General features: G+C 40.8%; 6 protein-coding genes and 1 pseudogene across 19 annotated transcripts; 5 read left to right on the top strand and 2 right to left on the bottom strand.

The window, feature by feature from the left end:
- Window positions 1-372: 372 nt before the first annotated feature.
- rfx1a (regulatory factor X, 1a (influences HLA class II expression)) lies at window positions 373-11620 on the bottom strand. 10 transcript variants are annotated; one of them, XM_088317557.1, is made up of 19 exons: window positions 11479-11620; window positions 9052-9426; window positions 8448-8560; window positions 8267-8362; window positions 6968-7065; window positions 6813-6883; window positions 6448-6737; window positions 5462-5673; window positions 4794-4913; window positions 4580-4713; window positions 4334-4452; window positions 4121-4227; window positions 3653-3804; window positions 3311-3408; window positions 3028-3177; window positions 2732-2940; window positions 2503-2656; window positions 2364-2409; window positions 373-2278 (listed from the first exon to the last, which is right to left on the bottom strand). In XM_088317557.1, the coding sequence occupies exons 2-19, from the start codon at window positions 9404-9406 to the stop codon at window positions 2118-2120; spliced, it is 2685 nt and encodes an 894-aa protein (XP_088173683.1). In that variant the 5' UTR covers window positions 9407-9426; window positions 11479-11620; the 3' UTR covers window positions 373-2117. The 10 variants fall into 10 exon arrangements, with proteins under 10 accessions (XP_088173683.1, XP_088173675.1, XP_088173677.1 ...); XM_088317549.1 differs by having other exon boundaries at window positions 6448-6883; XM_088317551.1 differs by having other exon boundaries at window positions 5462-5643; window positions 6448-6883.
- Window positions 11621-13606: 1986 nt separating this feature from the next.
- On the top strand, window positions 13607-14902 carry LOC148322590 (relaxin-3-like). 2 transcript variants are annotated; one of them, XM_088317383.1, is made up of 2 exons: window positions 13607-14151; window positions 14307-14902. In XM_088317383.1, the coding sequence occupies exons 1-2, from the start codon at window positions 13992-13994 to the stop codon at window positions 14576-14578; spliced, it is 432 nt and encodes a 143-aa protein (XP_088173509.1). In that variant the 5' UTR covers window positions 13607-13991; the 3' UTR covers window positions 14579-14902. The 2 variants fall into 2 exon arrangements, with proteins under 2 accessions (XP_088173509.1, XP_088173508.1); XM_088317382.1 differs by having other exon boundaries at window positions 14304-14902.
- Window positions 14903-15077: 175 nt separating this feature from the next.
- LOC148322589 (interleukin-6 receptor subunit beta-like) lies at window positions 15078-22652 on the top strand. 4 transcript variants are annotated; one of them, XM_088318049.1, is made up of 16 exons: window positions 15078-15197; window positions 16155-16260; window positions 16347-16436; window positions 17149-17211; window positions 17977-18128; window positions 18240-18382; window positions 18966-19107; window positions 19197-19273; window positions 19374-19611; window positions 19869-20057; window positions 20159-20263; window positions 20341-20475; window positions 21242-21418; window positions 21529-21598; window positions 21676-21769; window positions 21842-22652. In XM_088318049.1, exons 3-16 carry the CDS (start codon window positions 16384-16386, stop codon window positions 22199-22201), a joined length of 1998 nt encoding a protein of 665 aa, XP_088174175.1. In that variant the 5' UTR covers window positions 15078-15197; window positions 16155-16260; window positions 16347-16383; the 3' UTR covers window positions 22202-22652. The 4 variants fall into 4 exon arrangements, with proteins under 4 accessions (XP_088174175.1, XP_088174174.1, XP_088174173.1 ...); XM_088318048.1 differs by having other exon boundaries at window positions 17052-17211; window positions 19377-19611; XM_088318047.1 differs by having other exon boundaries at window positions 17052-17211.
- Window positions 22653-23398: 746 nt separating this feature from the next.
- LOC148322588 (transportin-2-like) lies at window positions 23399-34927 on the top strand. Its single transcript, XM_088316982.1, has 25 exons — window positions 23399-23536; window positions 24925-25024; window positions 25259-25334; window positions 26012-26161; window positions 26343-26449; window positions 26634-26767; window positions 27384-27465; window positions 27583-27705; window positions 27936-28054; window positions 28151-28211; window positions 28291-28465; window positions 28948-29100; window positions 29181-29406; window positions 29609-29780; window positions 29877-29963; window positions 30052-30159; window positions 30242-30400; window positions 30518-30605; window positions 30687-30785; window positions 31180-31275; window positions 31355-31430; window positions 31657-31756; window positions 31862-31936; window positions 32176-32312; window positions 32501-34927. The coding sequence occupies exons 2-24, from the start codon at window positions 24926-24928 to the stop codon at window positions 32281-32283; spliced, it is 2673 nt and encodes an 890-aa protein (XP_088173108.1). The 5' UTR covers window positions 23399-23536; window position 24925; the 3' UTR covers window positions 32284-32312; window positions 32501-34927.
- A 748-nt stretch (window positions 34928-35675) lies between these two features.
- fbxw9 (F-box and WD repeat domain containing 9) lies at window positions 35676-39932 on the top strand. Its single transcript, XM_088316049.1, has 7 exons — window positions 35676-36209; window positions 36355-36472; window positions 37054-38041; window positions 38455-38603; window positions 38676-38879; window positions 38984-39049; window positions 39647-39932. The coding sequence occupies exons 1-7, from the start codon at window positions 36115-36117 to the stop codon at window positions 39728-39730; spliced, it is 1704 nt and encodes a 567-aa protein (XP_088172175.1). The 5' UTR covers window positions 35676-36114; the 3' UTR covers window positions 39731-39932.
- An 826-nt stretch (window positions 39933-40758) lies between these two features.
- LOC148322586 (guanine nucleotide-binding protein G(I)/G(S)/G(O) subunit gamma-7-like) lies at window positions 40759-41074 on the bottom strand (annotated as a pseudogene).
- Window positions 41075-42040: 966 nt separating this feature from the next.
- On the top strand, window positions 42041-47243 carry dhps (deoxyhypusine synthase). Its single transcript, XM_088317050.1, has 10 exons — window positions 42041-42214; window positions 43133-43341; window positions 43437-43586; window positions 43987-44108; window positions 44218-44314; window positions 44407-44493; window positions 44645-44750; window positions 44828-44931; window positions 45733-45858; window positions 46350-47243. The coding sequence occupies exons 2-10, from the start codon at window positions 43147-43149 to the stop codon at window positions 46443-46445; spliced, it is 1083 nt and encodes a 360-aa protein (XP_088173176.1). The 5' UTR covers window positions 42041-42214; window positions 43133-43146; the 3' UTR covers window positions 46446-47243.
- Window positions 47244-61029: the final 13786 nt, after the last annotated feature.

The raw sequence follows: 61029 nt of genomic DNA, 5'->3' as shown, positions 1-61029 counted from the left end.
GGTGGTTCTAAATATATATTATTATAACATTAATCAAAAACAAGACCGAGGTTTCATTTCTAAAAAGATATCAAATATTGGTTATCTATTTTCTTTCGCTAGCCTCTGGTCTCAAAATATGGAATATGGAATATTAACACAATTTTTCAACACCTACCATTTTTAAAGTTGCAATGACCGAACATTTTCTTCGTGTTTTTTGCTGTAGTGCAATGCTCTCTACGCAGCAGAAAAAAAATAATGCAGGAACTCGCAGCCGCAAGTCTGACACGCAGATTTCCAAGTATACTGATTGCTGAATTGTTTTTTAACTTAGTGTAAATTCAAGAATATGTTCAAAAAGGTGAACTTTTGAGAAAATGGAAGAAGGAATGCAATTTTAAAAAGTCTTTAATTAATATACTGTATTTAAAATTAAACATCTGAATTGCATTCTACCACCTCCAAAGGCACAGTCATACTAAAAGTAGACCAAATCCATAAAACACTGCCACTGAATATCTTTAGTTTACTGACTTTGTATTTTTTATAAGAAACAATACACTTTAAAAAAAAGACTAAACCTTTTACCCAACAATGAAATTTTTTTTAATCATCTACAGGCGTGATTTGTAATCAGCCGGAGTATAGATTTGGACTTCCTAAAAATCATAGATGTGCTGGTTTGAGGCTTCAAACAAGTAGGCTTACATTGTGACTCAAGTGTCAACGTAATACTAAATACAACACTACCATATGTCATTATTAACCAATCGTTACTGACAGCGTTTTCGAAGATGGATTTATGAAGCAAAACAAAGCCATTGGCAGGAATGCAATGATGTGGTGTGGGGGACAGGACAGGTTAAGCGTCACCACGCATTTCAAAACCACATGGGTGTGATGTTCATTTCCAATATGACACCTGCACCTCACAATTTAACACGCAATACTTCAAAGAAGTTTAAAAAGATCTCAACAGAACTGTATGGTAAGACAAGACGTGCAAAGAGGCTAGGTCTTAGCCCGTGTGTGGTTAAGTCATCGGATATGACATTAGGAGCGACAACAAAACATACAATCGAAAAAAAATAATAATAATTCACACAAGGGTTGTCTACAATGTGTGACATCACAGCACCTTACACTGCACAACAGGATCACTTAGTGACGATAAAATTGAAAAGAATGGAAAATTAAACAGTGGGATACATCACTGTTCTTACTCAGGCACGGAAAGATCATTTCGAACAAGGATCAAAGAAAACAGGCTTGGCACAGACAGAAACATATCATGAAAAGTGAGGACAAAATTATTTCCCAGAGGAAAATGAGGGCACGATAATGTTTGAAATCAAAACACTGAAGAAGCACTTGAAACCTAAATATGTGACAAACACTCAAAGATTTTTGCAGCAACACATAAGAGTCCTTATTCCACAGCTGAGGCTTTAATCTGTACAGGTGAGTAGCAGCTGTGACGGGCACTCCTCGAAAACACCAATGTCTCTTTACAGGCAGTAAATTGAGCATGTCTCCTGTGTAAAAATGAAAATCTTAGGAATCACTTGCGGGTGAAAAATGTGCCGTGACTCACAAACACACAATCAAACCTTCACACGATCTTCATTCAAATACACTGAAAAAACACAGTGGACTCACACACGACGAGCACACAATAACCTTCACAAATTTGACTTTCCTGCAAAAATTAAATTAAAAAAAAAAAAAAAAAGATTTGGCAGCCACTTAAAATCTCAAGTTCCGGTTATACACACTGTTCCTCTTTGCAGACACACACACAGCACAGTGGGTTCAATGATTCTTCAATTCAGCAGCGACCTTTTGTGAAAATATTGTCACGAGTTTCACAGACAGGAGACAGCCAGTGACAATGCAGAGACTGGGCAAAAAAATATTTTTACAAAACTACACCAACCAAAGTCGAAATGCACAGGGCATCATTTTGGTTTTGGGGGATCCGTTTCTTCCAAACCATTTATGGGTTAATTGAATCCATCAAACAAGTGTGTGACTGCATTAACCAGCGAGAAACAAACAGTAAGCAGGACAGACTGCAGCAAAACTGTGCACAACATTTACAATAGCCGTTTGTATATACACGTGTCTAACGCTGATTAGTTGTCAGCTGGTCCGGTAGTGAAGAGGACCCTCTGGTCTGTTCGGGCCAACTTGGCAGGAGGCTCCAGAGATTCGTCTCCTAAGACCACGGCATCAGACGGCAGGGACAGCTCCTGACTTTCCTCATCGCTTTCCTCCTCCTCTTCCTCTTCTTCTTCTGAACCACACGTGAATGAAAAGTTTCTTAGGACATGTTTGAGACGCAGCCAAAACGAGATACAGCTGTAAAGGAGCGCAATTACCTTTGTCACCATCCAGCAAGATTAGACCTCGTCCTAAACTGGCAAACTAAGCACAAGATGAAGGATTTGTTAGCCTGACGGCGTACATTATTATTTGTTGTGTCGTGTTTAGCCATGCCCGAGTGTGTGTGTGTGTTACCTCTCCCATGACGGCAATGGGGGTCTCTCCTTTGGCCTGGGCGACTCGATGCTCTATCAGGTAGTACATGTACTCGTCATACAGAAGGCGAATCAGGTGAAAGGAGCCAAAACTGGCAGCACTCCGCAGGGTAAGGTCCCGAATCACCATGGAACTGGAGAACAAGTGAGGGCACTTCAGCGGCTATGCAAATTGAAAACGCTCACACGTCGATTGCACTGTGCCACACCTGTAAAAGGACCACTTGAGCAGGAACAGCTTGGCAGCCTTTGGGAAGGTAGGGCTGTGTTGGTGGGGTTTTAACACCTGGGAAACCACACCATCCAACCAGGCGGCCCACTGCTCTAAGGAATTCTGCTGCTGGAGGGTCAGCTTAAAGTCCTGCTCCAGTCGTTGCACGACGCGGTCTTCACAGCGGCACACCCATGAGGCCTGCTCCTGCACATGTTGAACAGGATGAGGTCAGCATGATGATTAAAAACGGTCTGACAAGGTGAAACGTTTGCAGCATTAAGTTAAGCTTACCTGAACGTTAGCAAAATCAACACGGTTGAGGTCGGAGAGCATTTGGTTGATCTGGGCCGTGTTCTGGAGGACAGCACGAGCGGCCTGGGCCAAGTGGTTCAGACTGGTGTAGCGCCGCAGTGTCTGCGCAAATGCATTGGCTGATGTTACCTGACAGAAGAAGAAAAATACAAAAAAAAAAAAAGTACATTAATGATGTAACTGGTGCACACTGCTGTGTAAGAAGCGACTAATCATTTTCAATTTGAGCCCATCGTCACCACAAACAGAGCAGTCATTGTACCTTGATGCGAACCATTTCCTCAGGAATGTTCATCATCGCGTTGGTCAGCCAGCTTTCCAGGCTTTTGGCAAAGTTCCGGACGGCTTGAGTTAAGGCACCTGAGGTGCAGAAGGAATTCAGGTAATAAATCGCAAAAACAATCAATTAAGAGGACTGTTTAATTTAAAGATGAAAGTCAGATGTCTTCGCAAGAAAAATGGGCTACAACACACAGAGATTGCTTCACAGTTTTTTTTTCGTATTTCAAAGTCTGATAAATGACGGGGTGGGGGAGTAAGTAAACTTATATACCGACAGACTTTACAAATTAGCTACACAGCCACGCTTCTTTCGATGTCTTACTGGGGATTGGCCTGAGGACATCAGGGATGAGGATTTCCACCAGGCCCTGATAGAGGCTGTTGTCACAGTCGCGGCTCCAGCGCAGCACCGGGTCATACTTGCACAGCAGCACCAGGCAGGATTTTGGGAGACGCTTTTCTGATTCATCGTGACTGGTAACATATACGGAGCTTTGATTCATATATTTCTCTCTCTAAAAATGTCTTTTGTCATTTTCAAATGTTAGCCCAAACATCCTGCGTTACCACAATCGGCGGTTGATTTGCATAACGACGACATTGGTTAAAATGACTCAATAAGTCACTATACAGCACACTTCCTTTTTTCGATTTTGTAACAGGCATGATTCACGTGAGTATCAGCACGGGGAAGCTAGACTGAAAAAAAAATGCAAAGCCTAAGCCGTCACATGCTGATATGGCCTCATGTAAAACGGGGATCACGTTGGAAGAAATCCGGACTACTCACACAGCCAGTGTGGCATCTCCAGCCTGACTCTGACTGAACCTCCAGAAGCTTTTCCAAAGCGTCTCCACTAAGGTAAATTGAAGATTGACCATCACGTCCAGTATGGCCTGACAAAGAAAAAAAGGCATCATAGCACAGCTTCGGTTCGACAAAACATCATGAAATGATTTGATGTATTGGAACCAGCTAACCTGATTCCTCTCACTTCATTACCTCACAGTGTTCTCTGTAGAGCAGCTGAAAGCTCTTTATGTGATCCAGTTCAATACCCTCGGGCGGGGACTTCCCCTGGAGGTCAATATCTGGGAACTCGGGAAGTGTTCTGGTTGCATCTGACCCAAAGGACACGTGAGATGAAAACTCAATTAGAAAGGTCAAAAGAAGATGGAAGATGATTTGCGTTCACAATTAGACAATAAGACGGCTTCCGTTTACCGCCACTCAAAGAAAATAACCAACCAAGGAACTGCTGGTACTGCTGAACCTGCGTGCTGATGTCCACCTGTCCAGAACCTTGCTGCTGAAGTTGCTGCTGTCCTGCTCCCGAAGCCGTCCCATTGGTCATTCCTTCCACTTTATGCACAGGCTTCAACCTGATTGGACAAGAAGAAAGCAATACAGCCATGATTGAAACAATTCATCCAGAAATATTGGAAATAAATATCGCCTGTACCTCTGTTTTTGAGAGAAGGGCTGCTGCCTCATAGCCAGATGTTGTTGATCTTCCATTAGGCGGAGAAGAGAAGAGCCGGCCTTGATTCTTAGACCATAGTAATGGTATTTGGAATTTCCCCTGTAAGGTACAGCAAAGGTCATTCATTTCACAAATTGAATGGATTTGGAAAAACAAATAGCCCAGAAGAGGTGGTTATGTAACTTAACTGCCGGAGAAAAAAAACGACTACACGGTAGAACTTGGTTTGATTTCAGATGTAAATTTCATAGGAGATGAACAAATGAAAGAACGGAGTCTCTCCTCCGGTGTCAAACTCACAAATGCTGTGTTTTCATCACAGCCCACGTTCCCTCCCACGCAAAGAATATTTTCCAAGGCTTTTAGATATGGCACACAATTTATCTCCTCGGGTGGATGCCACAGTATTACAGAAACAAAAATGTAGGCACAACTTGAGAACTTGCCTGCGTCTACATTTAATGCAAACAAGTTGTCTAACCAGATAAAATGTGAGTCACGCGGCTCGTTACTGACGTTCATCAAGAGAGTGGGTGCTCAATATGTAGCATCACATTCGAATCAGGAAGCCTGTTGCCAGTCGTCTGTTTCTTCTGAAAAGGTTCTAAACGCTTCTACATGTGCTTAAATTCAATGACACATCTTACCGCGTGCCAAGGCGTCGTGTACGTAGTCCCATGAAAACAGATCGAATGAGTTTCCCGAAAGAGGCAGCATTAACCGGCTCGAGTTTCTGCTCCTGGCAATGCAGCAGATAGTGGCAGTAGAGGGTCGAGCGTGGCAAACTGACTCCTTCGGCAGTTTCGTAGTTGTCCAGCAACCACTGTACCTGACCCGCAGGCAAGGGAAACGCAGGAGACTGATGCAATTAGCAACGATAAAGCATTCAAACATTAAAAAGAAAAACAATTTACCAAACACAGTCTACACTACTCACAAAAAGTTAGACTGGGCTTTTGGGTAAAGGTCAAGAAAAGTTGACCTTCAAAGGTTTGTAGTGTATTTTAGGTTCATCCCAAAAAGCCCAACATTCCTTGTTTTTGGTCAGTAGTGTAAATATAAATGCTTATGGAATATATACACTTCATGCACATGTATTTCCGCTTCAATATGCAGACAAGAAACAGTTAAAGTTTGCAGATCATTTTGAAATGAAAACACAAATACCTTTGTGTGCGTGCCGTGGCTTACAACATTGGTATGCAATGAATTAATGACCTGGAAAACTGATGGAATGTCGGCCAGACATAAGTTGCTCACCATTATCATATGGAATTCTATATGATTGGAAATGGCAAATTTTGGGGCATTTCAAGGCAAATCAAAGTTGCCCCTGCACATGCACTGCAATGGTATGAAAGCAATGGAGTCATGATTTGTTGGGGTTTTTTTTTGTTTGTTTGTTTTTTGCTGGAAATCACAGTTAAAAATATGGTAATGCTTCAGTAGCCTCAAATGGGATCAACAACAGAAAGATTGTATTGTACAGGGATGAACTACAATTCTCTAGTGGTGGTAATCTCCATATTTGTAATTGTGCTTTCCACTTGGCGACAACAGTGCACGCCACCAAAGAGTTGTGCGAATGAAAACAGAATGAAAAGAAATTCCTTCGCTTGGAGCCTCTGCATACCTTCTTGTCTGCCGACGGCACGCTACTCTCCTCGCCCTCTGTTATACTCACAGTGGCCGGGGAGGCGCGGGCGGTGTGCGAGTAGCTCTGACTGTTGCCGGTCGACCCGCCGCTGCTACTGCTGCTGCTGCTGCCCAACATGTAACCACCTTGGATCACATAACTTCCTGCGGCACCACCATTAGTGCCTGTCCCATCCCCTGACCCATTGGTGGTACCACCCGCGGATACCACCGTGGTCCCGCCCCCTGTTGCACTGCTGGGCTGAGCCACAAACATGGACACGGCTCCTGTTGTGCCAGTGGTCACGGAGACAGTTAGAGGCGTACTAGGGGTGGAGGCCTGAGTGCCTGAGGTTGGCTGACCTTCATAATACTGGCCAGCAGTGGTCTGGGTGTACAGGGCAGTGTCAGTATAAGGGAAGGTGCCGGAACGACTGGATGGGAGATTGAAAGAAATGTTAGAGACACGAGAAGTGAAACCGGGAAAGTAAAGATGTTATATAGGAAATGATTCTAACATAGTGCTGGTGGTGTAGTTGGCATCTCCTCCTTCCACATACTGCACCTGATTGGTGTACACATGTTGCACCTGCACTGGTGCAAGCTGTTGTTGGACCTATGGGAACACAAATGAACATTTGTTTCTAAAATCTCAAGATGTTTTATACATAATATATAATCGGATTATCTAATAGCTGGTATTTTTTTTTTTTAACATATCAACACATTACAACATAGACAAAGATAATGACATTTGTTGCCCCTCCCACTAAACAAACTGTCTGATTTTGCTAATTTTTTTTGTCTCTGTTGTAAAGTTAAACAAATACTAAATTAAAAGTAATAAAATAGTAAAACAGTCAAATATTTGTGTGGAATTCTACCCTTATTTTAATAAGCATTAGAAATTATTTTTTTAATTAATCGGTTATCAGAATGTTATTCTGGTATTTATTGTAATCTGTAACAGCCTAAAAACAAAATTGGCATCATTCTTGACCTCTCAGTGGTGCCTTGAGATACAAGTAACCCGACTCCAGAGTTTTTCCAGATACAAGCAGTCATTCTGGCAATTTTTGTGCGAGCGCGAACATGGGATTTGAGCAGACAAGCGTTTTGCGTCGTTGTGGGCATGAAGTCGATTAGAGGCGGCTCCTCAAATTAACTTTAAAACCGTCATGAGAGTGGCCCATAGTCTTTGACCGACTGATTTGCTGGAGTCTGTGTAAGAGATTGAAGCGTGCAAAGCACATTTATAACGATGGATGTAAAGTTGGCCAGGGTGTTGACAGATCTGCAAAGTGGTCATTTGCAGCCCGTCCTCCACCCCAATCGTACGTATTAGTGTGTTGCCATTCATTTCAATGGGGAAAGAAGATTTGTTATATGAGTGGCGTAAGTTACGAGCATGGTTTCCGGAATGAATTTTAATCGTATCTCAAGTCATCACTGTACTTTAAAATGGTCCCGAACTTATGAACAACTTCAACTTCATAGCTGCTATCTCCCTTATGTCTCTGACCTACTTGGTTGTAGCTGGTATCAGTAGGCAGCGGAGTCTTTCTCCATGTGCATAGAGAACCAGTAGAACGGCTGCTTATAGAGAATGTCGTCCACTGGGATCTAGATGAGTTTGCCCGTCTGCAGTCTGCTCTGGAGCCTAAGCGCTGTCCTACACTGCATGATGCCATTCTTCCATAGATTCTGCTCTCTGACTAATCCTCTGCTAAGAAGGTGCTAAATGCCACCACGTGGATGATGTAGATAATAAAATTCAACTGTATATCATGTTTCAGACGTTATAATGATGACCTTACCTCAGGGCTGATATGAACTGGCTGTAGACTGGTGACATTGAGCTGTGTGCCGGGCTCAGTCTTGGCTATCTGCGAGGTGGCCTGGACTACTGACCTCTGTGCAAACAAAGATATGAGGAGCTCTATGGCGGGGTGCAAGGGAAAACATACAAAAGGTGTTTTGCACAAATGGCCTCTTTACCTGCTGGGCTGTTTGGACCTGCTGAACGACCTGCGTGGGAACTCCGGTCTGCACGACAGCTGGAGGGGAACTGGAGTCGGATACACTGTCGCTTGAGTGAAGGGAGCCCTCTGCTAGACAAATAAGATGTAGAAGTTGGAAACGACAAGATGTTAATATGCAATTTCCTTTGAGCATTAGTGCTATGTAACATTTCTCCTTTTCTTGGTCATTTTTTTTTAACGATCCCTGATTCTCAATATCAGCTATTATTATTGATGTAGCAGGTGCACAATTTAATTCATAATGTATGTTGTGTTCTTTATCATAACTTCCTGTTTAAGTAATGAAAATATATGATGTATAAATGATGTACGTTTGTAGGTCTGGGGAGTAACTGAATTAAAAACGTTTTTGGGAGTAAAACAGTTTGGGAAATCCTGCTTTAAAAATTAATCAGATAATGTGTAGTGTGGTGGATTTCTGCTGTTTTCTCCCATGCACATCTTGTTGCAGAATGAGGAAAGGTTGTGTGAAATATCACCATTTATTATGCATCACGTTATAATCGCACTAGTCTGTGTCTTGATGTGGACGTACAGAGCTAAAAGGTGAGGCGCATTACCTGTAACTGTCACAACGATGTACTGAGGAGCACTTTGGCCATTTCCAGACTGTGTGGGGGAGCCTTGGATTTCTGCTGTTACATAATGTGTCTGTGCAGGCTGGGTCTGAGCAGCGGACTGGTTTTGACTTCCAGCACTGGGCTTCTGAGTACTGATGGAAGTGGCTTGTTCACTGGGTGCAGTCTGCGCTGTCGGGGTGACAACTGTAGGGGTAACCACAGTGGTCTGAATCTCAGCCAGGAACTGAGGGGCAGTTGCTGATGTGGAGCTGGCATCAGGCTGTCCAGATGTGACAACAGACCCTTGAGGTGGGGCTGTTGGCTGGATCTCGCCCACATAGCCCGAGGTGGCCATTACACTGCTGGGTAATTGCCCTGAAAGCAGGAAACAAGTAAATGTATATATCTTAGGGATATGTACTGGCTCCTAAGAGTTCAATTCTGCATGGAAAAGACAGCATGCATGCTGAATACAGACAACCCGAAGCCTCTTTTCCTTTTAGTAGCATAAAGTAATCAATAATTAAGTAATTTAGACTAGAGTGTAGTTTGTCAAATACAATAGGGAACATATGAGCAATGGCAGCTATTCTAATGTTACATTATTACCTTTCCACATCAAGTCCCTTGAAATCAGGCATTTGAAATTGAAGTTGGAGGCAGTGGAGTAATTTCCCTCATTTTCTCCCAGGATACACTTATGTTTGTGAAATACTGCTTTCCATTTAATGATACAGCTAATTTGGAAGTCACCAGCGAGGAGGAGCATCAGTAGTGTCTTATTACCTGTAATGTGATCACACTGCCTCTTAACTATGGTACAAGGTAGCAAAGAAATATAAGGCATTGCTGATTATTGTGCGCCTTTGAAAGAAAAAAGGTTTTTAACAATCTATGGATGTCCAATATACAATATAACTTCATTTAAATTAACACTATTAGGTGTTAGTTTTACTTTGATTAATTTTAGTGAACTTTATATTGGTGTTTAATCAGTCTTATCAGGAGTGCCACGGGAAATTATCTGCTTTATTATTCCGACAACAGATTCTACTTTTACTTAAGTAACTATATTTTTGTATAGTCAACAGAGGTTACGCACCAGTTAAACAGCACTTGTGTTGTTGTTTTTTTCACTGAATGCTTATTTTGATCATGTAATTATTTGTTGGATTGGTTTTTACTTTTACTGGAGTCATATTATTCTGAAGCATTCGTACGCTTAAGTACAATATTTTGCAGCTGTACCCATCTTTGTCTCAAAATTTTTTGTCTAGCACAATTTATGTCACTAGTCACTATGTCAGTGATGTATAAAGAAAGTTTAGGCAGAATACAATCCTAACCTGTTGCCAGTCATGCCGCAGAATTTCCTTAAAACTTAACAGGCTCGGATTTCATAGTAAGCACATTTAAACTGAGAAGAGATCATCATCCTTTGTGTGTAAACGTACTTCTTGTGACATTTTTGTTTGGTGGTGTGCCATGAGATTTTTCTAATTTAAAATACGTCCCCCCTTGGCTCAATACGTGTTAGGAAACACCAACTCGGCAAGAGGCGACTGGGCCCAAAAGTGGATTTCAAACTCCAAAAACACCCCACTCTTTGACAAAAAAGGTGACTTGAGAATCACAACGCAAGCATTTCAAGACAAACAATAGCATTGCTTCTTCCGTCAAATGTTACGCAGAAAAATGATTCCACGTTCTTATGTACTACAACTAGGAAGCATATAGGACACCCACACAGACGCTTTCTTTTGCCACGCCTCTTCAATCGTCAATGTCCGCCACATGCCCTAGCAGGCTGCCTCTCTTCGCTATTAAGAAATTAATAAAATGAAGACACCACGTTCGTTTCGCGATCTCAACACTATCGTATTGTTTATTCGCACGTTCTTCGAATCTTGGCCATCGTAAATCGGCACCTCTTTGTGTAGCTACCTAACGCTACGCTTGTTGAGACGCAGTTGAATCCGCGTTGTAGGAAATGGACAAATACAACAGCGACACACTGCACGGCTAAGTCGGAAGTCGCAAATATAACGACGCGGGGGGTTAAAATCAACACGAGCCAGGTGTGGCGTGACTCTACTGGCGGCGAATAGCTCTCCAACAGTGCACCAGAGCGCCTCAACAACCGCCATTTTGTAACTGTTACCTTTCGCTTTTGACATCGCCATAACAACGGCCCGCAGCATCCGTGGCTGCGTCGTCACGGCATTCAGACTGACAAGCCAAAGACGAGTGGGCGCAAATGGCCACACTGTGGAAAGCCACGCGACATATAATCGTCATTACGGCTAGTTTGCAGCGTAATATTAGAATCCAGCTGCCTGACAGAAACAAGGGTTAAAAAAGAAAGAAGCTCGCTACATTTCATCCTGCAATGGGCGTAAAATATGTCATGTGCGTCATGGGCTTCACCTGTGATTCCACGTGTGTATTTCCCGGCGTTAATAGCTCTTCTTTTAAATTTATGGCCGATTCAGTCGTTGTTGTTGTTGATTCTCGTTGCCGGGTTCTTGTCGCCAGGGCTACCGTGGCTATGGCGCTTCGTCCTCACCAGGGCAACTGTTGCTACCCACCCCGCTCCCTTTCCTCCCCCCTGCAGGCCTCTGATTGGTTGTCTCCGACCAAATTCTCTTAAAGTGATAGTCTTTTACATTTTTGCCGACAAAGCCCGATACGCCCATTTCCCCGAATTGTCCCTAAGCAGAGACAATACCGTTCTAGTCATCGAAATAAAGTTAGTCTAATTGAATATTTACCCAAGTCATTTTCTTTTTAATTTTTGGAGAAGAAAAGGAAATAAAAAAATAAACAAAAAGGAAGATCCCAGTTGCCTCAGTTCAACCTTTGCAAATTAATTACCATGAAAAATTTACGCAGACAGAAAGAAAATATTCTAGCTAGCACATTTTAATTTGTGGAAGCTCAACATCACATTATAACGAGATATATTTCATATTTTAACAATGTAAGTAATGACATAGTAATAAGGTGGTTAGTAAGTTACACGTTAAAACATGATAAGTTTGACTTCCGAAAAACAAAGTATACAAAGTACAAAATATTTTTATACACTTGACCTGATTTTTTACAATAGGCAACCAACAAGTGACATTTACAACTACTGTTGACTTATTTAGAGTTTTCAATTGACATAACGTACATTTTTTTAGAATGTGAGATAGCTAGCGTACCTTGAGAGAGCACATGCAAGCAGCGGGGGCACATGCAAACTCTATGCAGAAAGGCCGCAGCTTCGATTCAAAGCTCAAACCGCAGAGATGTGAGGTAGTTTTACAAACCACAAGGACACCATGCTGCTCCCATCACAACAACAACACTCTTCAGCTTGCCACTCACTATGAGCCTTACACTAAAACAAAACCTGTATGCACACTAACGGTAGCAGTGAAACCAGCATCGTACTCCAAACCCGAGTGCATCATAGTATTGTAACAAGGCACACTGCTCTCTACATTTATCAATTTATGTAACGACTTTGGCTTGAGTATGTCAATATAATGCACTTTAATGCATTTGTGGTTTCACATTTAAGTTTGGCCGGAAAGTAACATCTTTACTCATATTAAATATTTACTTTCAGAATAAATTAGAAAAAAAACCTGTGTGGCTCCTAATGGTAATCAGCATGACGGTCTCAAAAGTTCTGAATGTTGTTTGCTTTGTGCTTTCATTCCAAAAACATGCACATTAAGTTAGTTAAAAACCAGCATGTCCATAGATGAGAATATGAGTGTGAATAATTATTTATGTCACGCAATTGACTGGCAGCCAGTCCGGGTGTAACCTACCTCTCAGGCAAGGTCATCTGAGATAGGCCTCAACTCACCTGCTGCGACCTTAGTGATGACAAGCAGTATAGAAAATGAATGGGTGCTTATTAACTTCGTCATATTACTCCCGAGCAACATAGATAAATTGACCGTGTGTGACTTTTATGACTCACTTTTTAATGAATGTCCGACTTAAAATGCCATTTTCTTTCCTTGCCATTGTCATATTAATTACAAATTCATCATGCTATTGTAATTTTCCAAATGAAAGACATTTGACTAGTGGCTCCACAGATAAAAGCTGTTTTATTTTTGTGTGACTCATAACTCGAGTTCTATGTTATCGGACTTTGAAAATGTCAACAATAATGGCTCTGTTCTCTCTGCTCACCTTTCGGTTAAAGATTTGGCAGGATAAAAGTCATGTACAAGAGCACAAGGTGGTAATGTGGTTCAAACTGGTTTAATATATTAACATATTATTATTGTAACGTTGGTGAGGGTATTTAGATTTTCAGGAACTACTTTTGTATTGATTTGACTTTTTTACTTATTCCTGAAATAATTAAACGTCAAGTAATAATTGAGAGAGCTAAACAGAATATGCACTCACTCACCATTATTAAGTCACAATATAATAAAATTCAACACAAGAGAACCTTTTGAGCGTATGCGTGAGAGATGTTTCAAATGGGACATGAAAAATTACATTCTTGCAAATCATGTTCATATTTTGTTTATTATGCCGCTCAAGTCAGTTGAGTTGATCACATGATTAGTCTCATTGTGATCCTCGTAAATTTACCCGCAATTCATGATTAGGGCATGTTTTTCATATGAAAATGGGGGACAAGAAAGGTGACAAAAACACTTGAGGTGCTTCCGACCTTTGGTCCGCTTTTTATTCTTTATAAAGGTCTCGGACTGTATCTCCCTTTCGAATCTTCTGCACTCTCGGATGACGCTGCATGCGCAATATGAATGTCCCCCTTATAGGGCTTCAGACTGCTTTATAAACCTCGCTTGGGTCACTCACATAGTCAAAGCTGTTGCAGATAGGGAAACAGAAATCGAATTGTTGCACAGCACAAATCATTCGCACTTGTAGCACTGCTTTTATTTCCTTGGAGTAATATGTGGAAAGTTATGCTTCTGGCTCTGTGTCTGCTGGCAAATGAAGTTCAGCCTATGGACAACCCAATTTATGGCGTCAAGCTCTGTGGTCGCGAGTTCATACGATCAGTCATCTTCACTTGTGGCGGCTCACGATGGAGACGATCGCTCGGAACCTCAGGTGAGATGCTGACTTTGTCTATTATGTAAATAAGTAGTTGGGGTTTCACATCTTTTGCTTACAGCTATACAATGATTTATTATTTGCAATTGTAGTGCTCTGTCATTTGTAGAATTCCTTTGAAAGTCAACCTTTTACTCATTTTACTACAGCAGAAGACCTATTCAGCTCCCATCAAGAGTCCTCGGAGGAACTGCGTCACAATCCTGTGATGGAGAGTTTACTTCACAGAAACAGAGATCTGGATTTCATTCCAAGTGAAAACCAAGACAGAATCTTCAGTCGGCCAACTCGTTCTTTTATCACGGAAGAGATTCTTGAAGCTCTGAGGAAGGCAGATCGCAAGGGCCGGGATGTGGTGTTGGGTCTTTCCAATGCATGCTGCAAGTGGGGCTGCAGCAAGAGTGAGATCAGTTCCCTTTGCTGAGAACTGAATACAAAAATTGCATACACAGGCTTAGTCATGTTATTGTATATTATTAAAACTAAACACACACGTGAATGTAAGTTTTTTCTTATGAACCTTTGGTAACTTTATATTAGCTTAAAAACACTGAGCTGTTTTTTTTTTTGTCGGGTGGATGAACTGTATCAAAATGACGTTATATGTGTGTTTCATGTGACATTCAATGCTTTAATAACACTTTTTCTATCATGATTGTGTTGTAAAACAATTAATAAATATCTTTGGTGTTTGTGTTACCAGCTGGTTCGCAAAGTTGTTCAATGTAGCTTTTTACACCTCCAGACAATTTGCAGGCTTTGATTAATCTAACATGCATATTTTTGGAATGTAAGAGAAAATCGAATTGATTAGAAAAGTATGTAATACATAAAAAAAAAATCCAGATTGTGGAGTAATTAAATAATAAAAGGGCGCCTGATATTTATGTGAGGAAAAAACGTCTTACTTCCGCATATATCACGTGGTAATTGCGTCATCGAATCTGTCGACGGGCGCTGCGAATAGATTCCGGGAAAAATGTCAAACATCAAACTTGAAATGAGGAGAGTCCACGCACGTTGTGAGTCTCACTGGAAATGAGGTTCGTAACTACTGTATTCAATATGTACATTTTTTAATAACGTGTATCCTAATGTTAGACTGAAGTGTCGAAAGTATAATGTCACCGAACGTCTCGGCCCAGGATGTTTTGTTTTTGTTTTCATATCACGAATCTCAAATACGTAAAGTAATCATGGAGGGGAATAGCGCACTTAAATGTTACTCTTTCGCCGTAGGGATTGTATAAATATAATATAAATATAAAATACCATATTTATTAAGTTGTTTTGTGCTTATACGATAAAATCCGCTTCATCTGATGTCTGTGAGTCGCCAATGTGATCGACACTTGTTTAAAAGAAGAACTGGAACTATACCAGACAAGATGCTGAAAATGAAATGAGTAAAGTCGTGCTTAGTATGTATATTTAATTATATTTGAACTCAGTTAAGTATGTTTGAGTATTAAAACGGTTAATGTACATGTTATTACACCGTAATGCTCCAGCAGTCACATTCTTCCTAGCCCGATCTGTATAACGGCGTGGTTGACCAATTGCAATTGCTATATTGGGTTTCTACAAGTCTCATACAATAAACAAAATATATTTTAAAATGCAATAAATGATTAGATATGTTAAGCAGTTTTTTCTACATCAACTATTTCCAGAATGTGGATTAGGAATGACCCAATTCCCTAACCACTTAATTCTCATGCAGACATAACTCCCCTGAACTTCCTTCTATGGGGTTATATTAAAGAGCTCTTGCAAAAGAGCGCCAAGAACTACTCATTTTGTCACGATCTGTCTGTTCATTCGATTCTGTAATAAATGAGTTTACTTGTAAAGACACTTTATGGATGCCCAATATTATGGACTGAATTACAAGCAGGCCCGTCCATCACATGAACAATTATTGTCTTGCAAGTATTTGCATGCTTCGAAAATATATTTTAACACAACTAAAACACTCTACCACCATGCACATTTTCAAGGTGTGACGGAACATACCAGATCTGCCTAAGATCCCAGAAGTCAGTGGAAGGACATCTGTTTTGGCATCATACATACATTTGACACACACCAAAAAACACAGTCTCAGTAAGTAAAATCCATGGCTCTTTTCACAAATATGAATTATTGGTTTTATCGGTAATGACACAATCTCTATGTGTTTACATTTACAGGCACAAGAGGGCTTTGTCCAAATGTAATGGCCCAAGGATGGCTTCTCCCGATGTTAATAGTCAACATGACAATTATTTTTGCTGTTGCAGGCAAGCGCTTTAGTGATTATTTATATATATATATATATATATATATTGTAGCTTGTATTGACACAAAGATGCTGTGAAGAACGTTCTGTCTGCATTGTGCTCATTTCCTGTTAGTTCTCTTCTGAGCTTTTTTGGGGGGTTACATTGCGACATTGCACAGCTGTCTAAATCTTATTTCTTTATTTGGAAACTTTTTGTTCCTGTGTTTACACGTTATATTCCTCACACTTGAAATTCCATCAAGCAGCCGAGAAAAACAACATTGGAGGATTGCGGGACAAATTTGTAGAAATAAAATGCTCGCTCCCTGATGCCGTTATTTCATGCAGACTGATTACTCACTCATGTTCACTTTATGCTTTCGTTTTCAAATGAAGTTAAAGTTAAATATGATCAACCCTATTACTCTTTACAACTCTGAAAATGCAGAGCAGCTCATGAGTGGATTTCCCCAATCTCTCGCCACTCGCCCCCTCATCCTTTCTACGCGTAGTGACTAGCAAATCCAGTGCCCTAAAAAACAATTTACACTCTTCTCAAATGAATACTTTTTGGCGTAGTTTCCCCGTGGGATCTGTTCCGATTCAGGTTTACCTTACCAAATTCTTCTTTTAGGTTTTTTAGATCCGCCGGAGCCTCCTTCCAAACCCGAGTGCCACATTCAATGTAATGACACCTGCGGGGTTGATATTCACTGTCGTTGGATTCACAGATTTGATCCTCAGATGCCCACAAACTACAGTCTACACTGGGAAACTGCAGACAGCATGAGCATGTAAGAGTAACATGAAGCTGATAAGCAAATGACAGAGGTGGGAAGAGTCGCCAAAACTTTTATTCATGTAACAATACTGTTACTATCAAAAACTATAATTCAAATTAATTAATTGAGTTAGAGGAAGTCGTAATGTGTTATTTATTTTCTAATATGAGCATGAATGTTAAATAAAGCAAATAGAAATAGGAATGTGCAACTTCCTATTAATATAAACCAAATAAAACGATAGTAAATGAAATCTTTTTTTAAATAAAAAAAAAATAAATAAAAATAAGGCAAATTAACCATTCATCCATTTTCAATACCTTTTCCCCTTTATTCTTCTCACGGGCTGTAAGGTAAATATAGATTTCTGCTTTGTAAATCAGTCACTCTCAGTTTGAGGCCACAGTTTGGAGACTTTGACATGTGACTGCCTGGTTTCGTTTGATGGATCTAATGGAGTCCAATGTCAATAGTAATGTTGGATCAAAACACAAAATCATGTGTCGCAAATCTCTCTGATGAACCCAAATTAATTGCACAAACGAGCAAGCAAGTAGATAAAATAAACAACTAGTGAGTGAAATGTAGTTAATTGTAGTTGAGTAAAAGTAGATTCTTCTTTCCAAAAGTACTCAAGTAAAAAGCATGCTCTATTAAAGATACTACAACTCTGTCAAGTACAATTTATCGAAAAACGTATTCAAATAAAAGTAACGGAGTAAACATTGCTTGTTACTATCCAACTGGAGTCACCTGATCTCTTCTCGTTTTCTCCAGTGAGGGCCGTGTGGATACTGGGACCAGTTTGAGTGGATCTATCGATCGTGAACACTTTTCCATGAACAGTGAACTTCGTGTTTGGGTGCAGGCTGAGAGTAAACACGGTTCTGCCAAATCCCAAGTGGACGTCTTCAACACAGGAGACCTCAGTGAGTCCTGGAAATATTACTCATATGTACAAACATCTGCTATGATAATGAAAGTTCAACCGCATGAATAATCACAGTATTTATTTTACGTTGACATATTTCTGCCCTTAGTGAAGCCATCACCTCCTGTCATTTCATGGAGCCACCAAGATCCTTTGGAAATATCCTGGAGTTCCATCTGTAATGAGCCACACCTCTCTTTCGGATCGTGCGATGTGCGATATCGGACTGAAGTAGAAAAACTCTGGCATGAGGTACATCTGTGCCAATTTCCTGACATGTTACAGACCAAACCGGGGACTGAATTAATGAATTTGTTTGAGCATTTTCTGCTCTGTCAGTTTGAAATAATGTCGATTTTGAAGAAGGTAACGGAAATTAAAACGATACATTAAAAATTAAAACTCATTCATCGATTAATTGACGTATTCATCGATTATTAAAACAATCATTAGTTGCAGCCCTATTTCTACTCTTTTAACTTGTTAATTGGAAATGTATGTCTTTATACACACATTTTTAGAGGGCGGCAGGTGCTAGAGGACTTAAAGTTCCTGTGAAGTGAAAATAAATATGTCCTCTTTTGTTGAGTGTTATTAACAACCCGGCCAATTTGAAATGGTAAAATCTGCTTCAAGCTTTCAGTGGCTGCAATATATGCCATGAATATGTTAGATGCTATAACAAGCGCCAAGCTCCTGTTGATGCACTGGCAGTCAAGTCAAATTAAAAATAAAAAAACATTTTATCGCTCCTCGCAATTGCGCCGGATTGCCACTGATGTGAACCCGCGAAGCTGACTTGTTCTCACTCAATGCATTTTGCTTTTTGGTTTAGGAGGAAATTGGAGCACAAATCAGATATGAATTCAGTGGTCCGATCCAGGCTGGTATAGTCCATGAATTTCAGGTTCGGTGTTCCTGTGACACAGGCTTGATCAGTGACTGGAGCGCAACCCTCACAATAAGATCTGAAACAGGTAAGGCTAGTCTGATGAGGCGGTTTATGAATAACCTTTTAATCAATGTCCGTAGGCTAATGTTTGGAGCACGTCTTGTTTTGTTTCAGCCCCCACTGGACAGGTAACTGTATGGAAGGATTGTGGCATGCCTGCCACTAATATCGATTGTGCTATCATCTGGAAGGTAGACAACACCTCAAATTTTAATTTATTCATCCAGATAACCAAATCTCAACTGTCTTGATTCACGTTCCGTTCTTTTTGCCCACTTTGCTCTCCTCCAGAAGCTTCCTCTCTCGCAGGCTCGTGGCCACATTCTGGGGTATGAAGTTATGTTGTTCTCTAAACACAGTGAGACTGTGCTAGTGAACATTTCCGTAGCTGAGCCGAGGGGCTGGTTGGTGTGTGATGAGATGCAGTGCCATCTCAACTCCTCTTTAAAGACTGTGACCTCAGCCAGTATATCAGCCTACAACGCCCATGGTGCCACAGAGGCCTCCTACCTCACAATTCCAACGCCAGGTATCAGTTGTCCGGAATGTCATTAAATTTCTCGAATAGGAGCAGCAGTGAAAGTGGAAAAAAACATCATTTTGATAGGACAAATACCAAAACTGCCTGACTGTCTCTTTCATTATTCTTCCAAATGCAACCTGACGAGACTGTAAAATATGTTTTATTCATTATTTCTACAGTTCATCACAAGAGAAATATGTGCTAACTTCTCAGTTTGATTATACAATAACGACATAGGTAATACTTTGCTCGGATGAATATAGGTAAAGTGAGAAGCGAGCACCCCATTGATGTCAGGATGAATACGACAAATCTCACCGTCCGGTGGGATCTGCCCGACGACAAATCATTCAAGGAATATGTGGTGCAATACAAAAAAGCAGGAAGTCTTCTGGGGGAAGGATTTGACTGGATTAGAGTCAATAAAAGCTGTACTACAGTTACATTTAAAGGTTGGTTTAATTTGGTTAGTTTGACGGTAATTCAAGTGGGAATTAAGTTACGTAGTCACATGAATTTAAAAAGTTTTAAAAGGCTTTGTTTCCCCCGGCAGGTGATTTTGAAAAGTACAGACCATACCAAGTGTCGCTGTTTACTGTTACAAGCAATCAAGAAAGCCATCATCTTTCATCTTTTATTGGATATTCTTGTCACGGAAGTATGAATCTATACATTCAATCACTATTCCCTCCGAAAAAATTGTTGCGATCAATTGTGTCTTTTTGCTGTTTTCAGTTCCCGCCAAAGTGGTCTCATTTAAAGTCATTTCGATTGCTGCAACACATGCCACGCTGTTTTGGGAACCTGTACTGCTGGCGATGCAGAACGGGCTGATCTTGTATTACGAAATAGGAGTTCATGGACAAATGGGTAAACAGCATGAACACACTCTGTTGATTTAGCAAAGAATCTCCTTAAAACCTCTCAATGGTTACCGAAATAACTTAAAATGGCCAAATTGATAATGAATAAAAGTAACAAATAAAACCAGGCACTCTTGTATTTACAGCTTGGAGCGAGGCTTAACGTTTTACAATGCGTTGACAAGTCTATTGTCCATAGGAGATATTTGTGTTTTCAATATATTTGATATATACCGCCGCTATTACTTGCGTTTGTGTCAGCGAAAGACGAAAATATTAAGGTTTGTTTGCGCACTCTGTGCTGTCAACAAATTGTTATCTAGCCTCAAAAACGAAACTCAAAAAATGGTCAACACTGTAGTATGGATGTATAATAAATACAACAATTTAAAATATAATACTACAATTTAGTATTGTAATCATAATATAATAATATGATCAAATATTTTAATAATATTGTATAATAAAATAATATTATAATATTGTTCCCCATATTGGCCTATTATGCCCCTGTAAATAATTATAGTCATTTAAGAGGACATAAAAAAAAAAATCAGTGCAGGATATTTGTTTGTTAATTTTCAGAATTTTCCATTTATTAATTAAGTTCAAATTATTTCAATGACCATTGAGATTTTCTTTCGGTAAAGGAAGAGGAGCAACAATTTTGTCCTTATAATACACACTGTATGTGTCACTTAATCATTTTAAAATCTCTGTGTTTAACTAAATAATCTCACGTTGGTCAACATACTGTATGTCCCTTACAACAGTGTACAACGTGAGCGCCTTCCCTCAGGGTGAAAATAAGACGTTTGAGCTGCCAAATCTCAGTCCACATCATGAGTATGAAGTATGGATCAAGGCTGTGACTGAAGCTGGGCCCGGAGCCAATGTCACCATCAGTTTCTTCACAAAGCAACAAGAGCATCTTCCGTTAAAATCAAAACGTACATCAATTATTTTCTCGGAATTACCCTTCTAATAAAAAGCGATTACTCATATATGACACATCAGGTTTTTCTTTTTTGCCATTCCTCTTGTGATTTGTATTTCTCAGAACTCGTATTAGGACTCCTGCTCCTAATCTGTCTCCCAGTCATAATCTGCAGTCTTTTTGCTTTATTCAGGTGAGAGGATACATTTGAGCTACTACGCATGTATTTTCCTGCTTCAACATCACTAACTCAACATGCTTGTTTGTCAGTTTTCGGAAAGGAACAAGCAAGACATGTCTGTGTATAAATGAGAAGATACCAGATCCTTACAACAGCACCATCTTCGAAATGATGAAGTATCAGGTGAGTTTAATTCTGTGGCGTATCAACCTTTTAACTGAAAATGTTTGACTTATTTGTGGGCTATCACTGTAGGTCAATGACCCTTTGGCTTGGATCTTTGTCCCCATCCGTGAACCACATTCCACCATGTGCACGTTAGAAGTAGTGGAAACACAACATCCTGTATTGGAACAAAAAACACATCGTCCTGTATTGGAACAAAACTGCCTCCCTGAAGACCAGACAAGACCAGCAGCTGCCTCAGAAGGATGTACTAGCAGGACACATAGATATGGCAGAGACCAGTACAGCAAAATGGTTGACTCTGAGGAGGAAATGGATGTGGGCGGGGTGGTGGGCCGGGATGATGGTTGGAGTTCAGAAGAAGAACACGACACATCAGGATATGAACAACACTTCATGCCAAGTGCAGTAGAAGTACTGACTGCTTGAAACGGTGTATTTACAGTAATACACTGTGCTGCCAATTAAAGAGTGATGAGTTTTGTTGTATTTATTGAAGACAACAAAGATCAGAAGATTGTAGGTGCCTCTGTCATACCAACTGTGGTTATTGTTGTGGCAATAATGACTGTAAGTAATAATTTGGTGTTGATGTTAACATCTTGTATACACAAAAAATAAGCAGTGGTTTTTTTTTTACGTTGTAATTTGTTTCCTAGATTTCATGAGTAATATTTGCTAGGTCAGTCATTTCTATTTTTTTTAATTCAACCCATTGAATGTGGTAAGCACTTTTAATGAGTTCATCATTTTGCAGGATAGTACAGAACATAGTATTTTTATAAATATATATTTTTACTGTATATTGCACTTGACACATTTTCTTATATAAATTGTCATTTCAAAAGTGTACAGCTGTTGATGAAATAAATTTTTTTTTTAGCAATAGCCGCTGTATTTACTTTAGAATTAGAATTAGAAATCCCTTTATTGTCATTGTACTCAAGTGTGCAACGAGATTAGAGTTCTGTGATGGTTAATTATATAAAATGCAGTTTATGTGTAAAGTACAGTGATTTTCAAAATTTGGGCCCATCTTGTATACCTCATGCCAATAGTGGTAAGCAAAAGAATCACCAAATTAATACATTAAATTGAAAAGATCCCCAATATGAAATACAATTGGCATATTAGATTGAATCTTGTGGTTATGCCCCCCTCAACAAATACATCTGATTCATAGTATATATTTAGATCATTTACAGTTCCGTTATATTTAACTTTGGGGCACAGTTAAAAAATATTCACAACTATCTACCTTCCACGTGTAAAACAATTCTAATTGAACCATTTTGTATTTTGTTCCTAGTTAATGCTCAGACTGCATAATGTTAAAATGATTTACATTAATCCATATACTTTTTAACCTTTTGTGGGGTTTTGATAAACACTTAAACCTACTATGTCAGTGTCCAGCACTCCAATGTCACTAAATTAATAATCCGTATTGTTTATTGAATTTATATGATCTAAATTTACAACACTGTCAGTAATAATAACACCATATAAATAAAGCTGTATTGTATTGTACATATAAAACCTGGAATTGGTGGGCAACCGATGTACATATTAATATGACGATTAATATAACATGAATACCGCTAGCTAATTGTAGTTAGTTAATCTCGCGAGATGATGACATTTCCAGAACGGAAGCCTCTAGCAGCCAGTTTCAGTCAGCGTGCTCATTTGAACAAGAAGAACCGCTAGGAGGGACGGTGGAAGAGCGGCCCAGCATTAATAAAGCAACGAAAAGTCAATATTGTACGTACTATACCGTAAGGGTTGAAGTAATTTTTTTTCAACGTGTTACGATGGCTATGTCGCCTCGGTATGTAAAGGAGTGCATTGATGGTGGTTAAAGTTTTCGTTGTTAAAGCATTAGCTCGTGTACAGCATTAGCACTAGCACCACCTTGCGCAACGTGTTCAACAAGTTTGCAGCTATTAGCTGACATCACGATTTTGATTGCGATTGGTAAACCCTATTCGAATGGTTTGCATGCTCACAATAATTGGGCTGGGCTTCCTTGTTCGGGATAGTGTTGTAATTGCATATTTTTCGTGCCCGTCACATGTGAACACGATGCCTTGAAACTTTCCACTCGACCAGGCCCGAGCTGAAAGGGCAATTTCGTTCGCTGATTCCTTTCTGTGTAGTTAGCTAATTCGAAGCAAAACAAACGAACGACGTAATCGTTTATTGTTTTTATCGTGTGATTTGATTTGTTGGGGACGTTCCGTTTATGTGACTAACCTTTCTCGGTATCAGTCAGAATTGATCGCGGCGGATCTTGCGACGTTGCTAAAGTTAGCTGACTTTTAGCCTATTCGTTTCTCAGCTAAATCTTTAGAACGCGGGTCCTCCATGCAAGGCTTTCATCCACGCGTACGACACTGCGAGTGTTTGCATCTAAATGTGTTTATACGTAAACACATTCGTAGATTAAATGTACTTCAGTGATTGAGCGTGGGGGTTGGGTAGGATTAACTTGAAGGATTAAGCCGGGTCATAGATTTTAACCGCTCGTGTTGTTTAATGTGCTCGTTTTGGGCCTCTAGCCTCTTTCCCAAGGGGATCTACACCCGTAAATATAACCAGGAGTGGCTAAAGAACTCACACTTTGTGCTGAACAAGACTACAGATACGTGTATAAAAACGGAGCCGGTAAAAGCAGAAGTAGTGATGCAATTTGTGTACAGCAAATGTAAAATTGAAACAAAAAATGTTTAGATTGTATACTGTAAAAAAACAACAACATGCAAGCCAGTAATCACGATGAAGTAATAGTTTTTAAAAGGCCTGATTAATGCAATATAAATATGCTTGATATGAAATAATCACTGCAACTTGTCAATTTATATCATAAAAATACAGGGCCAGCGCCAGTTTTGGCTGGGCCACAATTTCGGACCCTGTTAAGTGACGTACCGATGCTTGAAATGTTTACTTGCGTGCAATAACAAATTACTTGTACAAAATTATTTCTCACCTATTTTCAACATGTTTTTGGGAGATGATGCATCATGTTCAACTGACTCACTGATGGTCTTTGTACTCATACTGTCTGATCCCAATTTGTTCATCGCTTCCTCCACTATGTATTATTGCATGTACTTTATGACCCCCAAATAATGAATGCGTATGGACAGGATGGAGTGGCAGCCAGATGAGCAGGGGCTCCAGCAGGTCCTCCAGCTGCTTAAGGACTCGCAATCACCCGACACAGCAACACAGAGAGCCGTCCAACAAGTATCCTGACTGTCACTTGACTCTCTAAGTAGAAACTGACTTAATGTTTAGAAAAAGAAAAAAAATGTTTCATTCATGTAAGTACACTAGTATAATTTTGTCTTTGTATCTTAAACAGGCTGTTGTTTTTTTTTTGGTCTGCATAAGGTGATGGCAAATTCCATTTTGAGCATACTCTCAAATATTTTTGTTTAATGTTGCTCGGGGTGAAATGATCCTTAACCACTAATCTAGAAACTTGAACAACTGAACCAGTTCCCTGACTTCAACAACTATCTCATATTTGTCCTTACAAGACTTAAAACGGAAGGTAAATACACAGTTATAAATGTTATCTATTTTATTTTTTTTATCACTGCTACAATGGCGTCTTGTCATTTGATGATTTAACCTGAAAATTAAACTTAATGGCACCTGTTTTCCTTTGCAAGGTACCATCTTGAAACGCCATGGCTTTACTTGCTTTTGACAATTTTCCATTAAAAAAACAAAATCGAGAGTTTCTGGTCAGTTGGGATGCCAATCCAATATGATATTGGTGGCCCAAACCACTGCTAGTCACTCATTGGTTGATTAGATTCATGCAAACTGTTTTCGTTCCCACCAGATGCTAGTTTCCCCACAAAACGATTTTGAAGTGGATAACTTGACAAGCTGGTACCCTGCAATGGGAAGTTGGTAAATCATGCTTATCTAATAATGGCAGGAAACTTATTAAAGATATTATGACGAATCGCCATCCACTTGTACATTTTATTCACGAGTACGTACGTCTTGCCACTAAATAAATTCACTAGTCTTTTTGTCTTTTTTTTTTGTTGTAAAAAAGGATCAATACAGTAAGAAAATCTCCACCAATTAAGCAATTAGATTTTTTTTTTAAATTTTTCCCGAAAAACTCAAACTTAATGGATTACTCGCCTCGTATTTGTGCCTATACTTAAGCATTGCGTACCAGATCGCTCACCATTGCTTCTTAATTCCTAGACGAGCCGACTCGCTCTCTCAGCGGTCTGATCCTGAAGAACAACGTTAAGGCCCATTACCAGAACTTTCCGCCAACTGTTGCCGACTTCATCAAGCAGGAATGCGTCAACAACATTGGCGACCCCTCGCCCCTCATCCGTGCCACCATCGGTGAGTGTCGGACCCCTAAAGTAATCACACGAAACTTGTGCCTTTGGAAGTGATGCATACAATCTTCTGACTTCTCGTGAAGGTGTTTGTATTCATACTGTCTGATCCAGAGATCCCGCCAACCCACCATGAATGGGCTCATCCTTCCGCCCCTGACAGAAGTCCTATCTTTGTCTTGTAGGCATCTTGATCACGACTATTTCCTCCAAGGGAGAGCTGCAGTCCTGGCCTGAGCTGCTGCCTCAGCTGTGCAATCTGCTTAACTCGGAGGACTACAATACGTGCGAGGTACCTCATATTCTTAGTCAATGTCACGTAAGAATATATTTTATTTTTAAGATGGGTTCAAGTCAAATCTCAAAATTACATCAGTGGCTCGATTGCCGTTACAATGAAAACCTCGCTCTCTCCTCTGTGTCCCTGTACGTTTGCGTTTGATTTGACAGCCTCTCTGTGTGTGTCCGTGTCTCAGGGCTCGTTTGGAGCACTGCAGAAGATCTGCGAGGACTCGTCAGAGCTGCTGGACAGCGATGCTTTGAACAGACCGCTTAATATCATGATACCGAAATTCCTTCAGTTCTTCAAGCACTGCAATCCAAAAATTAGGTACAGGACAAGAGGAGATTGACTCCATTGACTGTTGCCTGTTTTATTTTTATTTATCACTCTGTGCTACAGATTATGCATTTTGTAAGCCAAAATACCGAAAGTAAGGTCTGGAAGATTTAATTCAACACTGTTTTTATAGTTTATTAGATGCGAATGAGAGTGCAAACTGAGATGTTAAAGTAAATAAGAGTGAAATTATTTTTATCCCACTGTCCCATAGGCCACAGTGATAATGTCCCTCATTTTAATATTTGGAACGCACTGCCGGAATTAGCTCATTAGTTTAGTAGCCTACATTTCCCATGATCCTTATACACAGTATCACAAAGTAGTCCTTGTTCCGGTATGACAAAAACAGACGCCTGCAAGCGATTTTGAAGCGGATGAGAATGACAGCACAAACGTAAGGGAAAGGAATTTAAATTAAAGACAATGAACGGAAAAGTCGACGTTCATCCATGCATCGGGCGCATTTGACTACGAGGCGCACTGCGATTCTTGAGAAAATTAAAGGATTTTAAGTGCGCCCTAAGATCTGGAAAAAAAAACCGGTAGTTGCAAACTAACTGTATATGTGTTATGTATACGCTGCATTCTCATTCATTTTGTGCAGGTCCCATGCCATAGCCTGTGTGAACCAGTTCATCATTGGTCGAGCACAGGCCCTCATGAACAACATTGACACCTTCATTGAGGTTGGTGTTTGGATGCTAAAGTAAATTGGAGCTAGTTTTTGTCATGGTTTCCCCACCTGCTGTCGACGGTAGCCGTCTTTTCTTCACAACCTCAAATGTAGTATTGCACCCCTTTAGAGCCTCTTTGCGCTGGCAGCAGACGAGGACTCCGAAGTCAGAAAGAATGTTTGCCGAGCCTTGGTCATGCTATTGGAGGTCCGCATCGATCGGCTCATCCCCCACATGCACAGCATCATCCAGGTTAGGGAAACACTGCCCAGTCCCAAAATGATGGAAGGCCAGCTGAGTTTTTACATTCAACTCAGAATTATTTGTATCTCACCTGGATATGATGACACACCCAGCTCATTGATTCACAATGATACCTTAAGTTCCATAATCCTCTGATCCAGATTTGTTGCAGCTCTGTGCCAGAATCTTGTTTAAAATCTGTTGCGATTAGTCCCCAACATGATTTATCTCTCCTGCAGTACATGTTGCAGCGTACACAGGACCCAGATGAGAACGTAGCTCTGGAAGCCTGCGAGTTTTGGTTGACTCTAGCCGAGCAGCCTATCTGCAAGGATATGCTGTCAGGACACCTGGTGCAGTGAGTAGCTAACATTCATCGTAACTGTACCCACTTGTCTTAAAAAAGGGGTCACTAGATTTCACAATTTATGAGATCTTTTTTTTTCTCAAATAGACTGACCCCTATCTTGGTAAATGGGATGAAGTATTCAGAGATCGATATTATACTGTTGAAGGTGAGATGTCCTGTTAAAGTATAATAAAATCCAAAGGCGGATTTGGAAGGTGTCTCAATTGCATATATGTAATGACCAGGGCGATGTGGAGGAAGACGAGGCAGTACCAGACAGCGATCAGGACATCAAGCCACGTTTCCACAAGTCGCGCACTGTCACCTTGCAGCATGAAGGTTTAGAGGGAGGGGACAGTGAGGACATTGAAGATGACGACGATGACGATGATGATGACACGTTGTCTGACTGGAATTTGCGTGAGGAGAAATACTGTTCTAATATTCTATAATGAATGCATCTACCTAGAGCGGGCGTGGGCAAACTACGGCCCGGGGGCCACTTGCGGCCCATTAAAACGTTTTAATCCGGCCCGCCAAACTTGGAAAAAAATTGAATGAATAAACCTTGTTAATGTTTTATTTTCTAAATACTCTGGTGTGTCACAAACATGTTTTTTTCTAATGCTTTTGTTCATTTTCATTTAAAATTAAATGTATTTTTTTTTCTCAGTTGAGGTGAGGTTATCAAAACACTCCATCCATCTGCTCCTGGTCCGGCCCCTCTGTCAAATTTTAGAACCCATTGTGGACCACCAATCAAAAAGACCTGACCTAGAGTGACCGATAATAAATAGATTGGAATTTTGAATTCGCTAAGCTTCATAATTAGTTGAATGTTCTTTGAATGCTGCTTCCAATTGGTTGAGAAGAATAATTAAATTACTGATTTCAATGCACAGGAAAGTGTTCAGCGGCAGCGCTGGACGTGCTTGCCAACGTCTTTAGGGATGAGCTGCTGCCCCACCTGCTGCCTCTCCTGAAAGGCTTGCTCTTCCATCCTGACTGGGTCGTCAAGGAATCTGGCATCCTTGTATTAGGCGCGATTGCAGAGGGTGAGATCTGGTGATGTTTGCGCGTCACTGACCTTCAAAGCAAAACGCATTCAACACGGAAAGTATTGTTTGTGCCGCAGGCTGCATGCAGGGCATGGTTCCCTACCTGCCAGAGCTCATCCCGCACCTTATCCAGTGTCTGAGCGACAAGAAGGCCCTGGTGCGCTCCATTGCCTGCTGGACTCTTAGTCGTTACGCACATTGGGTCGTGTCCCAGCCCCCCGACTCCTACCTCAAGCCCCTCATGACGGAGCTTCTGAAGTGCATCCTTGATCCAAACAAAAGGGTTCAAGAAGCTGCCTGCAGGTGAACCTCTCTCGCTTCTCTTCCTCAAGTGGAAATGATGACCCACCCAGCTCATTGAATAACAATGATACATGTTGTTCCCATATTTTGTTCCGATCCACGTCATTTTTATCAAATCATTTGTTGACTGGTAGAGTCATTTATGTGCCATAGATTAGATTAGTCATGTTGTTGTTGTCCTCCATCTTTGTTTTCACCATAGCGCATTTGCCACCTTAGAAGAGGAGGCATGCACAGAGCTTGTCCCATATTTAAGCTTCATTTTGGACACGCTGGTCTTTGCCTTTGGAAAGTACCAGCACAAGAATCTCCTCATCCTCTACGATGCCATCGGAACCCTTGCCGACTCGGTGGGCCACCACCTTAATCAGCCTGTAAGCACTTTACCAGTCTTTTGTCTGCTATCCACTATTTGGTGCCTAAATAGTCACGCAAACATTTTCATTTCAATGTTTGATATTTCTTCTCAGGAGTACATTCAAAAGCTGATGCCCCCTCTTATTGCAAAGTGGAATGAGCTCAAGGATGAGGACAAGGATCTTTTTCCTCTTTTGGAGGTAAATATTACATTTAATATTTTTTCACATTTTCCAGTAAAATAAAAAAATATGTATATATATATCTTTGAACATGGATCTTTTTCAGTGTTTGTCTTCAGTCGCCACTGCTCTGCAGAGTGGGTTCCTGCCTTACTGTGAACCTGTCTACCAGCGCTGTGTTACACTGGTCCAGAAGACCTTAGCTCAGGCTATGGTGAGGTCAAAAGGGCTTTTTATTTTTATTTTTTTTGTGTGCACTTGTCTCAAACAAATATACTGAGATGAAGCATTTGCAGATGTACAACCAGCACCCGGACCAGTATGAGGCTCCTGACAAGGACTTCATGATTGTGGCCCTAGATCTGCTCAGTGGCCTAGCTGAGGGTTTGGGAAGTCATGTGGAGCAACTTGTCGCCCGGTCCAATATCATGACGCTGCTTTTCCAGTGTATGCAGGTACGGCCTTCTTTGTGTCATGAATGTTGATGCGCTTTATGTGATGGATGCTCAAATTAGATAAACACGGCTACTGCTTGTAGAAGTGCTCGAATGAGATATTTCTGTGTGTTGCAGGATACGATGCCTGAAGTGAGGCAAAGCTCCTTCGCTCTTTTGGGAGATTTAACAAAGGTCTGCTTCCTGCATGTCAAACCTTGCATTGGTGAGTGTTTTTCAGAACTCATGAGTCCACAGTGGTGTAATGTGTGTTAAATGCAATTTCTTGTGTGTGTCGTGTTGCCAGCTGAGTTTATGCCCATCCTGGGCCTCAATCTGAACCCAGAGTTTATATCGGTGTGTAACAACGCAACTTGGGCCATTGGGGAGATCGCCATGCAAATGGGTGAGTAGAAAAGCAAGAAGGTGCCGACGGCGCGTTTTATATTTAAATAAAAAATGACAAGGTCTCAATATCTGAACATGATGAAAATCCCAGCTCATTGACAAAAAAATGATACATTTTGTTCCTATATTTTCTGATCCAGATATTCATGACCTGCCATGCAATTTGAGCTCTAAATTAGCAGCTTTTGGAAGTCTGTAACCACTGCAACTAAAATCATTGCAGCATTTCTGTACATGTGCAAATCTTGGACCCGCTTAACCACTTTTCTCTGCCCTCTGCTGCACTTCTCTTGTATGTTGTTTGATAGGATTCATAACTAACTTCTCTAGCATAAAGTTTGGGTGGGTAAGAGATGGTAATGCTGGTGTGGTTTTGTCGTTTGTTTCTCTAGGTGCAGAAATGCAGCTTTACGTTGGGGTGGTTTTGCCACACCTGGTGGAGATCATCAATAGGCCCAACACACCAAAGACCCTGCTGGAAAACACAGGTATGCACATCAATTGTTAAGTAATAAGTTTTTTTTTTTAAGCAATGATATTCTGAATACTTGTGTCCTTTGTGTGCAGCCATTACAATAGGAAGACTGGGTTATGTCTGTCCTCAGGAAGTGGCGCCACAGCTTCAACATTTTATTAGGCCGTGGTGAGTCATTTTCTAATGCAGATTTTTTTGTTTGTATGCACAGTATGGGGACCCAGTTTTTAAGGTGGAGCTTTTTTCCCCCCAGCTTTAAAAAAAACCTCCAATCCCACGAGCATCATTCTGTTCTTGGGTTCTCATTAACTCACCAAATTGTTTACTGTTCATGAAAAGCGATGCTGCCATGATTTTGAAGCCCCTGTCAGACTGAATAAATGTGACTTTGCAGGTGCACATCACTGAGGAATATCAGGGATAACGAAGAGAAGGATTCAGCCTTCCGTGGAATCTGTGTGATGATTGGCGTGAACCCAGCTGGTGTTGTACAGGTGCGCTGATTTGATCCCTGAACAGGTCAACGCTTGTGGTATAAAGTCTAACGCATGTGGGAATATCTCTGCGTGCTTGATAAACTAACTGTTCTTTCTGCGCAGGACTTTATTTTCTTTTGTGATGCTGTAGCCTCCTGGGTCAACCCGAAGGAGGACCTGAGGGACATGTTTTATAAGGTTAGTGACATCAAGTGTTTAAATGCTTTCCAAGCGTCTAGGGTTGGCTCGTCAAACTGTGATGATTATTTCTAAGACATTCGAAATCTGACCCCCTGTGCGGATGACTTTTTAATCTGAGAAGTGCGGTAGAGCTGACCAAAAGACATTTTGAAGGAAAACTCAACATTTGAGCTAGTGGTAGACTAGCTGACTTAAATGAACCATAGAGCAACTTCTTTCTCCTTCATTCATCCTAGATCCTGCATGGCTTCAAGGACCAAGTCGGTCAAGAGAACTGGCAGCAGTTTTCAGAGCAGTTCCCGCCATTGTTGAAGGAGCGTCTGTCAGCATGCTACGGCGTCTAACTAGTTCACACTGGATGCTGACCTGTTCGGTATGCTCGTCCGTGTCGCTCAGAAGTCTCAACTCAGCCTCTCTGGAGATGAAGACACACCCAGCTCATTGAAAAAGCAATGATACATTTTGTTCCATATTTCCTGATCCATAGTTTTATGATGATGATGATCATTAAGCAACTGTTTCAAATTCTCAGGTGCTTTTTTTTTTCTCTCTCTTCTTCAGGTTAACATAGGGAGGGGTTACCAGGGGACTCATTGCACTGCCCAGCATAGCAGGGAGGGACGATCTGGAGGGACGTGACGGGCCTTCGTACGGCAGAGGGTCCCCTCCCCCCCTTTCCCTGTGCCCTGTGTCTCTGTGAGGGAGGGAGGGTGGGAGGAGGGAGGGTAAACTTAGGGATGTATGTATACCTCTTGGATTTCACACCTCGCAAAATCCAACATGCTCAAAAGTGACTTTCACCAAATAGCACCACAGGGATTCAAGTTGGTTGGTGGAAAAAGGGGGCTGGCTTTGACCTCCCCCACCCCTCAATTTGATTACTTCACAATAATATTGAGGGGAGGCAGATAGTTGTCTTATGGGTACATTAAACGGAATCATCTGAACCAGCATAGGGTGCCATAGTCCCAAATCTCCCAAGGCACAGTGTGTTGACGCGCATACATCAGTGTGTTAAAACGGGCTTGCGTGTCTTTTACTATTACAAGGCACCTCTCGGTTTTGCCAGAGGCTAAACAAAACATGCTTTTATGTAATAATGCAAGAAATGTGCAGAAATATTTGCACCTTTTTACAGGAAATAGTGCAGAAACCCTTTGGTGTGCATATCCTAGGGTCTTTTTCTCTTGTCATCTGTACATTTATGCTGAGTTAGGATCTGATTGCCTCTAAAGTGATGCATGTTGAATGAATATCTGAGTTGTATACTAATAGTAGGGAGGCTGCCATCATGTAGCAATCAAGATGCTTGTTTTTTTTCTCCCCCCCTCCCACATTTACCTTAGTCGGCGTCCTTATTGTTTAAAGGAGATTGCGTAAATACCAATTCTAGGTACATGAATACTTTTTTAAAAGAAGAGCTGGAATACTGTAGGCATGTTACAGTCTTCTGCTGCTTCTTAATTTCTCAAGAACTTTCAAAACGGACGTAATGAGTTAAGCCGTCAAGAATAACTAGGTTCGTACTGATATAAATGCACTTTTTTTTTTTTACTATGTATGAAATATAGAATTTAAAAGTATGTACTGAGAGGGGGATATCTGATAAGGGATTATAGGACCGCCTGGATTGTTAGTCATTTTAAGTGATTATAAAATGATAGGTAATACTTGAGGCCTCTTAACATAGTAATAATAATTTAGCTTGTCCTAAAATTAAGATTGAAGAGGAGGGTCTATTTCAGTATTTTACGTCCCAGTTGCAGCTCTGTATCTTTACGTAAATGTCCCCCAAAACACACCTTTTTTTTTTTCTCTTTTCTTTTTTTTTTTTTTTTAAATGAAAATGGCACTCATTACAAATATGTCATAAACCCCGCATGCTTTCCAATTGAGTGTTACTCCTTTATAGACATTTTGTAATGCATCCATTTTTGGAGGGAATCTTGCTTTAAGAGCTTTGATGGCAATATAACTTTTCACGCTGGACTAATGGGGTCCTGTTCCAGTTTTTGATCCAACTAGTAATTATTGACAGCTGATATGTTATTCCACCTGTTGACACTGTGTACGTTATACCGAGAAATCCACTGATCCCAATTGTTCTACCCGACACTGGATAGCTGGATAGAGCGATCTTTATCCAGCTTTGTCTTCTAGCCATTGTCCATAGTGGACGATTGTATTGGAAGTGTGTATGGCTTCTAGCCTGTGGGTGTTTCGCTATTAAGGTGTGCGTGTACACGAGTATTGCTTGCATGTTGTTTTGCACCAGCCCTACCCTAAGGTTATGTGCCGGGCATAGTCGGGGAGGGAAAAATTAGTGTGGCAACTGCCAACAACATTTGCCTGCCAGTTAACATCAGACCAAGCTTCTGATAGGATGACTATGGTTAAGGAAAATGTAACTCCATCACATCATGTCCCTGAGTATTAGCTAGGTTTATGAATTTAGTTTCTTTTATTATTTTTTTAAGTCAATTCAATGTTTTTGGTATGAACTTTGGTAGCACAATTGCATTGGCTCATTTAAAGCTGCTAAGACACTCAAGATGCTCACTAATGGCAATACTTGTTTATTCGGTAGGCAAGAATTGAGACAAGAGGTGGTCTTTGCAAATTGTGATACATGAAGATGTTTTTTTTTGTATTATTTTCATGCTTGTGGTATTTTATTTATTTTTGTGCGGTCTGCACAAATTGTTTTTTTTGGACTTCAAAAGTTATTTTCTTTTTCTTTTCGTTTAAAGAAGTATTAATTTTATAGTGGACCATTTAATTACATCAAATTTGATGTTGAGGTTGACTGAAGAAGTCTGGGCTTGGCGCATACCTTAGGGAAGACAACGGAATCATAACTTTGTTTAAATATGATATCAAGGCTGGCAAGTTTCACCTCCCTTTTTGTTTAACTGTGGTGCAGGTGGGATGTTTGCTGATGTACTCCTTTTTAATTTTATCAAAGGGGAAAATAAATTTTTTCTATAACACTGTGTTCCAAATTATTATGCACATATGATTTAAGTTGAGCATTTTTGTTTTGTTTTTTCCCCCTCAGGCAAGTTCTGGTTCTCCCATCTACAATCGCTATCTAGCTCATAAGTTTTCTTATTTCCCATGAGCCTAATTAAAGGAAAATTGGATGTACTTTAATATAGATTACTGCTGTATTATAGTAATTTTACACCAACTTGTCATAGAGTCTGCGTCATTAATATCAGGTAATTGCTGATCAAAATAATTAAATGCTTTTTAAATTGCAATGACAACGACAAACGAACCAAAAAAACGTATTTAGACTTGTATTTGGACAGCGACATTGCAGTTTATAGCAGCTCAAATTTGATAGAACAAAAAATAAATCTACAATTACTACTGGAAGCGTTGTGGCCAAATGAACACGTCGAAATGAAGTGAGTAGAGTGTTGGAAATAACACAATTTAGTGGGACGAATTAGAATTTTGGCAGCGTGTAAAAACGCTTTGTGACAACTGCAGCTGTAATGAAATGCGCTGTACAAATAAAGTTGTAAGATAAATGTAGGTCAATGCTTATGATGGTGACACGGCCCATCACTGGTCAAATAATTCCTAACAGTAAAAAGGAAAACCCTTAGTCGATGGTGATGAATGAAAACTGCAAATTGAACTATGAAGAGGTGTTTGAAATTGAAGAGCGTTTAGGTTAAAGTGTGAGTTTGCGTTGTACACGTTGATGACGTCAATTGATGCCACCGGAAGTGGCGTTTTGAAATTGTAGTTCGCCGACACTTGCAAAACTGACGATTACCTTCGGTACAGTACGGTGTTTCTCCATCTAAATAGGATGGGTTACAATTTTATATCGTGTCATAAATGGCCACCGATTAATTGAACGGTATATTTTTTTTGCGTGGTGACATCGTTAATGTTTGGATAGTAGGTATTTGACAAGTCTGTTGTTGCATTGCGTTTTAGTTGGTGAACTTATCAGTTGTTGTTTTCTGTGTATAATTTTATAAATATATTTTACTTTGGCGAAACGAAGAATTGCCATATTGCTTTTATGCTTCAGTTATTTTTGTTGCTGATTTGTGTTAGCTAGCACTGACGGTCAAATAATGCAGTCACCAAAAGAGGTGAGGAGTGTCGCTTTGGTGGCCATGTAGTATGCTTCGGCTTTGGATGACGTTAGGATGAATAAAGGGGCTGCAGCCGGTCGCGATGGCGAACAAAGTGGCCCATCTCACGGGTTTGTCGAAAGTGAAGTCTTGAGTGCGCAGAAGCAAAGGTAAGACTACAACCACCGATTATAATCAAAATGACCAAATGCAGTGTCTGAAAGCACACATCTTACCCCTCAAAACAATGATAGATGAACAAAGATACTTTATTTGTAGAAAATAACAAATATTTTTTGAATAAATTCCCTTCAGTTTTCCTGATACTACCCCTTCTCCCGAGGCATGTGGATTGTTGTCATTACCGTGGGAGATGGTGACGCATATTGCCTCTCATCTTCCTGCTCAGTGTATCATCTCTGCGTTGCCAAAGGTGAGTCATAAGTGTATCGATTTGTATGGACTTTATCGTCAGGGATATGGCCCTGCTGTAGCCTATCCCGCCTGGTTATTAGTGAACGGTGGGGTACAATCTAGACTGTTGGCAAGGGAATAGAAGGGCACATACAGACAACCCTATTCACATTCACTCCTATGGACAGTTTAGTCTTCAATTAACCTAAAAATCATATTTTGGGAATGAGGAGAAATTCACGTGTTTTTCCCCCATATTGCTATTGCATTTTTCTTTTAGAAAATTCCGTTTTATTTATGCCGCGCCATTTTACAGTTAAGTAATATCAAAGCATTTTACACATGGAGCAGTTCTATAATCGTAGACAATCTTCTGACTGACATCAAAGTGATCTAAAGTTACATGCTGTTGGATTTATACTACTTAGTGCAAAAAAGTCAACACTAGAGTTGTCATTGGTCCTGAGTATGATTTCTGTATATTTGAGACAACTCCTCATTCACTTGCCTTGAGTCAATGAAAGATGCAGGCGGTAAAAGATTTTATGGCGTTGTGTAATCTGTCTGAACTAAACGATGCTGTCCATCTTCTCTCTTCAGGTCTGTTATGCTTTGCGCAATGTCGGCAAGGACAGCAGCACCTGGCAGCTGCGGGCACGCAGACTCATCGGGTCAAAAGCGAGCTTTCCAGTGGGCCTGAAGGAAGATGTTGACTGGCCTACCGCTTGCTTGGAAATGGAGAAACTGATTACCTGCTGGACCAACGTAGCACAAGTTGTGACCAAGGAGCACCAAGATGATGCGGCAGGAGTGGAGCAGCAACAAAGGGACTTGCACAATAGGGAACCAGTGGCAGACAGGCAAGCGGACGATAGAGTAGGTGATACGGAGCCAGGGCAAGTGGAGGGAGCATACGATGTTGAAGAAGGGGTGCTATTTGAAGATATGGGTGGTGACTCAAACCATGTTGTAGATGAGGACCAACTGGTGCATTTGAGGGAAGCGCTGGAGGAGAGATTAGAAGATAATCCAGAACAAGTGATGGAAGAAGATGGAGCTCACCCAGATGTATTTGAGGGCCAACACCACGTTCCTGATCATCAACAGGACCTGGCTCATCTCGGCTTTCAGGGCAACGGAGGGCATACAGAAAAAGAGCATCAACCCCCCAGCAGTCTTTGTCCACCGCCAGCCTTAGAATGCATCACCCTCCTTTCAGACCACATTGCCGCGGTCAACTCCGTCCTCTTGTTGGGGGGCGACGGGGCTGTTTGCGCCACGGGCTCCCAAGATCGTGATGTGAAACTTTGGAATCTGCAGGCAGACTCTAGCAATATGTTGATGCACAAGTTGGTAGGCCAGGGCCACGTCAACGCCCATGAGGGCTGGGTGTGGTGTTTAGCATCTCAGGGACCCCTTCTGGCTTCGGGGGCCTTCGACAGTACAGTGAAGTTGTGGGACCTCCAGGCCTGCGGGGCAGAGAGGGGAGTGATCAGGACCGAAGCTGCCGTCATCTGTTTGTCCTATCTCCCAGATGTGTTGCTGACTGGTACATTCAATGAGAAGGTCCAAATGTTTGACCCTAGAGGTGAGAGGCCTTTAGTGTGCAACAGAGTTTGAATAGTTTTAGATTTTTCTATCTAGTTATTTTTTTAATTTTGTTTGAGTTGAGCAAAATCACCGTACTTTGCCTTAATTTTTGGGAGGGTTTGTTAGTTTTTATTTGTTCAAAATCCTTTTTGTTTTTTTTTGCCGTGCAGAATTAAAATAAAAACAAACGGTTACTAAGTATTGTGTAATAAATTAGAAATGGAAAACGGGTAAGACAGCGGCCCTTGAGGAACGGCATTGAAGACCCCTGTTCTCCTGGGTCCCATTCAGAAAGTTTCCTACTTGTCTTGAACGGAATCTCATAAGATTGTGTATGTATTTCCGTTGTTGCTCAGTGTTAATTGTAGTTGTATCTGCAAAATCTACAAGTTATTTTTATTTTACTTAAAGCTGCTGTTCCTCTGGTGAAGACCCTCCGGCACCATAGCCATTCTGTAATGTGTCTGGCAGCAGACGACAAGTACATCATCTCTGCAAGTAAAGACAACACTGTGGTTGTCCACGATCGCAGGGCAGACAAAAGCTTGGATAAAGTTCGGGTAAGTGGAAGCACACAATCGAATTCATGAGCCTTACGCAGACAAACACCAACTGTGCTCTTCGATTTTCAGCTGGGCTCTTACCTGCGTTCTATGAGCTACAGTGACGGAGAGATATGGGGAGGAGACATGAGAGGAGTGCTGCGCTATTTTTCCATGCAGCAGGGGGTCTTAAACCACCGGTCACACTTTGATGTGGGGCACACAGCGATGGTCACTGGCATTCACAAGTCACCTGGAAGCCTCTACACTTGCTCCTCTGATTTTACCGTCAAGGTAATGTGACGTCCATCACTCTGTACATGCAGCAAAACTATTATTATCCTTGTTCACGTTACGGTATTTTTGCAAATTGAACGACTAACTACTGACGTTATCAGGTGCACATCCCTTGTGGGCCTCCAAAGACATTATGCACCTTGCGTCACCAAGCTTCAGTCTATGGGGTGAGTTCATTGCAGTAAAGCAACTATTTATTATTTATATGGAGTTAGAAAAAGTAAGTCAAATAATCCACTCTACTGCGCTGAATTTTCATGTTCTTATTTCAAAACCATTTTTTTGGAAAAGGATATGACGGAGAGTGAGAAATCCACTCCAGGATGCAAGTGTCACCGCTATAATAGCTACCAAACAGTACAAGGGATTTTATTCATTTACTTATTTATTTTTTAACATTCCTTCCTGTAATTCACATATGTAGTTAACCAGAGTATAAAATAACAGATGTAATAGAGAGTGGTGTCATGGTCTAGCCATGATGCTAGCATTAGCTTGGATGTTGTTATTACACAGTTTTTATAAATAATTTATTGAATAGTCTGCTGATCCTTTCTCGTCTCACAATAATTTTTATTTGATGTTTTGCTGTTGTGTTGTGCTTTTTTTTTTTGGGCGCCATTATAAAACACATTTTGGGAGTTTGACTTCAAGAGCTTATCTGTAATTCAAAATAATATTACTTATAATAATTACAGCATTTTTATGATAACAGATGTGACCATCTAATTGTGTTTGCCACATTTTCTCCTCCCTTTCGCCAGCTGAGCGTGGAGGCTGGAGTCCTGGCTGTCACCTCTGGGGATGAGTGTGTGGAATTCTGGAGGCCAAGGAAGAATGTGATTTGAAATTGCACATGGATAATCTTGATATCTCACACTACTGCATAGTTAAGTTGTGAAAATAAGATGTATTCAGCATTTAAAAAGTGTTTTTAATAGCTGTAAGCTATAATTCTCCAAATTATGAAAAATGAAATTATTATTTTACTCTGTGTGGTGGATCTATTCTATATATGACTTTCAAATTGTGAAATGGACAACAAATTATTATTCAAATATAGTGGTTGTCTAAGTGTAGTACGAGTGCCAGGGTTCTCCGTCGTGCAATGTAAAATATTTTTAATCAGTAGTGTGCATTTGCTAATTCCGTCTTATTTAACTTTGAAGTACAATTCATTTTCATATCTTTTGGAATTTTAAAAATAAATATTTATCTGGGTGCAATTTAAATTTTTATGTGTTAGTTTTACTGAATAATTATTTATGAACATGTTTTCCACATTTTTCTATATTTGAGTACCTTTAAATGTTTCTATATTTTAGCACTGTGGTATTCAAACTGCATAATGTTACAATGGCTTAAAAAAACAGTTTTAAATATATATTTTTAAGAATGACGGCTGACTCATTTTTTTTTATCCTCACGAGCCACATCATTAGGTACTCCTGTTCAAACAACCAAGCTTTCTGCGTTTGTTATGTTAATATTCAGCTTTGATTGAGCTTGTTAGTTTTCATTTGACGAACTTGCTTAACAGTATGTCAATCAAAAGTAATACTTTCAGCTCTTGTATTTCCTTTTATTGGGTTTTGCCAGTGATTCTAATGAATTGTTCTGTAAATATCCCCCACCACACTCGGCGAGTCGTTCAAAATAAAGTGCCCTATTGGATATTGATTCGTCAAACCGTTTATTGGCCCACAATGCAACATAATTCTATTTTTGTTTCACTTACAGAGCATTCAAAGTAAATGATGTTGAAAAGGCTGCACAAGCGCATTTAAGCGCATTACAAATTTTGCATGGGCAGTTGAAGTTAATGGCAAATGACAGCTGAATTTCCTGCTGAATCTGGCATCTGTAATTTGGAGTCTCAAAGCAGCACGCAGGACTTCTTATCTTTGAACGGGTTGGAGGAGGCAGCAATACCGATGAGTAGCGGGTCACTGCACCTGTGGTCCTGGCAATACTGGACCAGGTCTACTGCTGTGAGGGCGATCTAGGACAGAGGTGAACAGTTTTTTAGAAGTGGAGGTTTGATGTTGAATGGCAGACTTTCAACCTGCTTGTAATCAAAAAATGACAGAATCTTCCATAAATGATCTCACATACCTTTATCCTCTCTATGCTTGACTCCAGCCGAAGTTGCTCCACCACTGCACTTGAGCGAGATTGTTACTGCAGCTCATTTTCCATCAACACAGTGAGAGATCCTGCTCACGGGTGCACTGAAAAGCGTTCAATGTAAAATTTTGACCCGCACTACATTTTTATTCGCTGTTGGGCGGGAGTGGAGAGGCCTGTTGAACATTTCTCTAAAGGGCATCCTGCAAAGGTCACAAATATCACACATTTCTTTTTTTTTTTTCCAAAATATGCAAAGGATGGTTATATATCACATAGCCTAGTGTTCGAATGTTGCGTCTCACAATCCTAAAAAAGACAAGCAGCATAGAATGTGGTTGGATGAATAAGGTACATTAGGCAATAGAATGACTTGCCAAGCAAGTACAAATTGTTGAATTACACCTGGTATTAATAATGCAAGATCATTAATACATGTTTCTTTTTATAATTATAAACAGCCATCCCACTAATTTTAATGTTTCTGTTTTCCTCTTCTGACCATCTCATTTGAACAAAAAAAAAGGTGATGTGCACACAGATGAAAAATAACACTCTCAAATTCGCGCTTGACAAGAGTCTTCGATGAGCCTATACATGCAAGTTTTTAGAATTTAGGATTGAACCAAAAACCCTCGTAAGCAAAGGGAGTATATGAAAATTCCACACAAGAAGGGTGGAGCAACTGGTGGAACGAGTGGTGAGATTTATATTTTTAAATTCAATATATGCACTCACAAGAGTTGTGGAAAAAGGAATTGACTAACGTGCTGTCAAGTACGTTCAAATTTAATGGTTACAATGTAATATGTGATATTAAATTATTCTAAAATATTTCGCGGAGATGTTTATGTATTGCAGGATTGTCCATTTTACTAGACTTTATTTTATGTGTAGCGAGGCATTCAAGAAAAAAATAGTGATTCATGTTTTACAATACGTCAAATACAGTAAAAGGTATTTGACTCCCAACACGTATGCTCGGAAGCGCTAGTGAGCACGTTGATTGTTTGACCAACACAAAATTCAAAGAAGCAGCAACTAGACATTTGTCCTTCTGCGCTTTCCGTACCGCTGTCATTGCTGCCGTGTGCATGCGTTGATTTATTTTAAATACTAAATTTGCAACAAAAGCGGATTTCAAATATAATATTTGTGACAGCCGTTTACTTTCCAGGAACCGTGTTTACCAGCGCCTCTTCAAGGTGTGTGAATTGCTCTTTACGTTGTCATGATATAATTCGTATTCCTGGATTTTCGGCACAGCGTAGTCGTTAGCTAGTGTTTGCTAAACGGCAGACAACATGCTCAAGCATTGGAACGTTAAAGCCACTACATATGTCGAGACAATATTATTATATTTAGCGTTAATCTCGTTACAGAGGTAGCAATGTGTAGTACAATGCCTTGGTTAAAGTAGAGAAGTACCGATTCAACCCATTTACCGAAAAAGACAAAACAAAACGTACAGACTGTAATTACTGCAATTCCTAACATGCTAAAGTTATTTATATATAATTATTTAAATATAATTTAATTATTATTTCTTTTTACTGGCATTTATGTACCGTGCAATATACGTTTTGACAACAAAACATGCGCTCATCACGTGTTCCAACCAACCATATGCCAACGATGTGAAGTGACTAACAAAAAGCTAATGATAGAAAATACAAAATCGTTTTTTTTTTTAATTTGAGTAGAAATTTTGAATGCCACAAGTGTGTGGTATTTAGGCATTTCTAAGACACATGGGGAATATCTTGCCTCTCTGAATTGGATTTGTTGTCAAAATTTCAACCAATCAAAATCTCAGTGGTGGTTGATTTGACCTCTCTTTGTCTTTTTGAGGTGTTGTCATCCATAGAGGATGAAAAAAGTAAATAGCCATTTTTGAGAAAGAGAGAAGTAGAAGTGCAATTCAAAAACAATAATCAACTCAAGTACGTTATTAAATTAGTATTTGCATTGTCCAACCCCTGGGTAATAAATTTGGTTAATGAAAACGCTGAGAAATTTAAGTTTAAAAAAAAAGAAGTGATCTATATGCAGCGTAGCAAGCATATCACGAAAAACGGTTGGAGTCACATGCGGCATCTGACTCTCCCACTCCCGCTTTTCAGGATCAGTCAAAGACATGGCAGAAAAGGCCCCTTCCGTTGCTCTTGAGGCTGTCCTTAAAACCAGCAGCGACCTACCCGAAGACTTACCGAAGATCAGAGGCTATGACTTTAACCAGGGGGTGGATCTCCAGGCAGTTCTCAAGTCCTACTTAACCACAGGCTTCCAGGCTAGTAGCCTAGGCTTGGCCATCCAGGAAGTCAACCACATGGTGAGAGGTTGCAGATGTTACCCGTATATATACTCATTTATCGCTAATCACATTTTGTATTGTTTGAGAATTTATTTTTATATATTTACCCCTAGATTGAAAAACGTCTTGAGACAGTTGAAGCAGAAAATGAGTCTGGTGACACGCCTTCTCGCCCAGGCTGCACCATTTTCCTGGGCTATACTTCAAACCTCATCAGCTCTGGAGTCAGGGAGAGCATCCGATACTTGGTGGAACACAAAATGGTACGTTTCGTGTCGCTAACGTGCGATAGATATGCAGTTGATTTGCTCTTGTCTTTTTTTTTTTTGTAACATGTATGAAATGGAACACAATCCATTTTGGGATACAATTTGTTTTCTTTATTTGATTTTATTCATACCTAAAAGAAATAGTTGAAAAGGTCCGACATAGATGCGACTCACACATCCCAAATTTAAAAGGGGATATATTATTAAAAATGATCATATTGTGTAAATACTTTGTCTCTCCTTCAACATTCAAGTGCCAGTCTGTCTCCTTTTACATTCTTTACCGTCTCGAGTAAAAAAAGAAACTGGAAAAATGTAAACGCGCCAAACAATTAAAATAACTTTGATGGTGAGTGATGATGCGTTGGTTGATGTTTTCTTGATGTTTGCGTAGGTGGATGTGGTTGTGACCACAGCGGGTGGCATTGAAGAGGACTTGATCAAGTGTCTGGCTAACACGTACCTCGGAGACTTCAGCCTACCCGGCAAGGAGCTTCGTCAGAGAGGAATCAACAGGTTGGTGAAGTTTTGGCTCGTGCACATTTTTTCAAGATGGCGTTTTATTGTAACATAGCTACAGGAAGCCTTTTTCATGCCACCTTCACTCTACCTTCTCTGATCCAAGGATTGGGAACCTACTCGTGCCCAACGATAACTACTGCAAGTTCGAAGACTGGCTCATACCCATCTTGGACCAGATGTTGCTGGAGCAGAATACTGAGGTAAGTCGAATGGAGCCACCAAATTTACGCACTGTTTACTACTTACTATTTTAGTTTCATGTGATTAATTGTAAACTCAATTTAAAACTTAGGGTACCCGTTGGACTCCTTCCAAAATGATCCACCGGCTTGGCAAGGAGATCAATAATACTGACTCAGTCTACTACTGGGCATACAAGGTGAGTCTGAGGTTGTATTCGTCATGATGTTATGTCAATCATGATTGAAAATTACAATCTTTGTAAAATCATTTTCCATTGCCTGCATACATGATATGGTGCATTTTAGTAATACGTGCTCATCTCTTCTTTTTTTAAATTTTTTTTTTAGAATAACATTCCAGTGTTCAGTCCAGCATTGACAGACGGCTCTCTTGGCGACATGCTTTACTTCCACTCGTACAAGAACCCTGGTCTCATACTGGATATTGTGGAAGGTAAAAAAAAAAGCAAAATTGTCTTTTTTTTTTGCATTATTTGACAATTGTCCTGAATGTGAGCGTGTTCTTCATAGATATACGCAAGTTGAACACCCAGGCCGTGTATGCCAAAAAGACTGGAATGATCATCCTGGGAGGTGGGCTGGTCAAGCATCATGTAGCCAACGCCAACCTCATGGTAACTCATCTGCTGTAATGTTTTGGGTGCTTTCACACTCACCAGACACAACATTAATGGAGAAGTCAACCTAAACAAAATATTTGCAATAAAATGTTCTATTTGCCTTCACTAGTCGGAACATGGCATTCTAATTTTATATATATATATATATATATATATATAATTTAATATTTAAAAAAATAATTAAAGCGTTTGTGGAATATGAGTTAAGCAAGCACAATTCACCTGTTTTTTGTCACTTTCTCTTCACTTTAATTGACATCTCAGTTGCTCCTACTAAATATATTACAGTAAAAGTAAGATTTATGATTACGATCTCCTTAGATACTATTTATTGAAATGTCGCTTCAGTGTATTTGCAATAATAAAAACTCCACCACTTTGCAATAGATTCAGCACATGTTTTTGTTTTATTAAGCAGAAATTATATGCAACTAAAATGATGATTTGTTAAAAAGGGAAATGAGTCAACTGTTGATGGCCCGCTGCACATTTGGTTCAGAATTCTGTGGGCCATGTTGAACTTCCTCTTTATGTGTTTGTAAAAGCCTGCTGTGTCTTGGCAACAACGGGCCTATCGGTAAACCGTCGGTTTGTGGTTGTAGCCCAGCCCTTAACCGGCTCGCATTTTCCACATTTATAATGAATATCACTGTCAATAAAATTATTTTTGGATTTGTTTGTTCATGTAAGAAATGAGTCATTTGATCTTATATTATGTGGAGGGAAGATGATCACTGCAGAGGCCGATGTAATTTTCACACATAATTCTGATTCTTTTACACACTCTCTCTATAGAGAAATGGTGCAGATTACTGTGTGTATGTGAACACGGGCCAGGAGTTTGACGGCTCAGACTCTGGCGCCAGACCAGACGAGGCCGTGTCCTGGGGCAAGATCAGAACCGATGCTAAACCTGTCAAGGTATCAGTGTTTATTCTTCCAGTATTCTGCAATAATGTTAACTAATGTTGTCATCCCGGTCAACTACGCTGCAGTATGTAGGTTTCCAAATTCCGTTTTCAATTCAAGTGTACAGTCTGCATGTTTGTACAGATACTTGTGAACTGTACAATCCACGTATACAGTACTTGTACCCATTATATTAGCCTCTAGGTGGCAGTATATGCTCGTTGTCACCTCCAAGCTTGCTGAGGTTGGGGTTACAAGACAAAAAGCCGCGCAAAATACAAAGAAATGAAAAGCAGACTGTACTGCAGTGTACTGTAACATTCATCCATCCATTTTGTAGAGAGTTTATCTTCACTAGTGTCGCAGGTGTGCTGGAGTCTATGCTGGGGTTGGGCTAGAGGTGGGCGACATCCTGGACTGATTGCTAGCCAATGGCAGGGTTACTGTAACTAGTGGGGAAAAATGTAATTGGATTTTTCCTTTTTTTTTTTTTTTGTTTCCAGGTATATGCCGATGCCTCTTTAGTCTTTCCTCTGATTGTCGCAGAGACCTTCGCTCTCCATGCCGACAAGCTGACTGCAGGCAAGAAAGCCGAATGAAGGCTGCGAAGCACTTTCTCATTACAGTTAAACACTTTTTCCGGTCGGGAGGCGGGGGTGGGGAGGGGGTGAGAGGGTTTGGGAGCTTCATGCTGGGTAACTTTTTAAAGCGCTGCAGCATTCCTGTACAATAAGTGCTGCCATGTGGAAATGAGACCGCACGGTCTCTCTTAGGTTTCACTAACAATATTTACTTGTTAGGACAAGTTGTATTACTCTTATTCAGATGGCTGAAATAACAACGTTGCATGTTGCAGCATGCACCAAAGAAACCGTCAGTTGGGTGTGAGCAGACGCCAAATCACATTTATTTATCACTGTAGAATTTCATAATTTAACTGAACATTGAACTGTGTGTATGCTTTTCGAAATTATGTAAACCAGCAAATCATGATTCAAAATTGAAGTTCGCACCCGACTGGTCGAATTTAGATAAAAGCATACAATCTCATAAAAAAACTCATTGCAATTCTTTGCAATATGCATATTGCACGGGCCAATATTGCAATATTGAGATTTTTTCGACATATTGTGCAGCCCTTCTGCGTTTACGTCGTTGTCTAATTTCTTGTCTTTTTAAAAAACATTTTATTTCTACAACATAAATATCTCTTTTGATACCCAGAACGATCTTCAGTTTTCATAGACATTTGTTTGGTACTGGGATACAAAGATGACTCAACCAATTACAAGGCTAAAGAAAAAAATATATTACAATTAGGTGTGGAACAGATTTTTTTTTCTCATTATACTATTGAGAGTAAATCATCTAATTATATTATATTATATTATATTATATTATATTATTTCAGAAATACACATTTTTCCTGAAAATATTGATTTGTATTTATTTGCATTTTTCTTTTATCTGTAAGTGTGCATTACCTAATTGGGAACTTTCTGTTTTAAATAAACAAAAGGAAGTGAAGGATGGCTACTGACTTGATTGGGCGAGAATTCACAACTGGCAGAAGCGACACGGTGTTACCTCTGTTCACTTTGTTGATGTTACAATTTATATTTGCCCAGACACAACACATCCTCTTGAGCTCCTTTTTCTTTTTCGCTCTCTGCTGAAACAACTCCATAATCAAGTCAAGTCGTTTCCCATTGCGATAAATCAGTCTAATGTTGTGGCAATAACATTTCCTGTGCTTAATTACGCTTCCCATATCCTCAAGTTGTTTTCCTAACCCACCCATAGTTTTTTTTATAGGTTTTACCTGAATAAAAACGGGTAATTATGAATTGCTTTTATAGTATATTAACTGAAACTTAATTTTTCCCATCATGGTTCAAAGTGTCTGTCTGTACTCTGAATATTGGCCGTTTTTTTTGCTCTTGGAAATGAGGAATGGAATCGGAACTGGGATACAGTCATCTTTCCCAAAAAACTGAGCCCAACACACACACTCATGCACACGCTCACACACGTGTATAATGGGTGTTCCTTTCCCACTACAACAGCTTTTCCATTCAAGTCATTTATGTATCAAGTGCCTTTTTGCGCAGCTCTGCTGGATTAGAAACGTCCAAAACATCAGCTCAGAGTCTTTTACCTTTTTATAATGCTATCGCGTAGGAAAAGTGATGGTAACCATAGAACAGGAAATAGAGGAACTTAGTACACTGTAAGGAGGTGTGTGGCTACTCAGTGGTAGTTTAGCAACATAGTGAACCCTGGCTGTTGGGGGTTCACCAATTCACGTTTTTTTCCCCATCTGTGGCTGAAAAATATTTAAAAATATTTTTGTGTTATTTATGCAAGGCCTTAAGATTCTGTAAAATGCTGCCAAAATTCTGGATAATTTTTATTTTTGTTTGTATTAATTGGTAGTTTTACAGTATTCGCAAAGGCAAACTCTTTTTTATTTTTTATTTTTTTAAAGAAATTGGTAATCTGTCTACCATTAGTTGTAAAGGCTGATGTTATAATGTGAGTTAAAATGTCAAAGCTTTTTGGGTTCATAGTTTTTGGGTATATTTAGTGTTTAGAGTATTAATTTATGTAACGATAAAAATTTCGAGGGGTTGGTCAATTTTTGATTTAGAAGCAGGGGTTCACTGTCTTTGGATATCCCACTTTTTAAAAAAATAAATAAATTCGTTAATACATATATAACACCACTAGATGGCAATGTCGCTCTGCAAACCTTCCAGTTCAAAGACAGAATTAAATTACTTTCCAGTTCAAAGACAGAATTAAATTACTGTCTTTGACCATCTGTTGAAGGATTACAATTCATTCTCACTAGCAGTGCTAGGCTAACGTATAATAAATTAGCTAAAGATCTTTAATTTACCGTTGACGTGCCGTTGAATATTCCATTTCATTGTTGCAATAAACCTACTGCGTTTTGTCTTATTTTTTTTGTCTGTGGTATTATGACAAACTTTGGACATTGTCTTTTATGCACTTTCTTCTTGGTTTTTTGAGCCTGGAAAAAATTAATTCATCTTATATGATTTCCAATGAGGGGAACGGGTTTGGAAATTGGAAGTCAACCACCGCGACAGAACTGATTGTTTTGACTTGACTGTGGTTCCACGCTAACATGCAATGGGAGGACTACAAAGAAGGCAGAGAGATCAGCTACGTGTGCACATGTGTGCATGTTCGATTTGTTGTTAGACTTGAGGACATTTTCCCCTTCACTCGTATTTAGTGGTTTTAAATTTGATGTTGGGACTGGATTTGATTCAGGTCAAGGGGATCCTCAATGGCCGCGAAGGCCTCACAGCAAAGCAACGACTTGATTTCAGTTGAGCTGTAGTCACGCTATGATAATGTTGTGTGGCGTCTGCACAGAGAACGCAGTGTTCGCTCCCACTCCTCCCCCCCACCCCCCCACGGTGGAACAATCAGCGCTGTGTGTGATGTGCACCAACGCTGCAGTTATAATGGCAATTATGTCTGTTCCCGTCCAAAATGGCGTTCAGGACAAGGAGGGCGAACGAGTAGGAAGACAATGACGAAGTGTGCGTATTTCTGTCATTTGCGGATTAGCGTTAAGTGCGTCTGTCTGGGACCGAGCCCAATGTATCCTGACTCGGCTCCTTATCGCCGCTGTGTTTACCTTTTATTACCGTGGTAACGCGTGCTTTGTTAAACTCATTTGCCAACCTGGAGAGGCAGGTGTGTGAGTGTCTGGGTGTGAGTTAGTCAAGGGAGGGGCTGACACAAAGGTAAACTTTCAAACATAAAGAGCGGGGGAAAAAAGTGTGTCTACCTCATGCTGAGATTCAGGAAGTTCTCTGACGCAGCTGGGTTTATTTTTTACTCTTAACGATGGCCCGTGTGACACTGTTGCCGTAGCAACACAAAGCAGCTGGGACAAACATCCAACTGATTGACTGATTGTTGTGACACCGGTGTTATAAGTCCGCGGTTGTCCAACGGCTGCACTTTTTAAGTAGTACACAAATTTCATTTCTGTCACTTTTCGTGTCGTGCCGGCTTAGCTTGCGTCAAGAAGAGGCCGCGTTAGATTTTTTGGAATAGGCAGACTGCGCCTGTCATTCGTGAATGACCTTATAGATGTAAAGTAGTGAAAATGTGTATGTGTAAAAAAAATAAATAATTGTTCTGTAATAAAATAAGCGTTCATTCCTATATTAAATTATTTATAATTTAGTCCAGAAAATAGAACATATTTATACAAATATTTTAATATAAAACAACCAATATTTCATTACAGTACATAAAAACGAAATGAATGAATGCACCACTGCACCATTCTGATGCAATATTTGTAATATTTTGAGCAATAAATAGAAGCCTTTCACTCTGGAAAATTGTCATACTACGCCTTACCTTGATTGTGTGTGACATTGTTTCCATGTGCCGTCATGTCACGTCATGATTTATTACCTGATTCTACTCTGTAGTCATTTTATACTCTAAAAACCATGGGGTTGTGTCTCACTCATCGCCATGGCAACCCCGCCAACTTTGGTGATGCTTTGTCACATGACTTCTGGTCATTACATTTGTGGAAATACTTCACACCTGTAGAGGGAGTCCAGGAGCAAAACAAATATAAAAAAATTCATCCGTGCTGCTGTTTTTTAGGCATGCACCAGTATTTTGCTTTCCTCACCATCGAAGAGGCGGATGTGAAATTATCTTTATGAGCCTTTAGTAGCCTTAAATTTTGACTTTTGTTTTTAATTACATTGCATCTCCCATAGACGATAGTAAGAGCAAGGAAACTATAATGACAGTCATGTAAGTAAATAAAAAAAAAAAATAAATTGCAAAAAGTACTACATACTCTGTATACAATATTTTTTGTTCTAAAAAATATTTATTCAGAATGAGTTAATCATTTAACCTTTTCTCTCTTTTTTTTAATAATTTTTTATTTAATGTGGAACATGAGGCCTGGAATATGCACTATTGAGCCCTGATTTTGGGTGTGTGTGTGTGGGTGTGTGTGTGCGTGTGTATGTGTGTGTGAGACTTCAAACTAACTACACAGAAATTTTCTTAGCGTTTGAAGTCTCGCTCATGATCAACCATGTTTGCGTAGAGTGACTTTGAAGTAATTATAAACCCCAGACACACAAACGTACCCAAAAAATTTTATTTCAATGCGCAAATCACATCCATTTCATCAAGCAGTCATGAATTAACCAAAATCGTTGCGTAATCTGTGACTTCAATCGAGAAGGTAGGCTTAAGAAAGTGAGTGTAAATGAGACTTCAGGCCCCTGTTCCTGCTGAACTGAGCCAGCCGACGTCACACACTGATTATCAGCACAGCAGGCACAGGAGACCGGTCCAGTATGGTGCGTGTACTCACAAATATAAAACAAATATACAAATATTTTTAGCTCAAACTAATTACAACGTAATCCGCGCCCAAAAAGAACAACAAAAAATGCAATTCCGAAGTTTCACCCGTGTCCTTTGGAGAGTGATGAGGGAGCTGATGACATTTTGCTTTTTCAACAGATTAGCAGTTATTAGCAGATGCCGTTATACCAGCTCCCATGAGCTGGGTGCAGCACATCACCGTGACATTGTCATAACACAATGGTGAGTCATCCCTCATACACACGCAACACTCAAACAAGTGCAATCAGACCATTCTCTCGTTTTTTTTTTTTTTTTTTGATCATTTAGTTTCTCAAATTGTTTAACAAACTACGTCAGCATTTTAAAGCTGCACGTTACCTGTGGGGGGGACATACTCAAAAAAATGTACTGTACTTCATACATATCTGAGAACATTTTTCAACATCATTGATTATATTTTGCCGTGATTAAAAACGACTGAAGTTAAGACATCATGTGAAGGGAACATTTTCTAAGTGAAAACACATTGTAAACACTTTTCAACAGAACAACCTTGTACACTTGGTAGGTTGGCATATGAATGGGGATAATTATTTATTGAACCGCCGATGGGAGGAACAAAGACAAAAAGTAGCAGCTGAGTCATTTTTTTTTCACCAAAATCTAAAATTAACTTAAAATAAATTTTTCAGGCTGTTTTGTGCAATTTTTATACCCACTTTTCATTATGTAGGAAATCACAAATATGCAAACTGGACTATTTTCTATCACCACTCATTGTACAGAAGCACATTATTTTTCTATTTTTCCAAACATGTGTTATTCACCAATAACCAAAATAATGCACATTATTAAAAAAAAAAGAAAAAGAAAAATTTGCCCTTTTAATATAAAATGCTGAATTTCAGTGGCTCTCTGCTGATGTAAAGTGACGGCAACCCGTGACCTTGACCTTTACTCCAACCCCTGCAGTTTGCAGCCCTGTGGCGACAGAACTTAACCACTGTGAACATGGCAGACTCTGTTCACATGTGCGCTAAGTCCTGTCAGCGCACGGCCGGGTATATCGGGATCAGAAGAAGGGTGCGTTTTGGCGTGAGTGAGCAAATCGGAAAGGTGCGCGAGCGCGTCGCATTCCTCGTGCCAGCCATTGGAAATCCCTGGCAATGTGATTCAGTCTTCAGTCTCCAAAATCACTCTGCCAGGAATTCCCCTGGTCAACAGAGACGGCTTGCGACGGGAAGTGTCGTCGTCGCCACATCTACAAGACAACATAACGGTCACCATTACCTTTTATCGGCCACTGCCCTTGCCTCGGCTCCGTGTCCTTGTGTGTGTGTGTGTGTGTTTCTCGTCAACTCCCAGACTTCCCGTGGCCTCTTATAAAAATAGCTTTTCAATGACAGAATGGAGAATTTGGTTAGAAGGAAGTGGCTAGTCAAGTGGCACTCCCTCTAATAGATGTGCGCACCAGTCGGCTCTTTTCCTTCATGCTCTCCTCACGGACGAAGCAAAACGGCTTCGCTCGCTCAAGAAATAATCTGGAATGTGCTCATTTCATGCGATTTCTTTTTCGATTGCTGTAAGCAAAACAACAAACACGGTCATTCCAAAACATCCGCACTCTGCTGCTCCATGTTGAATAAGACGTATGAGTCAGCGGGACACTTTTGGGGAAACTCCAGACTCTAAATAAGTTAAAGCCCGTCTGTGGGGACGCGGAGCACAGCACTCGGGACGCTGTGGACGCTCTTATCACCGATCTCCTGTAGAAAGTGTAGGCCTAACAGTCTGGAATCATGGTCCCAAAATAGTATAATAGCTACCGACTGTTTTATTTGATACCAAGCCAAAGTAAGTCTGTTTTGCTGCAGGCGTTACTGTATGTTCCTTCTTTGTTGTTACTGCTAATAAATGTCCCAAAAAGTGATTGAATTATTGCACCGCACAAAAACAGGTCTGTGATTATCTGCGAACAATATATTCCTCCTGCGATTGGTTATTTAAACGAGAAAGAGAGAGAGAGGGGGAGAGAGGGGGAGAGAGGGGGAGAGAGGGGGAGAGAGAGAGAGAGAGAGAGAGAGAGAGAGAGAGAGAGAGAGAGAGAGAGAGAGAGAGAGAGAGAGAGAGAGAGAGAGAGAGAGAGAGAGAGAGAGAGAGAGAGAGAGAGAGAGAGAGAGAGAGAGAGAGAGAGAGAGAGAGAGAGAGAGAGAAGAGAAGAGAGAAAGAGAGAGAAAGAGAGAGAAAGAGAGAAAGAGAGAGAAAGAGAGAGAAAGAGAGAGAAAGAGAGAGAAAGAGAGAGAAAGAGAGAGAAAGAGAGAGAAAGAGAGAGAAAGAGAGAGAAAGACATTAGTGTGTGACAAAAAGTTACGTAATCCCTAATAGAAAGACTCACCAATGATGATACATTTCAATAGCTAAACAAATTGAAATAACAAGCTGCTCTATGCAATTAGTCGCGGAAACTCCGATTTTATGCTCCTCCACTCCATGGAAAATACTCATTTGCACTTTATTACGTAAATTCTCTTCCCTCATGGTCCCAATCAGCACCTAAAAAAAAAGAGGGTCATATAAGGGCCCAACACCCATCAAAGCCATCATCCAGCCGACTCCTCCCAAACGCTCCATCCCGTAGTCCTCTCATTTTGTGCTATTTTCTTTGCCTTTTCATCTTTTCCATCGCTTTTCCGAGCGTCGAACCCGCAGCTGTGCCTGCCTCTGGGCTCATTCCTTCCCTTTCCTTTCCCGCCGTCCCTTCCTTTGCCCGTGCGATGACGCACACTGTCCAACACCTCACCTCAAACGCTCGCTGTGTGATGTCTCACTTTTGCGTCTTGTTTATTTTGCGTGCCGAGCCAGTCAACGCGACATGTAACGCTCTTCTCTACCGGGACGTTTATTATGGTTAGATGTAATCATAAGCTTCTGCGGAGCCGGCTGCGGCTCGTCGTCGTGCCAACGTTGTGCATCCTGAGGCATCGAAGAGGGAAAATGAGTCTCAGTGCGGGATGATGGCCAGGAAATGTACCTCAAGTGGAGGATTTGCAATAAGGGCAACGAGGGTAGTGGAAAAAAGTGAAAAACGTATTTTTAAAATCCCGATACGTATATCGTATTTTTTTGTTTGTGGTGCACTGTCGCTTTAATTCTCTTGCACATCTTTGTTATTGACGCAGAACGCAGCAAAAGCGCAATATCGCCGCAACCGTGCGCGTGACGACGTATGAAACCTCACACTCCTGTCCTGCCGTCCATGTTCACGTTATTAAAAAAAAAAAATAGAGCCACGCGGGCTTTGTTACATTTCTGATACTGCCTCGGAGGTGAAAAGCGCCTTATTCCCAGATTCAGTTAATACACAGTGGCGGATAAATCCTAAAAAGAGAAAACTCAATCAGAGCAGCTGTGTTGATTCCACGCCGGCGAGCTGGCATACGAAGAACAACCTAAATAGTCATAAAATGTCTCATCCTGTACGTCCAAGCGCCCGAGATCCAAACGCCACCGTTTACGACCGTTGACACAGCATGCGTTCGACGTTGATACCGGTGCACACGACGCGCAGGCGAGTGTAGACGTGGCCGCTGGCTGTTTTCACTTTGACTTTGCCGTTTACACAAGGGCACATGGTTAAGTGGAAAAGCCTCTGTTGAGACAGCTGGGTCTCAAGCTCTTGTTGTTTCAACACGTATCGTCTCCCGGTGCCCTTGCGTGTGCACGAGCGTTGAAGAGATGCACGCAGGCGCATACGTACGATTGATAAACAAACACGGTTGTGCCAACCTCGATCGGCCTTGAGAAAACAGAACGCCTGTTCCTCACTCGGCCTCATAAAGCCCAGAATAGCACCGATACGCGCTGACGTGACGTCATTCGCACCTCCTGGCCGGCGGGAGCTTCGCACCGCGAACGGCGCAGTCGTGTGCTGTAGAATGATGGAGTAAGTATTCAACAAAGTGCAGCGAGAGGCGCGTCAAAAATGTTTTTTATGCGGCAAAACCTTCAAGAGTCGATGAGTTGACCGAAGAAATCCGAAGGCAATGTTGTCGAATCTATCGGTTCACGTCGGAAAATGCCGCGAACCCGTTTGAACATTTGCAAAAGCCGGATTGAGTGGATTTGATTAGGGAGGAGAAGACTTCTTTCTTTTATGCCACTAAATTGTATTATTTTATTAAATTTAACTCGTTAGACTTGTGTCTCTATCTGTAAACATCTCATGAGTAATGGCCAAAGGAGTATTTTTTTTTTTTTTTAATGAAGGCTTTCCATTGCATTCCAGGAGATGATCAGATGTCAAAAGTTCAAAGATAGTGTGCGAGGGTGAAAATATCACCTCAATTGCTTTTCTTTGAGAGTAAATATGTCGTGTTTTCTTTTCATAACGGCCGATCTGTCTCTCGCACCCGTTCAAATCGCTGCTGACGATTAGCTTGGGAAAAAAAAAACCCCAATGTTTTGTCACCTTGAAGTTAGCAATAGCGAGGCTAATTAGATATCCGCGTCAAAAAGGTGAAAATACAGCGTAGCAACGCTGGATCTTTGAGGCCACACACCTTTTTGTGCCGTACCACACCCTGGAACTGGCTTACTCGCAGACGCTGTGTGTCTGGGTATGCGCGTGCATGTCAGCGTATTCATTTCATGTTGCGTGCGAGGGTGTAATTATTACTGAGACCGTGACATTCAATGACATTCAAACACCGAGTCTCTGGCGCTAGGTGCCGGGCGCCTTTCGCTCCGTTCCACGCTGCACTTGGCTTCCAATCAGTGGGATGGGCCGCTTGAGTGACATTCATCTGTGGGAATTCCAGATGAAGATTTTATAAAGAAGAGAAAGTCTCCCGGGAGCCCAGCCCCGAGCTCGTGGTTCTGCTCTGCGTGTAACTTTATCCTCAGCCTGGTCCTTTGCCAGTACACCCTCAGCGCCACCGGGCCTCTACTTAGTCCGCAGCCGCCCCGCTGTCATGAACCACACATGCACAAATGGAGGCAGGAACATGCACACGCTTTTTATTCCACTACGCCATCCCTTTCCTGAGCCTGCTCCCATTTCTGCACCCCCTCCTCCAATTGGACCTTCCCTAATGGGATACGTGCCCCATTGTTGCTCTATTCGGCTCCATTTTGGTGTTGACCAATTCCTCCCAAAAAGTTCCTTCCTTTCATGGACATTTAGGATCCTACGGACTCACAGGGTCTTGGAACAATGAGAGGAATGTTTGAGTAACTCCAGCATCCCCGTCTACACTTCTCGGCGACTTTTAATGACCCCGCACCCCCAATCAAAAGCCGAAGGCGGGCGCTAGGACGGACGCGCGGCCCGGAACGATGACACGCAGCCATAAGGGGAACGAGCCGACGGTTGCGCAGGAAAGCGGACAAACGGGTTGAGGAGAGCCAATTATGTCATTCACAAGGGTGGAGTTCAAACTGTCAGACAGACATGGAACCATCCCATTCAAAGCAACTATTTATGTCTGACCTTTGTGCACGAGCGGTGCAGTTGAATGAGCGTTCACGTCCCCCTATCAACAGGTTGCAGCTTTTTGCGAAAATGACGCACAGTTCGACACGCAACGGGAAGTCAAGTGCACAGACTTGCTGGCCTGTTAAAATGCAAAACACCAACGCTGGTTTCTCTCGGAGGAATGGTGCACCTACCTGAGAGAACATTGTTACTCCTGACTTCCGTCTGCCGTTGACTCTCGCCATGCTCTCCAGTGGTGTGGCTCAACTACACAGATGTCAGACTCTCTCTCTCTCTCTCTCGCTCGCTCCCTCGCTCTCCCCTCTCCTTCCCGTGTAGCCTTCCTCTCTTCCTCTCTGTGCAGTGCAGACACGAGTGTGTGTGAACGCGAATGTGTCTGGGAGCCAGACAGGGTGAGTGTAAGCGAGTGGGCGGGGCTGAGCCCGGTGTAGGGGATTCCTTTATGACGATGTCAGATGAGAAGAAACCTCCCCTTCTGTGTCTCTCCTGCTCTCAGAAAACAGTACACCCCCCCTGTCCCTCTCACCCGCTTTCCTCCCCCACAGGAAAGGGGGCAGGGAGCTAATTGGCCACACAGCCGCTAATAAATGAGCAAAGGCAGTCGGAGTCAATCGCAGGCAGGAAATGTGCAGAAGTTCAACAGACGAACATGATGAGACGTTTTCTGTTCAAGTGCTTTCTCTACTGTATATATATCAAATACATTAGTTGTAAAAATATGTCATTTTTTTTGTACACCTGGGACTGATGTGGTTGATGTGACCTGTTGCCCGCCCGGCACCATGTTGATGACTCCTGCCCTAGACAAATTAAAGTTCGTCGTATAGACCCCGTCACATTTTCGAAGCAATGTGATGTCATTTATGGGGCGCAGGGGCAAACACAAATAGCATGCTCGTTTGAAAATTAGCACATTTTGACCGCGTTGTTTACGTAGGAATGACCGTAAGGGGAAAAAAAAAAAACGCTCATTTGAGCGAGCATGCAAGCAAACTCACTCCCCCCCCCACTATCGTAAATGTTACTTTAACAAGTTGACTCTGACTGACGGGACGATATTTACTTTCGCTCTCACGCTCGTGATGGACGATTTAACAGGGACTGCCCACCGTGCGACGGCCAGACAATTAAAAGCTACCTCATAGAATGACATTTTTTCGTGTTTACTCCCGGCTTGTGTTCTGCTGCAATGTGAGTTTCTTTTGCGACGCCGCGACGTCATGGTGACGTAGGCCATGAAAGGTTCTGCTGGTTTATTTGGTGTCGGATGACACAATGACTTTGCGGTTAGCAACATCTGCTTCTCAGTTCTCAGGTTCGGGGTTTGGATTTGTGTGCGTGTGTTTCTTTTCATGTTCTAATGACACAATTAAATGTGGGCAGTTGCAGAATAATCTCTAGTTTATCGGCGACCCAAGTGAGGTCAAGCAATATGGAACATGGATGTGTTGATATCCTTTAGCAGGAGTTGAAACATAAAAGCAGCAAAGTAGATAAGATAAGCTAAGACTTTATTGATCCCATAGTTCAGTTGCTGTTTTGTTGTGTTGAGATGCTAATTTACAATTAAATTGTGATTTAAAAAAAGTTCCCAAATTATTCAGACTTTTATTTTTCAATACAATCAAAACATTTGTGCAAGGCTCCAAATAGTAATTGTTATTCCAGTCTACTTACCAGGAGGCATTTGTCCAAAAGATTGTTTCCTTTAAATTATTTTTCATTACATCTATTGTCTTTCCTGAGATTTTCTAATCTTTAAAAAAAAAAAAAAAATGAATACAAATTAAATTGAACTCACTTAACAAATAAAAGGGGTGTTGTAATTTTGGGTTTGCCTCGATATAAAATTTCTATTTATCTAAATTTCTATTCAATCTATTGATCAACACCTGTTATGATTGTGACCCGCCCCCTCCCCTAAAAACGCACACACGGAGTGCCAGCATCACAACCTTCGGGGCGCTATTAGAAGAAGCTTTACAACTTCCCCTCGAGCCTTTGTGTGCGTGTGAGCGCAACAAAGTCCTCCACAGACAACTACACCCCTGTAGACGTCACGCATTCCACTTCCACACACATGCACACACACTCGCTTGTCTCTTAGCAACACATGCATTGAGGCCAAGTGAAATGACTGCGCCAGTAACACATGACCGCAAGCGCCTTCATTTTTACACGGGATGATGTTAACTTTTTTTTTTTTTTTTTGTCCTCGCTGTTGGCTCAGCATTATTTTGCTTGATATTATTTACTCGAATGATCGCCACGTGTACGGAACAATCTTCATCAGTTGAAATACTGTACGGTAAGCGTAACTTTTTTTTGGGGGGGGGGGGGTCAAAACTCGGTTGCCTCCTGGGGCACACTTCCTTCTAATTTGGCCTCACAGACATGACACTTAACAGTCAGCTCGGTAATTAGCCAGACGACAGATTAGACTCAACAATGCCCTCCAAACATAGACTTTACACCAACATGTGAGGCCACACCCACTTCAGTGTTGTGAGTTCAAATGATTTTGTTTGGAAATGTGCATGGAGACACTTATAGATGTATGAGTTATGTAATAAAATAATTATTATTTTTTTTTTTTAAAGCGCGCCAGCCAATCACATGTCCTATTAAGCCGCCTGACCATCTTGGTGTGCGAGTGAGTCATTGTGCGACTCTATTATTATCCCCAATGTCTGGGAGACAAAAATATATATTAATAACACTTCCTCTCAGTTGTTATAAGCCGTCAGATCAAATTATGCATCAAATGGTCCAAAATGTTTTATTTCAATTAGATTGTGGAAAATAAGTGTGAGATTCAAGATGGCAGATCTATATGAGAATATGATATTTACCTTTATTATATTTGAATTTCCTCCGGCAGGTGCGGCAAACATCGATCAACACTTATTTGCGTGGCCGCTTGTTGCTCGGTAGAGTTCACAGCGCTCGTTCCAAATTACTCCATAGGCCAATTAAAAAAAAGGTCAAGCACATTTCGGACACACCCACTCGTGGCTGGCGGCGCAACGATGATGCGGCAAGAAAAGCGACAATGAGACGACTTTTACTATTCCATTCAAATGCATATATTTAGTATAAGAAAATACACAGTGTCCCTGTTTAAAGCGCCGAAAAAAAAAATTTGGCTTGTGTGATTGGCTAGTGCTTACTATTTAGAGGAGGAGGTGTAGTTTTTTTTTTTTTTTGGGTCACTGTTTGTTCCGATGTAAACTATTTCTGGACCTTTTGGTGCTGGGCTCACGCTCGTTCGGCCTTGACTGTCTATTTCTGTGTACATTTCCAGTGACACACATATGCGGCTTGGCTCTGTGTACATTCACGGAACACATGAACGAAACCGCATGCGCAGATGCACAAATTATCCAACTGTACAAGCGTCAACGAGCAAGCAGTGTCACCACAGAAATAATCAAATAATTTTTAACGTTACAGAAGAGAGCAGTGACCTACGCCCACCTCGAGTATATACGTCGCCAATCGGCGTAGCACCATGACGTCGTGGTCGTTTTTCCAGGATGTATCGGATCTGTGCATTTACGCTGCAATTACATTAGCAGATGTCCGATCCGTATCAGATTTTTATCCACATTTGGAAGAGGACTTATTCCGATCTGAAGAGATTCATTTCCATGTGTTTTTTTTTTCTACTTTGCCATGACTCATATCCCAATTGCGCCACTTGAGAGCAAAAAAAACCAAAAAAAAAACCAGTATTGTGTCACTCGAAGGATACGGTGTAAATCCAGCACTATGTCATTTAGCAGATGCTGAAGCGAAGCTTACGGTGGGAACTGATGAGGTGTGCGCCACACCCAGCCATCAGTACGGCAGCCATCTTGGCACGTCTTCTTTCAGGCTGATGAAATGGTTTGAAATTCTGTACATTAAAACTACGACAAAACTGGCCTTGAAAGAATAATGGAGGAATACGTTACTTAATTTAAGCAGAATTATTCCGCAGATAGAAGAAGAAAATTTGACTTGGCTAGATTTCTTTAAACACTGTATATAAAAAGTCTACACACCCCTATTCAAACAGTAAAAAAAAAAAAAGTTCTGTTTTATCATTTTTTGCGGTGTTGCTAATGCATATTTCACAATTTAAAATAGTAATTACAGTGGTACCTTGACGTAAGTTTTTCAAGTTGCAAATATTTGCTTGGTCATGCAACACTACAACTGTGGAGACTTTTCGTTTGTCTCGACGTATCGTAATCACACTTTAAAAAGAGAACTGTATCTTCTTGATGGAAAAATGCCAATGTCAC

The sequence above is a fragment of the Idiotropiscis lumnitzeri genome, chromosome 15, assembly GCF_059441095.1.
Source record: "Idiotropiscis lumnitzeri isolate Australia: NSW breed Sydney's pygmy pipehorse chromosome 15, RoL_Ilum_1.0, whole genome shotgun sequence".
NCBI lineage: Eukaryota > Metazoa > Chordata > Actinopteri > Syngnathiformes > Syngnathidae > Idiotropiscis > Idiotropiscis lumnitzeri.
Note: the sequence above shows the minus strand (reverse complement) of the source record. Positions and strands in the feature narration are given on the sequence as shown.

Excerpts from the sequence above, each read along its gene's own strand:
- dhps (XM_088317050.1), top strand. The coding sequence starts at position 43,147 with ATGGCAGAAAAGGCCCCTTCCGTTGCTCTTGAGGCTGTCCTTAAAACC. Across the intron at positions 43,342-43,436 it reads TCCAGGAAGTCAACCACATG|ATTGAAAAACGTCTTGAGAC; the intron begins GTGAGAGGTTGC and ends ATTTACCCCTAG. Across the intron at positions 43,587-43,986 it reads ACTTGGTGGAACACAAAATG|GTGGATGTGGTTGTGACCAC; the intron begins GTACGTTTCGTG and ends ATGTTTGCGTAG.
- fbxw9 (XM_088316049.1), top strand. The coding sequence starts at position 36,115 with ATGAATAAAGGGGCTGCAGCCGGTCGCGATGGCGAACAAAGTGGCCCA. Across the intron at positions 36,473-37,053 it reads TCATCTCTGCGTTGCCAAAG|GTCTGTTATGCTTTGCGCAA; the intron begins GTGAGTCATAAG and ends TTCTCTCTTCAG. Across the intron at positions 38,604-38,675 it reads AAAGCTTGGATAAAGTTCGG|CTGGGCTCTTACCTGCGTTC; the intron begins GTAAGTGGAAGC and ends TTCGATTTTCAG.
- LOC148322589 (XM_088318047.1), top strand. The coding sequence starts at position 16,373 with ATGGCCCAAGGATGGCTTCTCCCGATGTTAATAGTCAACATGACAATT. Across the intron at positions 17,212-17,976 it reads ACTGCAGACAGCATGAGCAT|TGAGGGCCGTGTGGATACTG; the intron begins GTAAGAGTAACA and ends CGTTTTCTCCAG. Across the intron at positions 21,770-21,841 it reads TCGAAATGATGAAGTATCAG|GTCAATGACCCTTTGGCTTG; the intron begins GTGAGTTTAATT and ends CTATCACTGTAG.
- LOC148322590 (XM_088317382.1), top strand. The coding sequence starts at position 13,992 with ATGTGGAAAGTTATGCTTCTGGCTCTGTGTCTGCTGGCAAATGAAGTT. Across the intron at positions 14,152-14,303 it reads ACGATCGCTCGGAACCTCAG|CAGAAGACCTATTCAGCTCC; the intron begins GTGAGATGCTGA and ends ATTTTACTACAG.
- LOC148322588 (XM_088316982.1), top strand. The coding sequence starts at position 24,926 with ATGGAGTGGCAGCCAGATGAGCAGGGGCTCCAGCAGGTCCTCCAGCTG. Across the intron at positions 29,781-29,876 it reads GCCACCACCTTAATCAGCCT|GAGTACATTCAAAAGCTGAT; the intron begins GTAAGCACTTTA and ends ATTTCTTCTCAG. Across the intron at positions 30,160-30,241 it reads AGACCTTAGCTCAGGCTATG|ATGTACAACCAGCACCCGGA; the intron begins GTGAGGTCAAAA and ends AAGCATTTGCAG.
- rfx1a (XM_088317549.1), bottom strand. The coding sequence starts at position 9,406 with ATGGCCACCTCGGGCTATGTGGGCGAGATCCAGCCAACAGCCCCACCT. Across the intron at positions 6,884-6,967 it reads AACTACACCACCAGCACTAT|TCGTTCCGGCACCTTCCCTT; the intron begins GTTAGAATCATT and ends TCTCCCATCCAG. Across the intron at positions 4,228-4,333 it reads TCTACAGAGAACACTGTGAG|GCCATACTGGACGTGATGGT; the intron begins GTAATGAAGTGA and ends TTTCTTTGTCAG.